The 71,108-nt window shown below is 45.7% G+C and overlaps 6 protein-coding genes across 7 annotated transcripts; 3 read left to right on the top strand and 3 right to left on the bottom strand.

Annotated features, from left to right (window-relative positions):
• The first annotated feature begins 9,481 nt into the window (after positions 1-9,481).
• LOC109775677 (uncharacterized) lies at positions 9,482-23,490 on the top strand. Its single transcript, XM_020334394.4, has 24 exons — positions 9,482-9,848; positions 11,098-11,140; positions 11,223-11,314; positions 11,446-11,501; positions 11,622-11,697; positions 12,463-12,529; positions 12,884-12,950; positions 13,444-13,510; positions 13,862-13,945; positions 14,045-14,086; positions 14,927-15,082; positions 16,741-16,818; positions 17,428-17,496; positions 17,584-17,649; positions 17,727-17,855; positions 18,138-18,194; positions 19,655-19,744; positions 20,584-20,649; positions 21,763-21,831; positions 21,926-22,030; positions 22,393-22,518; positions 22,633-22,691; positions 22,778-22,814; positions 23,056-23,490. Exons 1-24 carry the CDS (start codon positions 9,588-9,590, stop codon positions 23,200-23,202), a joined length of 2,109 nt encoding a protein of 702 aa, XP_020189983.1. The 5' UTR covers positions 9,482-9,587; the 3' UTR covers positions 23,203-23,490.
• Positions 23,491-24,469: 979 nt separating this feature from the next.
• Positions 24,470-25,570, top strand: LOC109775676 (dirigent protein 5-like). Its single transcript, XM_020334393.4, has one exon. The coding sequence runs from the start codon at positions 24,523-24,525 to the stop codon at positions 25,108-25,110; it is 588 nt and encodes a 195-aa protein (XP_020189982.1). The 5' UTR covers positions 24,470-24,522; the 3' UTR covers positions 25,111-25,570.
• A 1,229-nt stretch (positions 25,571-26,799) lies between these two features.
• Positions 26,800-29,930, top strand: LOC109775675 (uncharacterized). 2 transcript variants are annotated; one of them, XM_020334392.4, is made up of 8 exons: positions 26,800-27,035; positions 27,146-27,209; positions 27,772-27,856; positions 27,972-28,031; positions 28,113-28,170; positions 28,300-28,437; positions 29,105-29,272; positions 29,361-29,930. In XM_020334392.4, exons 3-8 carry the CDS (start codon positions 27,795-27,797, stop codon positions 29,436-29,438), a joined length of 564 nt encoding a protein of 187 aa, XP_020189981.1. In that variant the 5' UTR covers positions 26,800-27,035; positions 27,146-27,209; positions 27,772-27,794; the 3' UTR covers positions 29,439-29,930. The 2 variants fall into 2 exon arrangements, with proteins under 2 accessions (XP_020189981.1, XP_020189980.1); XM_020334391.4 differs by having other exon boundaries at positions 27,759-27,856.
• Positions 29,931-49,457: 19,527 nt separating this feature from the next.
• LOC109735312 (dirigent protein 5-like) lies at positions 49,458-50,317 on the bottom strand. Its single transcript, XM_020294519.4, has one exon. It carries the CDS (start codon positions 50,250-50,252, stop codon positions 49,662-49,664), a length of 591 nt encoding a protein of 196 aa, XP_020150108.1. The 5' UTR covers positions 50,253-50,317; the 3' UTR covers positions 49,458-49,661.
• Positions 50,318-67,356: 17,039 nt separating this feature from the next.
• LOC109735311 (dirigent protein 5-like) lies at positions 67,357-67,755 on the bottom strand. Its single transcript, XM_020294518.2, has one exon. The coding sequence runs from the start codon at positions 67,753-67,755 to the stop codon at positions 67,357-67,359; it is 399 nt and encodes a 132-aa protein (XP_020150107.2).
• Positions 67,756-69,046: 1,291 nt separating this feature from the next.
• Positions 69,047-70,210, bottom strand: LOC109735313 (dirigent protein 5). The gene has a single exon (XM_020294520.4). It carries the CDS (start codon positions 69,991-69,993, stop codon positions 69,394-69,396), a length of 600 nt encoding a protein of 199 aa, XP_020150109.1. The 5' UTR covers positions 69,994-70,210; the 3' UTR covers positions 69,047-69,393.
• Positions 70,211-71,108: the final 898 nt, after the last annotated feature.

The raw sequence follows: 71,108 nt of genomic DNA, 5'->3' as shown, positions 1-71,108 counted from the left end.
CTTTATCGATCCGCTGTCACCGGTCACCCGATCCGCCCGCTGCCGTGCCCCTATGCCGGTTCGAGGACTTCCCCGTCCTCCCTTGGGCCTGGCCGCCGACGAGGTCCTACCTCGGGGTCCGGTAGCGGCGGTGGGGGACGTGGGTCGCCGAGATTACGGATCAGGAGACCCACAGCTGCCGGTGGCTCGGTAGCTTCCACACGGCCGAGCTCGCGACCATGGAGTACGACCGCTGGCAGATCCGCTACCACACGGCGCGGCGGCTAGGCTCAATTTCCCTTCGGCACACGTCGGGTCGACCTCGTTCCGCTGGAGCCAGGGTGGTGAGCTTAGCTATGGCGCGGGAGGACCGCGAGGCGTGGGAGCGCCTCAAGGCCGAGGCCGCCAATGAGGCCTACATGTAAGAGCTCCGCCGGCAGCACCCGGAGCTCGTGGAGGCGGAGTGGGTGATCTTTGCCGGCATGGAGGGCGGCGAGGTTATCGTACTCTCCTCCGATGGCGTGGTCGAAGGCGGCAAGGACGGCGCCGCGGAGGGCGTCGAGGTGGGCGGTGAGGATGAGGAGATCGACGTCGACGAGTGGAGGAGTGTCTTCCCCAATGACCCCGAGGACGGCACCGGCCCGGACCCGGCTCACGGCACACCATACCTGACGAGGAAGGATTGGCTCGACCTCCACTTCGACCGAAAGTAGTTTAGCTTAGTTTAAATTTATGTTTTATGTTCGGTTATGCAAAACTATCTATGTTTATGTTTGAATGCATGCTACTTTCAGTTGAACCTGCTTTGAACTTGATCAAATTGAAGTTTACAATGTTAAGTTTAGGGGATCGACTAGAAACGGCCAAAAATTGCTGGAGTATATATATATCCACTAAGGGTTTTACTCCGTTAACTTTTAAAGGATCGGCTAGAGATGGCCTTATGCCTTTTTTTGAGAAAATTCCTTGTTTATTTCAGTTCTTCACAATGTGATGCTCTATATGTGCAACTATTTGCCGTGCAGTTCAATTTCATCAATAACAGTTTCAACAATACCACTATGAATTATGATATTTGGTTGTTGTTAAGGATGTTGCAGTTAACATGCCTTTTTGTTTTTAACAATAACTAGTGTACTTTAGACCTGCACAATACCAGTTTGAATGACTATATTTGCTTGTTTTTAAATGTTATACCTGTTGCAGTTAACACACCTTTCCACTTCTTATTTTGCTTAACTAGCATGATTAAACATGCACACTGAAGCTACCTTTTGTAGATTATGATGTCTACCATGGATATATTTGATTGATGTTTAGCCTGTTGTGCTTAACATGCCTTTATATGTACTCATACAGGACAATATTGAGAACAATTGTTGTTTTCCATCGAGATTAGTTCCATCGCATTGCTTATATATACTCAATGTTCAGGATATCGGTAGCTGATACCATATAGCCTAGGGGCTGATAAGGGATTAATCGTCGAATCATACATTTCACTGAATATATCTATAACCCATTTATCGGTAGGTTAACTAAGGGCATATTTAATATATCTGAGGCTACATAGCAACATGCATTGTGCTGAATGACTAAATATGCAATCCCAGGCTACATATCAACAAGGAAGAGTGTTACCTTAATGTTCTCATGATGTCTAGATATACATGTAATAAGATCTTATATAATGGGATGGAGGGAGTGTTGTACTACATCATTTTGCAATTGTTGTTTAGGTTCTAATATTAACTTGGTGCTCTTAGGTACATATGTCATTGCCAAAGATCCACACTTCGACCCTTTCTGCGTATGGGGCAATGAGATATTCATGAACCAGCATCAAGTGAGGAGACTGATAAAGATTGTTATTAAAATGGGTCAAAAGATGTCAATCAAACTTTTTTTACACTTTATGCAAGACAACAGTGAACTACAGGATGGTAAGTAAGAACTTTGTAGCCTTCTTTTTACTGCCAGGAATGAGTTATGTTAGATGGCAATGTCTGAATCTTTTTCCTTTGTAGTGGATCCTGAAAGAGTTTACTCAAGATTACCTCTCAAACTATATGACTGGCGACCAGTCATCACAAGGGGTTGGACTAGAGTTGTGCGTGCCTTCTGCATCGACGGGATCACAATAGGGCCATTCTGCTTCACCTTGTTTAGCAATCATATTGTCTCTCGCCTCTTTCTTTACCATATGTAATAGTACAAGTATACAACGGTGGTTCATCATTTTTATTTGGTGCTTATGTAATTCTTGAACATATGTACCTGTGAATCGAATAACGCATTGGTTGTTTGAACCTGATGGATATGAATAAAGCTATAGCCTACTTTAAATACAAATTAGGTACAATTTTAAATAGCAGCAATTAAATTAGGGTGAAATTACACTCCGCGGGTCATTACGGCGCACACGGTCTATAAAGCACAGCGTGTGTGATATACATCATAATCCGACACGGTTCACAAAGAGGAAACGTGTGTAACCATGCACATAGTTGCCGTTTGCAAACCATGTGTGATGTCAGACAATATCACAAACAGTGCGGGAAAACTAAATGTGTGTGATTGTTGACCTATCGTAGACGGTTTACAATGATGAACTGTTTGTGATGTGCCAGGCATCGTAAACGTAGAGCCAGTTTGGTACGTGCCTGGACTGCGTGCGGAAAAATCTCGTGCCTGGAATGTGCCTGGACTGCACTTGGTTTTAGGTAAAACCACAGAACTCCGACTGCGATGGCAATTGGATCACAAACGAGTAGCAAGGATGAAGCGTTTGGGATATTCGAGATATCAGAAACAGTTTTATAGGGACAACTGTATGCATCAAGGCTCCCTATCCCCGACGGTTTCTGGGTTGTGTGGGAAGGACCCCCCTATTGCACTCACTCACTAGGCGACGGTTCAAAACACCGTCGCGGAAAGGGGTTAAAAACCGTTTGTATAGCACCTCGCTGTACCAGTGTCTAGTCATTACCCTAACAACATGATCATTCATTTTATTATTCATTTCATTGAGCAAATCATTTTATGACTTAGCAACTTGTTCTAACTGGGTATGAACCATGGATGCATGTTTACTTAAACCTTTAACATCATTAGCAACTCTAAACATCAAATCACTCAAACGATCAATCATGAAAGCATTTCGTTTCAATTGTTTACTAACATACATATTAAAGTGTTCTTGCTTAACAATGTAGTTGTCAAATTCATCCATGCATTGACGAGCAGATTTATTATAAGGAATATCACCCTCATCGAATCTACAAAGAGAATTTACCTTTACTACGTGTGTCGGGGTATCAAGTCCATGTATTTCTTTAATAGGTGGTAAATTCTTAACATCTTGAGCTTTAATATACCTTTCTTTCATAGGTTTCTTTGCCTCTTGCATGTCTTCTGGACTAAGGAATAGAATACCTCTCTTCTTTGGAGTTGGTTTAGGAGGTGGTTCACAAAGTGTCCAATCATTGACATTTCTCAATATATTATTCAATAGTTCTTCAGCCTTTTCAATAGTTTGTTACCTAAAAACATAACCAGCACAACTATCTAGGTAGTCCCTAGAACCATCGATTAGTCCATTATAAAAGATATCAATTTTTTTTCTTAAAGGATGATCAGGCAAAGCATTAAGTAACTGGAGAAGCCTCCCCCAAGCTTGAGGGAGATTATCTTCTTCAATTTGCACAAAGTTAAATATTTCCTATAGGGCAGCTTGTTTCTTATGGGCAGGAAAATATTTTTCAGAGAAGTAATATATCATATCCTGGGGACTATGCACACAACCAGGAGCAAGAGTATTAAACCATTTCTTAGCATCACCCTTTAATGAGAAAGGAAACAATTTAAGAATGTAGCGGTAATGATTTTTTCCTCATGAGCAAATAGGGTGGGTATATCATTTAATTTGTTAAGGTGTGCCACAACAGTTTCAGTTTCATAACCATGGAAAGGATCAGATTCAACCAAAGTAATTAACTTTGGGTCGATAGAGAATTCATAATCTTTATCAGTAACAAAGATAGGAGAAGTAGCAAACTTAGGATCATATTTCATTCTCTCCATCAAAGACTTTTCCTTCAGCTTACTCAGTAATTTCTTAACATCATCTCTATCATTACAAGCAATAAATTCTCCAGCTATCTCCCCGTCCATAACACAACCATCAAGTATCTTAGGTGTTTCAACTCTAGTAGGAGAGCTAGGTATAATAGGTGAATCATAATTTTCATTAGTTTTAGCATTTTCAAGTTCTTTAGCTTTAGCAAGTTGTTCATCAAGAAATTCACCTAGTGGCACAGTATCACAAGCAGAGTACTAACATCATCACGAGTTTCATTTATAGCAGAAGTAGTATCATCAATTACTTGCGACATATCAGAATGAATAACAGGTGGTGGTGTCACAAGCCTACTCAAAACAGAAGGTGAATCAAGTGCGGAGCTAGATGGCAGTTCCTTACCTTCCCTCGTCTTAGAGGGTACGATCTTGGTTCTAGTATCTTTCAGATTCTTCATCGTGTAAAATCCCACGTGAACTCAATACATAGAGATATGACATAAGGGGAGCCAAAAAAAGGTCTTGATAACCCACAAGTATAGGGGACCGCGACAGTCTTCGAGGGTAGTATTTCACCCAAATCTATTGATTTGACATAAGGGGAGCCAAAGAATATTTATGAGCCTTAGCAGTTGAGTTGTCAATTCGACCACACCTGGGAAATTATATTTCTGCAGCAAAGTGTTTAGTAGCACAGTAGTATGATAGTTTTGATAATAGCAGCAACAGTGGCAATGGTAACAGGAACAGTAACAGTTTGTGATGATTGTAACAAGAGCAACAACGAAAGTAACTTAGCAAAGACCAATATGAGAAAAGCGTAGGCATTGGACCAGCGATGGATATTTGTGTTGGAGGATATTCATCATATAACAGTCACAACCTAGAGCGATACACAATAGCTCCATTTCATCAATGTAATGTAGGCATGTATTCTGTATATAGTCATACGTGCTTATAATAAGAACTTGCATGACATCTTTGTCCTACCCTCCCATGGTAGCGGGGTCCATAAGGAAATCTAAGGGATATTAAGGCCTCCTTTTAATAGAGAACCAGAACAAAGCATTAGCACTTAGCGAATACATGAACTCCTCATACTATGGTAATCACCGGAAAGAATCCCAATTATTGTCACCTTGGGGTATGTGGATCATAACACGTAATAGGTCACACAACTTGCAAGATAGGATCCAAAACATACTTATATGCATGAAAATGTAATAGGTTCAGATCTCAAATCATGGCACTCGGGCCCTAGTGAGAAGCATTAAGCATACAAAGTCATAACAACATCAATCTGATAACATACTGGATACTAGGGATCAAGCCCTAACAAATTGACTCGATTACATGGCAAATCTCATCCAACTCCATCACCTTCCAGCAAGCATATGAAGGAATTACTCACTCCTGGTGGTGAGCATCATGGAATTGTTGATGGAGAAGGGTTGATGATGACGACGACGATGAATTCCACCCATCGAAGCCCCGAATGGACTCCAGATCAGCCCTCCCGATGAAGAACATGAGGTGGCGGTGGCTCCGTATCGTAAAACATGATAATTCCTTCTATATGATTTTTTTCACCGTAAGATGGTACCTATGGAGTTGGACTAGGACAAACGAAGGCTCATGGGACCCACAAGCCCACAGGGCACGCCCTGGGGGGGGGGTGCCCCTCAGCTTGTGGCTCCTAGGTGCCCCCCTCCAGTAGTTCTCTTCGCCAATATTTTTTATATATTCTGGAAATATTCTTTGTAAATTTTCAGCCCGATCCGATTTTATTTCTGCACAAAAATAACACCATGGAAATTCTGCTGAAATCATTGCCAGTCCAGGTTAGTTCCATTCAAATCATGCAAATTAGAGTCCAAAACAAGAGCAAACGTGTTTGGAAAAGTAGATACGTTTGGGACGTATCATACGACGAGCTGCTCAATGATGTAGAACCACTCCCGCTGCCACTGCTTGCTCGTATCCACGAAGGTGCCCTCCGGCCAAGTCATGAAGTTTGCTGATCATGGCTCCGCCACATTCAGCAAGTTGGGCGCCGCTGCTCTTCGGCTTTATGCCAAACGTCTTCAGCCAGAGGCCGAAATGTGGCTCGACGTGGAGAAAAGCCTCGCAGACGGTGATGAACGCCGCGAGGTGAAGGATAGAGTTCGGGCTAGATGGTGGAAATCTAGCCCATAGTAGAAAAGCACCCCACGCACAAAGGGTGCATGGGGAACCCCAGACCTCAGACAAGGTGGGGAGAGGAAGACTACCCTCTCCCCTGGCTTGGGAGAAGGGATTCGCTGGTTGGGCTCTAGGGCCCGGCAGGCGGCATCGGCGGGGATGTACCCCACGGTCCGGAGCTCCTGGATGATGCCCTCCGTGACGTTGGAGGCCGCCCGTTGGCCCTTCAAGTCGGTGTCGGCCATCACCATAGAAGAGCTGCGAGCGCTGGAGAAGGCTTACAGAGGCTTTTGGAATGGATCTAGGGCGCTAGAGCTCTGGAGGTTGTGTGCGATGGCGAGAGGATGGAAGTGTGGGAAAAGAGGGATTACTACCCTTTGCCTTTATAGGTTAGTAAAAGACCAAAGGTCCCCTTTACTGCGCCGGATTAATCACCACATCTCAATCCTTGGTGTCATTATGTGCGCGTGTGGTGAAACAATCCTTGATGACATCCCCCGAAATACGGGGCACGATCTCTGCTTTGATGAGACATGTTAATAAGAGTGCTGCCTTGGGCCGCGATCCGAGCTAGAATAACTAGCTCACATGCCATGTGTGGTGACGGTTCGGTAAAAGTTGTCAGGCCAGAACACTGTTCACATCTATGCGGTTAGCCTTCGAGGCTAAGTTATCTAAAGACTTCGGGTGCCAAAGTGGGAACCTCAAAAGCACGTGGTTGATGGGCAGTCCCTTTAAGGACAAGCTCGATAAATGCTCTGAATACGAAAAGACCTCGGGTCACATGAAGAATCATCCGAAGAGAAGAACTCGCCTGTCAAGCCAAAGACCCCAAGCCGAAGTCATCCGTCCGAGGAAATTGTCAACACAAGTTCAGGGGCTATTGACGGTGTCCTGGACCAAGGGTTACCAAACTAGTTGGCCCATCATCCATGGGCCGAGCTTATGGCCCACCGATCTCACAAGGAATGACTCCGAAAGCCTCGAACTCAAACGTTAGACGGTTTCAGCCGAAGAATTGGCGTGTACTTCAAGGACTACTTCAACTATCGACATGTTTATCCCTAGTTAGTAACCGACAGTGTGTAACCCTAGATACCCCTGGTGCCTATATAAGCCGGAGGGTTTAGTCCATAGAGACACAATCACAATTACTAGCCTTAGGGTTTAGAACACAACATACAATCTCAAGGTAGATCAACCTGTACTCGATACTCCATCATTAATATAATCAAGCAGGACGTAGGGTTTTACCTCTTCAAGAGGGCCCGAACCTGGGTAAATATCGTGCCCTTTGTCTCGTGTTCATCATCGATCTAAGATCCACAACTTGGGAACCCCTACCCGAGATCTGTCGGTTTTAGTACTGACACCTAGTGATAAGCATTAAGCATAACAAAGTCACAACAACATCAATCTAGAACATAGTGGATAGCAGGCATCAAGCCCTCACAAATCAGACAACGATTACATATGAACCCTCATCCAAATCTCATCTACCTCCATATGCTTACAGAAAATTACTCACGCATGGATGCGAGCATCATGAAATTGTTGATGGAGAATGTTTGATGATGACAAGGATGAGTCCCTCTCTCCGGAGCCAGAAACGGACTCCAGATCAGGGCTCCCGATGAAGAATAGGAGGTGGCAACGGTTCCGTGTCGTAAAATGCAATGATAATTTTATGTGATTTTTCCGGGATATATGGAAACTTATGGCGTTGGAATTGTCGGAAGGCGGTGGCCAGGGGCCCCACAAGGCCATGTGGCGTAGCCCCCCCCCCCGGGGGGTGGCCATGCCACCGGCCTGTGTGGTCGCCTGGTGGCTCCCCCTCTGGTACTTCTTCACTCCAAAAATCATTATTTATTCTAAAACAATTCTTCAAAAATCCGTATCCAATTCTGAACACTTTTATTTATGCACAAAAAACAACACCATGATAGTTTCATTCAAATCATGCAGATTAGAGGGCAAAACAAGATCAAAATTATTTGCAAAAGTAGATACGTTTGGGATGTATCAATGAGTTCGTCGCGGTAGGGCTCGAAATGCTTGTGGTCATGGAACCAAAAATGAATGTTGGCCCAAAATATTACGCCTTTTTGCTTCGTGCCATGTATCGGATTAATGCTAGTGGCCAAACACGCATCGCACAACAACTCGTCCTCCCGCATGCTGAAGCTTTCTTCTCTACCCTTCTTTGGACCGGTCGCAGATTCGTCCGGATCAAGGTTTTCCTCGCTGTCCCGCTCCTGCTGGCCGGTGTACGTGCCCAACTGGGTGCACGTGTCGGGCTGCGTGTACCTTTTCGACTATTGAGCGTGCACCTAATACTCTGAGTCATCCACCTGCTTGCCCGGTTGGGACATAACGGCGAATCGAGGGCGCACACCGAGCTGCTCCACACCTTACATCCGTGACCGGACAAATTGAGGCGATGCAGACTCGAAAAAAGGAGTACTGCAGCGTAGACATCGACACAATAAGGCACGTGTATGGCGGCGGATTCCACGCATTGCCTGCCGAGCTGCTGGGTAACGTAGAAGCAGGGAGACTTGTATTGTTTCGGCCAGGACGACATCTTCATGGACGGCGACGCCACCCGTCCCAAGCCAGGCCCACCCCCTGCATGTTCGCGGTCACGCCCACCTCCCTTCTTTTTGAGTGTCGTCGCCTCCTTTGCCTTCTGTCAGAGGCGACATGCTTGTTGTGTCGCCGAGTTGATCTTTCGGGCGATTGCCTTCACTGATCCTCCACCATCGACGTCTCCGACATCTTTTTGTACGGGTCCATGCGACGACAACGACATAAAAGGGGCGAAAATTGAGGCAGAGAACGGCGGGATGATAGAGGAGAGGGTTGAGAAAGTTTATTTTTGCTGTGGAAACAGTGTGGCCAACTCCAAGTGTGCGTGCTCCACTTCAGTTCTGTGTGGGCTGCTGTGCGTGCTCCACTTCAGTTCTGTGTGGGCTGCTGTGTCGGAGTTCTACCTGGCTCATGTCTAAACTCGTAAATACCCTTGCTTTACAGGAAAACCGACATCCAAACTGGTCCACGAACAATGTGGGACTTTATTGGATGGCTTTGCGGTGTTCGGACGTTCCGACGCGAGAGGTTTGGGGTCGATCGTTAAAGTGCCCTAGAGTGAAAACGTGGTAAATACTGTGCAAATTGAAGACTTGTTTTTTAGATCAAAAAATTAGATAAAAAAGTGAAGACTTGTTTTCCTTTCCCCTATATCGGGATCCCGCCGTTGAGCACCGCCGTTTGAGACGCCCTACTTCCCTTTCCCCCCTCTGACCCTCTCCCTCGCCAAAACAGCTCCCTCCCAAAACGCCCGCCTGAAAATGGCGGGCCTAGGCGGCGCCGGCGGCTGGGGCGGCTTGGACGACGATGACTGGGGCCTAAGCGAGGAGCAGTACGCCAAGCTCGAGCAGGACGCCTACCGCGCGATTGCGGAGCGCAAGGCCTCCTCTTCCGCCGCCTCCACCGCCCCCGCAATCTCGCCGCTCCCCCACCGCGCCCTATCGCCGGCGGCCACGGTCTCTTCGCCGCTCAGGAACGAGCACCCCGCCTCCAGGGTCTCCCTGGAGTCTCGCTTCGGCAAGGTTAGGGTTTCCTCTGTTCTTTTGCTGTTTGGGAGAGGTATTTTTTGGGAGTTCTTTATTGTTTGAATACTAGGGATTGGGTTTGTGCGTGACACGGAAAATTGGAAATCTTTGTTGCTCTAATGTCCAATGAATTTGGAATGACGGGCCATTTCGTGAATGCAGTACTGTTCACCGTGGTAAATCCCCTTCTTTCTTTTACCTAGCTTTCGTGAATTCTGTAGTGATTTCTTGAAAGAAATCGACATGTTCTTGCCCAAGATTCGTGGGTTGGTGATTTGGTCGGAAATGTGGCAGGGGTTTAGCTTAATGCGTTTGTATTGTGGTAAATCTGTCAACGAAATTTTTCTTTATTCTTTGTAGTTTAGATTTAAGAGAAACTAAGCTTTCTGTATGAAGTATGTTGAAGTTGGACGTTGGTTTTACTTTTTAGGCTCACCTTTGTGTGCATAGCATAATTTCAGCAAGTCAAGAACTGAGCCTAGCGTTACTAAAGCATTAAGTTTGAAATGTTCAAGGTAGTTGATTCCATCTTTTTGGAAAAGAACTATCTAGCACCTTTGAACCATAACTTGGGAGTTTGGGTCACATGGTCCAATGGTCTGGGTTTGGTGGTCTGGAACAAACTTAGATGGCTGTAGTTAACATTTTTTTTTCTCAAGCGCATTTCAGTTTCTCTTGCTGACCGTGTTGCATTGAGAATTGAAATTCTATGGATTGGAAGCCTTGTTAAGTACAACTTTTCTTGTCAAAAGATGGTAATTTTTGAAATAAGCTGATACAAATTAAACATGAGATAAATCTTGACGCAGCTATAGTCAACATTTTTTTTAAACTGCATACAATACTTTGATGGCCTTTGGGGCATGCAATGAACAATTCATTCTTAATTCTTCAGAGCATTGGACATTTTTAGGAGTATCATTTGCTATTCTGTTGTTTTGAGTTGCTCATCATGATAAATCTTGATGCAGATACTGTCAACATTTTATTTTGAACTGCACACAATACTCTGATAGCCTTTGGGGCATGCAATGAAAAATGCATTCTTTGTTCTTCAGAGCTTGGATATCTGGGATTATTCCATTAATGGCCTCATTCGTGATTCCATAGTTTTGAATTGATTATGGAGATATACATGTTCGATGGAAGCAGAAATTTATCTATTGTGTGTTATATTACCAACTTCCATCTTGCCGACAAAGGAAATCTGTATACTATTCCTTATTATTCCTTCATTATTTTTCAGGTAGAATCACTTTCACCTTCTCGGCTTAGTCAACCAAACGCAGGTATACAACATTCTCTATGTTTTCTGCTTATTCTAACATGAATTGTGGCCCATCTCATTCTTCCTATCAATTGTCATTGAAGGGAATCATAGTCAGGGCAGTTGGCCTAAGATATCTATACATCTTTTCCTTCATTCTAGTGGTGTGATTGCAGCGAAGTTCCCTTATAACCAGGTACATTTCCCTTATTGCCTAACATATCTGTACATCTCATTTTGGCTTTATCACCAGCGGCCAAATCTTTAATCAGTTGCCATGAATTATATAGTCTACAATATATTTTCTTACTTCCGTTTCTCTCTCAGAAACTCGTGGATGCATTTCACAAGATCCCGAAAGCTAGCTGGAATGGAAAAGAAAGGTTCCCTTATTCTATTACTTGACAGTTTCACCAGATGTTTTCTATAGCATAGTAAAGTTTGATGCCTTGTGTAAAACACATAACTTATTCCTGGTTCGGTTTTACTTGTGAAATTCTTAGGGTGTGGATGTTCCCTCCGACATCTTTATCAATAGCGGAGGAAGTTCTTCATGCCGTACCTGGATTAGTTGTTGAGGTAACAGTTATTTTATGCACTTCGAGTAGCCGTGTTGCTGTTTCTAGTAGTGATCTTCTATTTTGTTCGTTGAATTTGTTCTATTGCCTTATTGACTGGTTGGCTGAACTGCTCCGTTCCTACTCAGCCACTGAGTCATTCTCATGATGTTAATTAGCTTCCGGGTTTGAGAATATATAATACAAGTTTTTTAGATGTTGAAGAAAATACTACCCCTGTTGGTTTTACTTGACATCCTAGAATTAGACTTTCTAAAGTTTGACTGGCAACAAATTTAAATCTAGGTTGGCTATATACGGAATATACCATTAGATTGGTTATTTTTCTGTGAAGTCATAATTCTACTAGCACATCTTAATGTAAAGTTGTAAAAATTAATGGCGAAAGTTTGTAAGTAGCATCTCAGACTTTGAAAAGTCAAAAGTGTCAAGTATTATTGTTTGTGAGGACATTGGTGTGCGAGGTCCACTATTCTTGTTATTTCAAGGAAGTTTGAGAAGCTTGTATTTTCAGTTTCTTGGAAAAAAGAACTCCATAGCCACAAGGCCCAAGACATAGGCCTCAGTGTGCTGTCGTCTGTGCAATTGGAGCCTTTTCTACACCTCAAGCAAGAGTAACTAACAGTTTCTGGCCTGTGAATAATAACCTGTTGGTTCCTGGATCCACCAAATTGGTTGTTATTTTGATGTTTTTATTTTTATGTTGGTAGTGCATCTAGAGACAATTCATTTTTGACCATAACATGTACATTTACTTACCTGTCAGGTTCAAAAATTGGACCCGTTAGTTCAGCGGGCTTTTGCTGCTGCTGTAGCTGCCAAAGATCTTCGAGGTATCTAAATTTCTAAAGTAAACATTGGAAAAACCACATGCTTATATGTTTTCATCCACTCGTTGCTAAGATGCTGTTTGAATGGACAAAATTACATGCACTTGAGATATTAAGAACTGTGTTACTTTCTACGTAACCTCTAGTCCAGTTAGATTCATAATAAACTATGCAGAAGTAGAATATTTCTTCAACAGTATCGCATAGGCGTAAATCCAAATGACCTGTGCAAACATTTAATTTTCCCAGATAGGTCTTGCGTTCAGGTGTGAGGCTTCCATTGCCTTGTCACTTTTCTATTTTTCTCTTAAAATGCTAATCTAACTGTTCTTTTTTATTGTTTTTGTTTTGCGGAAGGTTTGTATGACAAGATTCCAACGGATGTCGAGTCGAAGCTTATGCCCTTTCAGCGTGACGGAGTCAGGTATATCCAACATCCTTGCTCATAACAGTGGGAAATGTCTTTTCTTAGATTCATACATGTGGTGTAATGTTGAACTTAATCACTTAGTTGTCGTGCAGTTATAGGATGTTAAATGTAGCAGATAACCATGGCCCTTAATCAAGACTAGGCAGTGGCACATCAATCATAAACTAAGCCTAATAGATTAAGCAAGAAATTGATCCTGAAATCCTGGTTGCTTTCATCCGTCCCCAGTGCAAGTACGTCTTCCCTCCCTGGGTACCACTGACACCTTCATGGTTCCTGGTCATGCCATCACAGTATGGTGCTGAGGGTACCCGTCAACATCAATTACTTGGGATGTAACATTATTAGGTTGTAAAATGGGATGTAGGTTGCTTATTTGGTCCCCAACCACTCAGCACATTTGGATTTGGCTCGGCTGTAAAGAACTAAAGATCAGTGGTACCTTCCTATAGTTGAACACCGTACCCTTTCTTTCTCGTTATTGTAGGTTCGCTTTGCAACATGGGGGCAGAGTGCTGATAGCAGATGAAATGGGTCTTGGAAAGACATTGCAGGTAATTTATACATTCTCTCTGGACCATCATCACTTCTTTTTCTACAACACGCAGGAGAGCTCCTTATCATTTCATTAAGATGAAAAAAAGTACACAGAGAGAAAGAGAGAGAGGGGGGCAGGGGGTTGTCAAAATACCCCCGCCCCAAACACACATCCTGAAAAACTAGCAAAGGATCGCCACACATACAGATGCACATGACCGTCCCGCCCAGGGGAAGGACTTGTGTCGTTCGTTTAGCTCGGCAGCATGCAGTCAGTAACTTTCAAACTTGGCGAGCAAAAATGCACAAGACAACAACGTCCAAATCTTTCAGGCATTGTTTTTTGTTGCCTAATTTTCTCTATGCAGGCAATTGCTGTTGCTTCTTGCCTTCATGATGCCTGGCCAGTTCTTGTTATCTCTCCATCTTCATTGCGATTACATTGGGCTTCTGTAAGTATCTCCGACTTTTAGAACTCATATTTATACTTGAACAGCAGTTTCCTTTATCCTCAAGGGAGATTTGAACTTGCTGTTTTGCGATTATAACAGATGATTCAGCAGTGGCTCAACATCCCTACGGAAGATATCCTGGTATATCCTCTTTGTTTTTCAATGTAAACACTTCTTTCAGATTCATTGCTCTTAAAATCTCTCACCTACATCAGTTGCTTGATCATAAATATTCTTAACTAGATTGTTCTAAATCCCTTGCCCCATTTCTGGTTTACCAGGAACTGTACTTGTGTCAAATTCTTTCCAACAGCGAATCTGCCCCTTATCTCTATTGGACATGATCTTGTGGCACATAGAAAAAACATCATATGTCTTGCATGTTTGTGTCCTTGAATGCTAGGTTGATTTGTGTGGTCAGGTGAACAAGGATGGATATTTTTTTACTAGTTGAACATTCTATTCATATTCTTCCCCTTAACCATATTTGAGCATAATCATAACCATCTCTTACCATATTTTCTGAACATATGTTGCTCCAATATTTCATTTCCTAGGTGAACAAAACTTAACTCTTTACTTTTCACCCTGCACTTTCTTTGAAGTGTTTTTAACTTCTTATGCCATTAAAATGTATCTTCAAAGCACTGGCTATAAGAAGCTGATGTTAACCCCCATGTTTTGTGTAGTCTAGTGCTCTATTGTTTGCAAATTCTAGTATCGCACAAGGTGATAAGTTGCTACAGTTGATGGTGTCACTCGCTGAAGAAATGAAGGAACTGTTAAATCATAAGCAGTGCCCAACTAAACCACATTTATGGTAGTTGTACTGCATGTTAATAGTTCATATCATACGGTAGTTTTTTGTTAATTGGAACTTGTTGTGGAAGTAAATTTACATAGCTAGACAAGTCTTTAAGGAAACAGACTATATACATCTTATTTCCTTCTATCCATGGATATCAACAACATTTTTTTCAGGTGGTGTTACCACAAACTGGAGGATCAAATAAGGCAGGATTCAGATTGGTATATTCAAACACCAAAGGAGATTTTCACTTGGATGGGGTGTTCAATGTCATATCTTATGATGTAGTTCCCAAGATACAAAGCACACTTCTGGACTTGGATTTTAAGGTATGGATTCATCTAATCTTCTGTTTCATTTATGGATATGGGCTGTGTGATTTTAATTTTTCACAGAATGTGTTCCCACTTCCCAGTACACAGGCTGTTCTTTATCATTTAGCTGCTGAACACATAAACCAAAGATTTCTTGCAAAATAACTTACTTTTTTTCGAGAAAACACAAAAGACCTTTGAGTTTCTTTTCATTGAAAAGGCAGAGGTTCAGTTACAATCCTCCGAGGAGGTGTGGGGTACAAAAGATGAAAGAAAATTAGTGAACATCACAGGTTGAGGGCAGTACAACCCTGAGCCCTCGACCGCCAGCCTGTGCCCAGGTGGAGGCCTCGTCTTTGATCATACCAACTAGTGCAGCGATTCAAGGTCACACACTCATTCTGGACAGGTTGAGGGCAGTACAACCCTGAGCCCTCGACCGCCAGCCTGTGCCCAGGTGGAGGCCTCGTCTTTGATCATACCAACTAGTGTAGCGATTAAAGGTCACACACTCATTCTGGTGTTTCCAGACCATCCAAGGCACGAGCAGGGTGATAGATGCCAGACCCTTGCGTTGCAACGTTGGTGTGTCCTGTTTCGCACGCAGCCACCAATCCATTAGCGTAGCTTCATGGTCTGGTGCACGCATCATCATTCTGAGCCAAGCTAGGATTTCATGCCAGGTTTGGCAGGCGAAGGGGCAGTCCAGCAGCAGATGCCGTATAGTTTCCGGGACTTAGTGAGGCTGTGGGGATGGTGCTGGAGTCCACGGCAAGCAAGCCTATCAGCGGTCCAGCATCTATCCTGGTTGGCCAGCCAGTGGAAGAATTTTACCCGCGGCGGCGCCCAGCTTTTCCAGAAGAGCTTCCAGGAGTAGCACAGCGTGGACACGTGGGAGGCGACCAAATAGCAGGATTGCGCAGAGTAGGTGGCATTGGCTGATCACTTCCAGATCAGCTGGTCTGGCTCATCGGAGAGGGTGGTGTGCTGCACAGCCTGCCATAGCTGAAAAATAACTTATTCGAGTATGAACCTTTTAAGTCTTTCACCAAATGACTGACGCGGCACCCAGCCATATGATTGATTGCAGAGCATAATCCTGCATCCAATATTTGCACTTACACTGAAGTGATGAACATGATTACACAGATTTCAAGTAGATGGAAAGGGCCGTGCATGTAGATTAAAGACTGCTTTTATAAGGATATTTTTAGTTATTGTTAGGGACGCCATTTAGCATCGGATAGAGCAATCTATATATTTGACGTCTCAAGAATTTATTGTGTTGAGAGCACTGTAGCCTGTTAGCAGGATTAATTATCATTTACCCGAATTCATTAAATCAGGAGTACTTAGGGGATTGAGGTTTCACCTATGGGACTGACACATGAGTTCCATCTAAACCTTGCGAAGAAACTGATAAGTTCCATTTTGTGATGATTCATTTGTTGACTCTGGTTGGTGCTTCCGTACGCAAGCACATCAATTATGTTTCTTGCCAATGGAAAGTAAAAGGATCAACATGTTCCATTTTACCCCCATCATATGGATTTTCACTTTCACTCTGTATTGTGAATATAGCGACCTCTATCGTAATTGTCCTAATTACCATGAACTCATAATATTGCTATTCATAATCCATTTATACTTGCTTTTGAATTATTTTCATTCAGATAATTATAGCTGATGAGTCACACTTCCTGAAGAATGGCCAAGCGAAGAGAACAATCGCTTCACTTCCTGTTCTGCAGGTTTGATGTCTCTTATGGGGAAATGAGTTTTATTTCTGGAGCAGAAGTTTCTTATGTATACGTTGTTACGGTTTAATTTGGTTGAATAGGTTGGGTAAATTTGGGTAGTCTGCATCACTTTATCCCAACCAAATGCCACTCTCAGTTTGATCGTTTGGTGTTCTTGTCTAGTTATTTCGCCCTTCTGATGACCAGAATTTCCAAACATTCATTAGAATTTACTGCTTTCGTTTTGCTACATTTGTCCATGACCTCGAGGGTCTCAGGTTTCCGTCTCCAATTCATTCATTGAGGGAATTATGAGTATAGTTATTGCAATGTCGCTGCTCTCTATCATAGTAAAACATCTTAGATGATTGTTAAGTAGCTCTAGTGTGTCGCTTAGTTGGGGCCATGCACGGTCATTTCTCTCATTAAATGTTTCTTAGACTTGGTGCTTCCTTGGTCTAGGTGCATGGTGTGTGTGAACAAATTTACAGTGAAATGGAGAGAGTACATGCTGATCAATTTCATTCCGTTGATCAATTTCTTGCCTAATTACAGCATACCAAAAGATAAATCACATGATAGTATCAACAAAATTAACCAATTGTGACTTCATACTCACAGAAAGCTCAATTTGTGGTTTTGCTAAGTGGAACGCCTGCCTTATCTCGCCCCATCGAGTTGTTTACTCAGGTACAGGCTGTTTTGAGATTTAGTTGCACATACTTGACGACGGGAGATTTTCCACTGTAGAGAAGCAACTAATGTCTACTTGTGCAGCTCCAGGCTTTATATCCTACTGTCTACAATAATGTAAATGAGTATGGCAATAGATACTGCAAAGGTGTAAGTACTAGCTTAACGAAATTGCTTTCTTCATTTTCTGTCACCAATTATGACTATTTACTGTGATTCTTTCCCAGGGATATTTTGGGTTATATCAAGGCGCTAGCAATCATGAGGAGCTGCATAATTTGATGAAAGCAACCGTCATGATCCGCAGGTTGAAGAAAGATGTTCTTTCAGAGTTGCCTGTTAAGCGTAGGCAACAGGTAACCTCATTGGGTTTATTTCCGAGATAAAGATGAAAAATAGAACTGGACTTACTGTATCTACAAAATTTCATTTTTGCCTTACATCAAAGTTTACGATAAACAATTCAGAATGATTTGCATGAGATCTGTTGATCACCAACCCCAATTGTTTCTGGGCCTTCTTGTGTTGATTTGTTGTCTCTTTTAAATGCTCATTCTTTTTCTTATTTATCTTATACAGAATATGTGGATGATCCTTTAACATCTATACCTATGTTCGTATGTTGCCAATCTTTTCAGGTCTTTCTAGACTTAAGTGAGAAAGAGATGAAACATATCCGCGCTCTTTTTCGTGAGGTACAGTATGTCAGTATTACTTTAATGTACTATCTTTTTCCTGCAAATGATACCCTGTAGACATGTAGTCATAGCATATGAAACTTGTAGTAATCACTTCTTGTAGCTCAACGCGTCGGCACTTCTAGCCACATTGTTTGATTGTTGGACTTAATTCTTTGGATTAATGAAGAGCTTTTATATGGGTGCTGGGACAGCCTGTCCTCTCCACTTATTTTATCATCCAGTGAGACATTTGATTCATATAACAACAACTTAACAAAGCCTTTAGTCCCAAACAAGTTGGGGTAGGCTAGAGGTGAAACCCATAAGATCTTGTGACAAACTCATGGTTCTGGCACATTGATAGCAAGCTTCCACGCACCCCTGTCCATGGCTAGTTCTTTGGTGATACTCCAGTCCTTCAGATCTCTCTTTACATACTCCTCCCATGTCTATTTCGGTCTACCCCGACCTCTCTTGACACCATTAGCACGCTTTAGCCATCCGCTATGCACTGGAGCTTCTGGAGGTCTGCGCTGAATATGCCCAAACCATGTCAGACGATGTTGGACAGGCTTCTCTTCAGTCGGTGCTACCCCAACTCTATCTCGTATATCATAATTCTGGACTCGGTCCTTCCTCGTGTGGCCACACATCCATCTCAACATGCGCATCTCCGCCACACCTAACTGTTGAACATTTCTCCTTTTAGTCGGCCAACACTCAGCGTCATGCAACACTGCAGGTCAAATCGCCGTCCTATAGAACTTGCCTTTTAGCTTTTGTGGCACTCTCTTGTCACAGAGAATGCTAGAAGCTCGGCGCCACTTCATCCATCCGGTTTTGATTCGATGGTTCACATCTTCATCAATATCCCCACCCTTCTGCAGCATTGACCCCAAATATCGAAAGGTGTCCTTCTGAGGCACCATCAAGGCTAACCTCCTCCTCGTGCCTAGTAGTACTGAAACCGCACCTCATGTACTCAGTTTTAGTTCTAATAAGTCTAAAACCTTTCGATTCCAAGGTTTGTCTTCAAAGCTCTAACTTCCTATTGACCCCCGTCCGACTATCATCGACTAGCACCACATCATCCGCAAAGAGCATACACCATGGGATATCTCCTTGTATATCCCTTGTGACCTCATCCATCACCAAAGCAAAAAGACAAGGGCTCAAAGTTGACCCCTGGTGCAGTCCTATGAAACATTTAATTCATATATACCGAAATTATCAAAGTTAAAACTTTATAATTGATTTATATACCAGAAATTGTTGAAGTTGAAACTTCGTGATCTTTTTCTCAAGTTAAGCTAACAAAAATGTTATGGATGTTTGAAATGGTTAAGCTTTGTTTTTAATAAAGAAAAGAGAGATATCATATATGATAGATTAGTCCATCATTTTATGGTTAGATCAGTTATATGATAAGGTAATATTCTAGTGCCAGAGTCGTGATGTGGTTTGCCTTTTTGTAGTTGGAGACTGTCAAGATCAAAATGCAGTCATGTGACTCACAGGAGATGATTGACTCTCTGAAATTTAATCAAAAGAATATTATCAATAAGGTAATCTGAATATGTATGCTGTATGCCTTTATGCTACTCTAAAGTTGGTCATCATTTTCTTGATGATTTTTTTTTTGAATTTTTTTCTTGATGAACTTGAAATATTCTACCCTTTCTGTTATGAACTTAGTAAACTAAGCCGCATAAAATATAGAGGAAAAATATACTGTTGCCGTATCTGATTTACTTTTTTCCTAGGCATGTGAAGAGATATTGTTTACAATTGCGTTTTTATTTTCCTAGTTGAAGTTTTTGCCTTAGACTGTGGAATGACAAATAATCTTCTTAGCCCATATTAGGAGCAACTTTATGATAATTAAATAGTTCTTTTTATAATTTATATATGACTGATGCCTATTTGATGCAACAATTGATGCAGCTCAACTGCATTGCTTTGCGTGAGGATAGTTAATTCTTTTTTTATCTGCATTTAATAGCATGCAGTTACACTGTTACAGTGTTATCTGTTAGACTTGATTTCGACTTTCATCTCCATCCATCCAATATTAGGAGCCATTCAGCACATGGATAGGGTTTTAGGTTCGTCATTAGTAAATTCATAGATTTTGCCATATTTTCTTCCTTTATTGAGGACAATTTTTTCCTTTTTGAATGTGGTGAAGCTAACACCTTGGAACATATTTTTATGCCATATCTTTATATTTAATATTCTTATATGCGCCTAACATGAAGATACATTGAGGGCATGCATTTGAAATAGAATAAATAATTCTCTCCACAGTTCTTGTTATATTATTTACTACCACAGGCTTGTATTTTTAATCTCTTAAAGTGATTTATTATTGGTATCAGTGCTCATATTTCATGCCTAATTGCAGATCTATAATGATTCGGCTGAAGCCAAAATTCCAGCAGTGCTTGATTACCTGGCCACTGTAATTGAGGTAACTATATGAGATATTTGTAGATTGTCCTCTTAGCTACTCTAATAAGACCAGACTTTTTGATAAAACTGTCATGAACTGCCCACTTGCTGCCAGTTTTGGGTCCCAAATTGAGTATCATAACTTGGCTAGCTGAAGTAGACATTAGACAACCCACAGTTTTTGACTAATTTATATTGAACTATGCGTGCTCACACTTCGGCAGGACCACATTCGTGCATACTTGCATGATACCATATGAAAAATAAAATCCATTTTTATAGCCTACCTGTTTCAGTTTAGTAACTTTAATCTGAGCTGAACTAAATGAGTGAATTATAAGTGGGAGCTGGTGATGCAAAGTTCATCCACATCTTTCACCTCTTTCCCACTATGCGAGAAAGTTTGACAAAACTTAACAGTTTAATGGAGGGGAACTTTTGGTCTATGGGTGTATATACACCCTATATTAACAAAAATAGTAATTAAATAAAAAGTCAAAAAAATCTGATTTTTTTTGAAATAAACTTGACCTTCCATTGTACCTGTGAAAAAAATTCGACAAAAAGAAAAATCGCCTTTGACTTGTAAAAAAAAAATTCGGCCAAAATAGTGTGAATAGTGACCTATAATAACAAATAAATTTTGTTTTTTTTTGCCCTGAAGTCAACGCTGGTTTTTTATTCGTGAAAATTTATATACTATGCAAAAGAAAGTCAAGTTTATTCTAAAAAAACTTCTGAACTATTTCGACTTTTTTTGTAATTATTAATAAATAAATCCCTATAGGGTGTAGATACAACCAGGAACCAAGGGATATTTCGCACAGTTTAACCAACTATAAAATAGAACGAAGCTTTCTCACAGACTAACTTAACCACCTCTTGAAAAATCTCTAATGAAAATTTAGCATGACAGGGGGGTAATAGTAGCCGCGCCTAGGGAAAATCCAGCTTAGTTGACTATGATATCTTAATTGATCAATTAATTTTTTTATGGGTAACAAAGTATGGGAATTTAGCTAGTATGGCATAATCATCACCCAGCCAGGAATTGTAGACGCCCTCTGCGAAATTGGCTTTGATATGTCTTTTATCAAGTCATTCACATTTGACTGATGGCTTTATTTGTCAGGCTGACTGCAAATTCTTAATATTTGCACACCATCAACCCATGATTGATGCTATTCACCAACATCTCTTGGTAAGTTCCTAAGAGTTTATTTCGATTTGACCTGTTTATGATACATCTGGAGCTACTACATACCTAGTTATACCTACATACTACCATGTTTCAGAAAAAGAAAGTCAAATGTATAAGAATTGATGGCCAAACACCTGTAGTTGTAAGGCAAAATTTGGTCATGGATTTCCAGAACAAGGATGACATCAAGGCAGCAGTGGTATGTGCTAATTCCTATTAATTTTGTGCATTATGTTCACTTGCCCACGAAAATGATCCTTGGGTGGCACAATGCTGACTGAAGCTGCCAGTGAATTATGACTTTTTCTGAAGAAAGCCTTTGTGCTTATAGAGCTGGAAGAGAGCACCAAGTCTAGGCCAGGGTAGATATGTTTGCCTTATATTCAATAATAAGTAAGGCGAACAATCACAAAGATTTGAAAGCAGATGTAGCTAAGTCACAATAGAGATCACACAGCATAATGCAATGCTCCAACCACACATATATCATGTTATAAAATTTCTGGAGGGAAAGTTCTGTTTCTTTATTGTGTGTAACCTCATGGAAGCCTAACATTGCAGTTATCCATCAAAGCTGGAGGTGTGGGGCTAACTTTGACAGCAGCAAGTACAGTTATCTTTGCTGAGTTATCATGGACTCCAGGTGACATTATTCAAGCAGAGGATCGTGCCCACCGGATTGGTCAGGTGAACATCGCGTTTCTTGTTCTAGCCTAATGCGTGGCTTCTCTGCAGTTGATAATTTGTGGGTCATCCTTTCTGACCATTTTTTTTTCTCTTGTTCTCTTCCCAAATTTCCAGGTTTCTTCAGTGAACATATATTACCTTCTCGCAAACGACACAGTAGATGATATTATATGGTATGCCTGAATCTTGTTTTTCGTACACAACTGTTGTACTTAAGATCATGCACTGAAGTGTCTTTTCCACTTTTATTGCTCTGTAGGGATGTTGTTCAAGGCAAACTTGAGAATTTGGGGCAGGTCTGCTATTTGTCCCTCTCTCCCTCTGTCCTTGCACTCGCACACTATTTTCTTCTACGTTAACCAACATTTCATTCCATCATAAGCGCATAACGATAGCTGACCCCGTTGGCTTTTCTAGTAATTTTAGTTACAATTACCCTGAAACTGTTCGGCAGTTATAATGTCCATTGAGGTTTCTCATGTCAACGGTTGATATGCCATGAATAGGTCTGACAATGCGATGTTATGTTGTCACCAGATGCTGGACGGGCAGGAGAAAACGCTGAATGTCTCGCAGAGTGAAACAAGACCAAGCCCCTCGAAGCAGAAGACGCTTGACACCTACCTCAAGCGGTGCAGCACTTCCATGGAAACCCAGCCCAGCCCGAAAAGCCGCAGGTTTTGACGGAGGGATCAACGTGTCGCAGTGTGATCAAGCGCATGCTTTTGTTGTTTCTTGACAGGATTGGTCCTGCCGTGTATCACCGTCGTAAACAAATGCGGTGCCTGGTTAGTCTGTATGGCAGCACCGGCCGTGATCGGGCAGTGTTGCCTTGTTGTAGTTTGGATATCAGTAGTATGTGAGAGTATTTACCATCTCAGTGACTGTAGTAATGGTGAATATGTGCGAAGCTGTGGACATGGTAGAGTTTCACTAGTAATATTAGATGACAATGAGAATATTCATGCTTCATTGTTCTCTAGTGGACATCTTATGGCTGTGTGCATCGCAATAATGCAGAGGTCGGGGGTTAACCTCCTTTTCAATTTTTTATAAAAAATATCAATGCATTGTTGGGGCTATTTGCTTCACTGTCAACACTTGCCTTTCTAAAGCTGGGGCAAGTATTTTTATTCTTCTAAAGCTGGTGCAAGTATGCCAGTATGTACGGCCAAACCAACGAAGACAAATATTGCTGGCATGCCAAGTCACAGTCGAGTGTTACTGACGAGTAAATATCATTAAACTTTTATCTTAGAAAGAGTAGTGTTGTTGTTTTGTGATATCATGTTGCGTACAAAATGTGCATTTTGGTGACATGTTCAAGCGCATCTAGTCGGAGTTGTTCATTTGGGGCGGGACGTAAGAGGGATGGCTAGGGCGACGGCTAGCACCGTGATGGGAGGAGGTCGAGGAGAGGCTGGGGTGGCAAGGCCGCCGGCCGCGAGGGCTAGAGAGGCGGTTACAACTAGGTAGGCCGCGGGAGAGGACGAAGAAGATGAACAGGTGGCGGCGCATTCCTGACCGTTGGATATTGACCTGATGACCATAAATAGAAGTGACCGGCATGAATTGTTTTTGCAGGTATCTGACGTATGGGTGCTCCCATGTCAGTGACAAAAATAGTATTCCATCCCTCCCATAATATAAGAGCATTTTTTACACTAGAGAGAGTAGTTGTTGATGAGGTTCAAAGTGACGCTGAAATGGTACCAACGCCATGTTATTTTGCACAAGTTTTCACAGCATGGTGCTGGAACAACGACAGTGTACCAACCATGCCATGTGTGTCTGATCGCTACCGTTACTTTTCACTCCGATTTATGGGCGGCCGGCCGGCCGACCCCTTTTACCGGGTCGGTCCTTTTCACCGAATTACCAACCCCACTATTATTGTCTGCCCCACGCCACTATATATATGCAGCATGCACGAGCCGAGCTCTTCGATCAGCTAGCCGCGCGCTTGCACCAGCAAGAGTTGCACCGGTCGATCACAAATTCACAATGCAAGGCCTCGCGCCATCTTCAAGGGTTGTCGTGCTCGCGACGTTTTTCCTGATCGGTTTCGGCGTGGCCGCCGCCGACGGCCGGAGGAGGCTCGTCTCCGGCAGCCCCGACGAGCCGTGCAGGCAGATGACGCTCTACTACCACGACATCCTCCACGACGGGGCCAACAACACGGCCAACGCGACGTCGGCGGCGGCGACGAGCCCGCCGGCGCTGAGCAACGACACCTACTTCGGCATGCTGGTGGTATTCGACGACCCGGTGACGGAGGGCCAGGCGCTGCCCGCCGGGGCCGAGGAGGAGCCGGCGGCGCGCGCGCAGGGGTTCTACTTCTACGACGGGAAGGGGTCGTTCAACGCGTGGTTCGCCTTCTCGCTCGTGTTCAACTCCACGGCGCGCAGGGGCACCCTCAACCTCATGGGCGCCGACCTCATGGGCGAGGAGACGCGGGACATCTCCGTCGTCGGCGGCACCGGCGACTTCTTCATGGCGCGCGGCGTCGCCACGCTCCGCACCGACGCCGTCGAGGGGTTGCTCTACTTCCGCCTGCAGATGGACATCAAGCTCTACGAGTGCTACGTCTGAGGCCCTGAATATCACCTGATGAGATCATGGGATGCCGTAGGGAGGTGGTGGGATTAATATGCTAGCATACGCATGTGCGGAACTGCCGATTAGGACTTAGGAGTGATGCATGTATGCTGAAGCTGCTGCCGATGTGTTCGTGGTGTGATGTGCGTTGCATGCGTGGGCATGTGGATCGTGTGTCATTGTCGTGTTACGCCAATACGAGTGTAAAATGTACCGCACCTTTATTCTGTGTTATAAAAACTCACTTTGCAAACGATAACAGCCCTAGCTTATCGCTGTAGAAGCACACACCAGCTATTTCACCCAAAAGCCCGGTGCATGTAGCTCCCACTTGCGCAGGGTCCGGAGAAGGGTCCGACCACTTTGCGTCTATAGTACGCAGCCTTCCCCTACATTTCTGTAAGAGACTGTCTTCAAGACTTGACAATAGCTTTACCACTGCGCCAAGGCTCCCCTTCCCTAGTTCATCCAAAAGCAAAAAAAAAAAAAAAAAAAAAAAAAGAAGAGAAGAAGTTGATAACACGCCTTCCACCTTCGGTACGGTGAATGCATGTACCAATCAATTTCAACACTATACCTCAAGTTTAGACTCTTTCGGTGTTTAGGCTGAGATCAACAATGCTCATGTCAAAATTTTCTATGCGCCGAACCTCCGAGCAGCTCGTCGAGGTTCACAAGCTGGCAAGGAGGCTTGGGCTTGACTCATTTGACCTCCGAGCCGAGCCAAGCCACGAGTCTCGAGCTTTCTGTTCACCTTTATAAAGCGTGCAACATAGTTATGGTTTTGATTTTTAGGGTTACCCTCGCATCATCATAAGAGGTTGCCAACATGATGAAGCGAGGTTCTTTTTTCTTTAAGACCATGAAGGGAGGTTTTGCCGATGATGCAAGAGCATGACGGGACACAATACTAATGCCTGATTTTTGGACGACCAGCTAATCGAGCGGCCATTGCCTTTTGACTCCCATGCATATGCCACGGATTAACAAGGTCGTGCAGGAATCGTGCAATATTTGCCGCCCGTATAGCATGGTTCGAGAATGGGATACAACCCAGTATTGTCGACATCAGCCATAGTGGCCCATGTTTGTTGACCACACCACGCCAAAAGGTAGGGGTAAGAGGAAGATTGTTGATGCCGCTGGGGTTCATGATCCCATTTCTAGCCCTAGAATGTTCTGGACACATTTGCGGAGAGGAGAGCGATGTCCATTTAAAATAGCAGCTCAAGTGTGCCCATTTTAAACCAACATATTTCTTTACTTCCATTGTGCCGACGATGCAAATTAGTCCTTTTTTGGGTTGAGACTGTTGTTATCTGATCGGATATGCTATTTTCGTTTTTCAAGAGAAAATTCAGACTGATTTAGCAATAATGTACTCGGACTAATTTAGCCCACCCCGACACCGCCTCTCCACTCTCATTGGAAGCCCGACCTTGATAGGTTAGCCAAGTTTGCACATTCTCTTGATCGGGGGTGACATGTCTGGCTAGGGCAACCCCATGATCCGATTTGTATTCCACGCCATGTGGACTTTGAATAAGAAAAGCTTGGTTTAACCCCTAAAAAAAATCCACTCTCTCTATCGCTGGGGCAGTTGGATCATTGGGTTTAATCTTCCTATGCAGAATGTCTTGGGCTCTTGGCCCATAATTGGCTTACCCAACAGGCCGACACACCGAGAGAGCGGCCCTAAAAAACCCCGAGAAAGCACTGACTTCCCGAACGCATATCCCCTGCCGCGCCGACGCCCTAGCCCCCCTGACTCCGACGCCGTCACGCCGCCGGCCACCGCCACCGGACGCAATACCTGCCGCCGCCCCGTGCCGCGCTCCCCGAAGGACCACTTCGCGCCCCTAAGCAGCTGTCTGTTCTGCGGGTGCAGCGTCACCCCCGCGGCACGCCGTCTCGTGCCGGTGCTCAGCCCTTCCTCAGTTTCCCTCCATGTCTCCATTCACGACTGCATCCACTCATTTCAACTGAGACTCTTCTCTCATGCCAATGTGTTTTCATACTGATATGGCAGGTCAGCAGCTGACCAGAGGAGGCTGGGAGCATCAGTACAGCAACCAATTCGCTGCAGGTGGAAGGTGAATTTTCTTCTGATATTTGTAATAACTGCACTAAAGTAGTCTAGGCATTATCGCTATGAAGTACGGAGTACAATTTTTTCTTTAATTGTCATTACGGTTGTTCTTTATGTTTTGTATATATGCTGTAGCAGAATCTTCTTTTTTGTAACTCCGTGTACCCAAATCATAAATCTTGCCCCCGCCAATATGTTGTTTTGTAATCTTGAATGTAAGTGTGTTAAATAGTTCGTGGCAGTTTTTGGAATAAGTTTAGTCTGTATAAGTTTGCGCTGGACGTACTCCATTTCGGGATCTGCCACTGTTGGTAGATGAATGTAGAAATTATTGTACATCTAGTATAATACCATCAGAAAATGCTCTGTTAGCACTGAACTTCAATTTTACAATGTAAACGGTGCTGATGTATGTCACGTTTAAGTATGTTTGAAGTTCTTTATATTTATCCCATTTCGGATGTTCCTTTCTTGCATGTACTGTGTTTGCTACGTAGTGAAGGTAGAAATAAGTGAAATTATAGTTTGGTTATGTTACTGCTTCATTTAATAGGTCTTCTCCTCAGTTGGTAGCACTCTTTTGGTGTCGATGAGCAAGAAGAAGAACAAACCTGAAAAGTCAATCAAGTTGCTGAAAGATGCTGAACAAACGTACACTCTTTGCCCTGTTGTATTTTTAGTGATCTTTGTAGCTGTTTTTATTTTTCTTCTTATTCAAGTTAAGGTAGTTCAGTTCACTCATCACTCGGTATTTCCCCCTGAACAGAGTAACTTCAGATTACATCACAGGAGATTCCCTTGATGAACTATTGTCGAAACTTATCAGGTTAGTAGGCAAATACCTTTTACTCTCCCAACATTTCTTTGTGTTGCATTATTCCAATATTGAAAAGCGTTACTATTGTAGGAGCGTGGAGGCTGCCAAGGCTTCAAGGGGAGGTTTGCCAGAGAAGATATGGATGAAGGTATTGCCATCCTTGTTTAATTTCATGAAGTTTATAGAGTTATTTACTGCAGATAGAGTACTTCTGTTATCATGAGTGAATTCAGAATATTCTGATGTTCTTTTGCACTCATGATTTTTGCCCTTGTAGCAACAATTTTCTGTTGGGGTCAACGACGTGACAAGGGTTCTGGAGCGGATGCCCGCGGCTGCTGCTTCTCATTCTGTCTGTTCCACTGAAGCACCGACCAGCACAGCTAGGCGGAGAGCTCCTTTGGTGCCACTTCAGGTTACTTTTGTTTCTTAACTTGCTATAGCTCTGGCTTAAGAGTTTAGAGAGTAGAGACAACCATTGTCTTCTTATGGACTTGGAGCTCCATTATGTACATCTGTTAGGTCAAAACGACTAAGCGCAGCATGTATCTGGTATAATGATGTCTGTCTACATTTCAATGCGCACCTAATTACTACTCTCTGCATCCCATAATATAAGATCTTATTACATCCAAAATACTCACGTATTGGATGTAATAAGATCTTATATTATGGGATGGATGGAGTACATCTCTAGCTGTGGATGTAAAGTCTCCATTATTGAAAAAGTATATTAGGTCTAATTACAACATCTCTAGCTGTTACTTTCAATATAAAGAAAGGCATGAATGCTTTACTGCTTATCTGGTCAGATATTCATAAATGGCTAAAATACTATAGTCAGGATTACATACCACCGATACGGGGATGTAAGGCCTTAGTATGCTGTCAGCTGCAAAGTGAAAATGTTGTCTTCTATAGAACACTAATGTTCTTTCAGCTGTGCAACCAACAGTTAAACTGACTCAGTTCTGAATGTCATGTCAACAATTAATTGGTTCAATTTGGGATATTTTACTGTCAGGTTTATTCAAGAGCAAAAAAAAGAAGTATCCCACATCTTGCTTCATGTTGCTGTGTAGGCTGTCATGATAGCTGCTGATTGCAATCCCAAATGGCTAACGAAGCACATTCCAACCCTGGCAAGCACACGGCAAGTCCCTGTATTGTGCCTCAAGGACAACAAGGGAAGCTCACTGAGGTTAGGTCAAGTGGCGAATGTCCGAACTGCGCTGGCCATCGGGATAAAGGTCACCTTTCTTTCTTCTCTCACTGACCGCAGTGCCCTATACTGTCTCTTAAAGTCACTCATGAAATCTTTGTTTCAACTGATATTAGGCCAGAGACAGCATAATCAATAAGACTGTTGATGAAGTACTGAAGGATTATTATAAGCCAGTGGCCGATGAACAGTAAATTATCCCCCATTCCCAGTCCAGTACCATGATAAGCTAGATCTTAACTCTGTGTGCTCAACATTACAAGAACATCTCGAAGAGGAAGCTTTCCCATTTTGCGGGGATACGGGAGAGGTCTCCGAAGGAGATCAAGTGTTGTCGAATTGTAGCGCATTGGTCTAATCTTGACTTTTGGGTGACATCTTTTGCTGGCAAAACTCATGAAGAGTAGGCTTGTGGCCTGTGGCCTGTGGCTGGTCTGTCGGGTTGGTGCAGTTCGGTTGAAGAAGATGATGTGCCTGGAACAGCATTTTCTATAACACTGCACTATACCACAATGCTGTTTTATTGGTCGCTGATGCTGAGTTTTTCCGTATGAATTACGCGAAGCAAAGCTATTCGCGGAAATCATTTTTGTTCTTTGTGGAGTTGCCGATTAATCCAGTTTCATGTTAAGTTGTATATTAGGATGGGATGATTTTCTGACAATGTGAATTTATTTCCCCGGAAATTTCTTACAATTGGGTTGGGGGGGGGGGGGGGGGGGGGGGTGGTCGGAGAAGTAATAGGGTTTATTGCATGATTTAAAAGAAAATGGTGGGGGAGGAGCATGTATCGGTGGCAGTACTGATCCGTTGGACTGGTGAAAACGATAAAAGTGAAACCAACAAACTCTCCTTTATATAGTAGAGATATGCATACAACGGTTCGGTCGATCACCCACGGTAGCTAGCCGGCGGCCGTCGCTCCAAGGCTCTGTCACTTAATCGAGTTGCAGGCTTGTAGCCGTGTGTTCCCGCTACACGACCTCAATCGATTATCAGTGTGCCACTGCTGGACGACTCTGGCATTATGCACGACTCATGTCGCTCAGATCTACTCCCTCTGTTTTAAATATAAGTCTTTTTAGAGATTTCAATACAAACTACATACAGATGTATATAGACATATTTTAAAGTATAGATTCAATCATTTTGCTCCATATGTAGTCCTTTATTGAAATTTCTAAAAAAAATATATATTTAGAGTATCTCTAGCAGACCCCATATAACGCGCGAGCCCGCATAATTCCGGCGAGTATACGGGCTTGGCCCAATTTTCTGGCCAGAACAGAGCCCGTATACTCGCCCGCCCGTAATTTTTTTATACGACCCGCAAACCTCACCCCTGAAGCCGTATAACTACGGGTTTGCGGGGCAGATACAGGTTGAAACCCTATCCCCCCGCCGCCGCGTTTCGCTGCAATTCCCCACTCCCACCCTCGCATTTCTCGCCGCCGGTGATCCCACTTCCGCCTCCAGCCGCCATGTGGGGCCGTATGTGGAGCTCCGGCGGAGGCGGCGACCCCGAGCGCGAGCGGTGTGTCCGCGCGGACAGCGCGAGGAAGCGCGCGGCTAGGAAGTGGACCAACCAAGGCCTCGAGCCGCCGGCAAGGCTCCTTAGTTGCGAGACGGAGGAGTACGACCGCCAACACGGGCGGACGCCCTCCTCGGCCGAGGGATCTTCCTCTGCCGCGTGGCTCACCTCCACCGCGGCCTCTTCCTCTTCCGGCGCGGCGCTTCTCCCCGTGAAGAGGGAGTGGGCGGAGCTCGTCGCCGTCAAGCAGGAGCCGGAGGAGGGCGAGCTCGTCCCCGTCAAGCAGGAGCCGGAGGAGATCGCGCACCGAGGCGTCGTCGGGCCCGAAGATTTCGTGGCCGATGTCGACGCGGTCGTGGCCGGCATTGCCGAACGGATCTTGCAAGAGTAGGAGGAGCGCCGCCGCCATGACGAGGAGCTCGAAGACCTCCTTTTCAAGCAGGCGGCCGCGGCCAAGCTCGCTGCGAAGGACAAGGACGGCTCGGATTGAGCTCCTCCACCGTGTCAGCCTCGCCGCCGCCACGAGCTCGTCCATTTTGGTAGCCGCCTCGAGCCCGTAGATCCCCCACCTCCCTCTAGTAGTAGTAGTACAATGTATGTATGATCATGTACTTTGTGATGAACTATGAATGATCAGTGTGGTTGCAATTTCTCCCATGAAAGTTTTCTTCTTCTTTAAATTATGCAGTTTCATATACGGGGTCTATTCTGCAGCGCACGATTTTGCACAGCAAAACAGTTCTTCCTTGAACTGTAAACGCGTTATGCAGGTCGGCATTATACGGGGTCTGCTACAGATGCTCTTAGGAACGGAGTGAGTACTTAGTAAGGTACACATGCATTGCACGTAGGAGCTAAGATAACCAAAGTATGCTGAATATTTACATACCACAATATAATATATAAACATGGGAGGCGTTTTGATTCCCGGGAACATTTGCTCCCGGATGAACAATAATTCAGAAAAAGTAGTAAAAATGTTTTTAAAACTTCTGTTTTTTTTGTTGATGTTCATGTTAGTGTCACAAGCATGCTTGATAATTTTCATGCGAAACGAAGCAACGGTGTTTTGTCGGTGAAAAAAATTAAGGTGACATTTGGTGTTCAATTTGTTTTTTTGCACGTGCCAAAATGCTTAACATTTTCGCCTAAAAATTTGCGGATAGCATTTGGATGTGACTGAATACATAAAAAAAATTGAGATTTTTTTGAGATTTCAAAAATTATTTTCGCGACCAGGAGCACGTGCACCTGGGAGCCAAATTGGATTTCTGGTAAACATTTTAATTTGAAGTCATGCATGCATGACATAAATGTAGATTTAATTCTTGTAGTTCATCTCATTAAAAATCATATTATACCTATAAAATATTAAGAATTGCATGGTCTAATACTACATGAAATTAATGTTAAATATATCTAACACAACTTTTTTTTATGTATCTTCTGTTGCAGTTTTTTAAAATCCGCCCCTAACAATCTCGATTTCATTAAAAAAGAAGAGGGTCGCCCGGTTAATTAATGAAAAACCGGGCTAGAAATGTTACAACAACCCACGGAGTTCAAAAGCGGCCGACCTGGCCACCCACACGGAGATACACAAACACCGTAGAGAAGAACCACAAAGTCGAGGTCGTCACCAAGCGTCATTGTCATCACTCCTCCATGAGCCAGTGACTCCGTCTTCACCATCGACTTCCGCCAACGAAGCCCTCGTCGCCACAAGCGCCGAAACCCATGCCGGCCCATGGCAAACAATAGACCGCCGATGCAGGCGCCAGACATCTCCGACTGAGAAGACCACCAGAAGACAGGAGAAATGGCCAGAGTTGGCGCCAACCAGCACCTCCTCGAAGACTACCAGCCACTTGTCATCGTCACCATCTAGCACTCTAGGGCAGCTCCGACTCCGCGACGGCATGGCGAGACATAGAAGAGACCTATCGAGCACGTCGGGGAAGAACCGACAACCGAAGCCCTGCTGCGACCCTGCACCGCTGGCCACCATCATCGTTTTCAAACTGGACGTCACACCACCACACTGCCGGTTGGGCACCTGCCGACCGCAATGTCATGAGCGTCTATGACATGGAAAACACGAACGAGATCCAAAGGTCTTCCAGACAACACCCCCAAAGAGGGAAGCGACGATGCCGACGCCGTCGCCCGCCCTGACCGAGCCATAGGCTTTCACCTGAAGAACTGAATCCGAGAGTGAGCAGAGGGTGAACTTCATGACGACGCCTCCAAGAACGTGCAATGACGTCCGCGGCGGCCACCGCCGTCGGCCGACAAGCTTTCGCCCGAAGCATCGCCCAACACCACACCCCCACGCACCATGCCTCCGCTAGCCCGCACACCTCCAGCGAAGCCACTGCGCCGATTGCCTGCGAGAGCCACCACAACCTCTTTCTCACCGCCAACCAACATTGTCAGGCTAGATTCAGCCACCCGATCGGAACCAGCAACCTCCAGAATCCGCACCACAAGACCCTCGCAGCCGGCCACTGTCAGTAGCTAAAGGGCGCACACCAGCTAGCTAGTGCAACCCTGGCCACCGCCCCGCCCCGCCCGCCCGGCTGGATCCGGAGGGCAGAGGCGATGTCACAGCCGAAAGCACCCGAGGCCACCTCCACAGGACTGTGCCAGGGGGACGCCAGATCCACAGGAGCACGCCGTCGAGGGGCCGTCGAATCGCGCTAGGGGAGACGCTGGTTGCCGGAGCGGAGCAGATCGGGAGGGTGGAGCCTCTCCCACCACAGGACGCACGGGCGCACAAAGGAGTGTTGGAAATATGCCCTAGAGGCAATAATAAAATGGTTATTATTGTATTTCCTTGTTCATGATAATTGTCTGTTGTTCATGCTATAATTGTATTAACTGGAAACCGTAATACATGTGTGAATACATAGACCACAACACGTCCCTAGTAAGCCTCTAGTTGACTAGCTCGTTGATCAATAGATGGTTATGGTTTCCTGACCATGGACATTGGATGTCATTGATAACGGGATCACATCATTAGGAGAATGATGTGATGGACAAGACCCAATCCTAAGCATAGCACAAGATCGTGTAGTTCGTTTGCTAGAGCTTTTCTAATGTCAAGTATCATTTCCTTAGACCATGAGATTGTGCAACTCCCGGATACCGTAGGAATGCTTTGGGTGTACCAAACGTCACAACGTAACTGGGTGGCTATAAAGGTGCACTACAGGTATCTCCGAAAGTGTCTGTTGGGTTGGCACGAATCGAGACTGGGATTTGTCACTCCGTATGACGGAGAGGTATCTCTGGGCCCACTCGGTAATGCATAATCATAATGAGCTCAATGTGACCAAGTGTTTGGTCACGGGATCATGCATTATGGTACGAGTAAAGTGACTTGCCGGTAACGAGATTGAACAAGGTATTGGGATACCGACGATCGAATCTCGGGCAAGTAACGTACCGATTGACAAAGGGAATTGTATACGGGATTGATTGAATCCTCGACATCGTGGTTCATCCGATGAGATCATCGTGGAACATGTGGGAGCCAACATGAGTATCCATATCCCGCTGTTGGTTATTGACCGGAGAGTCGTCTCGGTCATGTCTGCATGTCTCCCGAACCCGTAGGGTCTACACACTTAAGGTTCGGTGACGCTAGGGTTGTAGAGATATTAGTATGCGGAAATCCGAAAGTCGTTTAGAGTCCCGGATGAGATCCCGGACGTCATGAGGAGTTCCAGAATGGTCCGGAGGTAAAGATTTATATATGGGAAGTCCTATTTTGGCCACCGGAAAATGTTCGGGATTTTTCAGTATTGTACCAGGAAGGTTCTAGAAGGTTCCGAAGTGGGGCCCACCTGCATGGGGGGACCCACATGAACGTGGGTAGTGGGGGCAAGGCCCCACACCCCTGGTCAAGGCGCACCAAGATCCCATCTTAGAAGGAATAAGATCATATCCCGAAGGGATAAGATCAAGATCCTTAAAAAAAGGGGGATAACAATCGGTGGGGAAGGGAAATGATGGGATTTCTTTCCCCCACCTTTGCCAACGCCCCAATGGACTTGGAGGGCAAGAAACCAGCCCCCTCCACCCCTATATATAGTGGGGAGGCGCATGGGAGCAGCACCCCAAGCCCTGGCGCCTCCCTCCCTCCCGTGACACCTCTTCCTCCCCGCTTGCGCTTGGCGAAGCCCTGCCGGGATCCCGCTACTTCCACCACCACGCCGTCGTGCTGCTGGATCTCCATCAACTTCTCCTCCCCCCTTGCTGGATCAAGAAGGAGGAGACGTCCCCGCTCCGTACGTGTGTTGAACGCGGAGGTGCCGTCCGTTCGGCGCTAGGATCATCGGTGATTTGGATCACGACGAGTACGACTCCATCAACCCCGTTCTCTTGAACGCTTCCGCTCGCGATCTAAAAGGGTATGTAGATGCACTCCTCCCCTCTCGTTGCTAGCATCTCCTAGATTGATCTTGGTGACACGTAGGAAAATTTTGAATTTCTGTTACGTTCCCCAACAAGGAGCTCCCCGCCGCCGTCATCCGTCGGCGGGCTTAACCCACCGACATCTTTTGGCGGCGGCGAGGGGGAAGGAGGCGCAGGGAGGAGGTGGCGGCGGCGATGGGCTAGGGTTCCGCCCTAGCCGCCACAGGAGCGACGCGGGCGTGAGGCTTTTCACCTCTAGTTTTCGTTGCAGTTTTGAGTAGTTACTATTGCATCTTCAAATAAAAATGGAATATATGAACGTGTTGTCGTAGCCTTGAACAAAAAATTAGTAAAGTAAAAAATGAATGATGATTCTTTTAGAAGAAAAAACATGAACAAGTTAAAGTATGGAAGAGTTTAGAACATATAAAAAATGTTTATGAAGACTATGATGGGGGTTTGATTTGTGATTATAAACATAAAGTGAAAATGGAATGATTCATCTACAAGATTTTCTTAGATAATTGAAATATGGAATATTCTAGAACAAGGGAGAAGTGCTTGTGTTATGAGGTTTATGCATATTGTGTACTGTAAATCATAACGTAAAAAAGTAATGATAATTCATTGAAAGAAAAAGTTTGAAAGATTGTAGAACAAAGGGGAAGCGATTGTGTTTTGATCTTTGTGCATTATGATTAAGCTCAAGAGGCTCTCACTCCACTTTATAAGTAAAGCACAAAGCAAAGTACATGACCGAACAATATAAGATAGTGAGGAAGCTCACTTACAAAGCCGATTCTGGGATAACCACATAAACGCAAGCGACTCATTGCCGAAATATAACACAAGTAGGCTTGAAAACTATGCCATGACATGCCCTATGACACCTAAGTTCCACGACAACACCCCGAAGGGTACCGGTGCAAAGCATCGCCATTGCCGAGTTCGAGACAGAAAAGGGTCTTCACCCGGAACCCAGACACGGGCATGAGAACTGCAACTACGTCCTTAGGAGGATAGCGGCATCCCGGGTGTTGCCGCCGTCGGTGCCAAAACGCAGAAATTTCACTCCACAGCTCACCCGTGCCACCACGAGGCTGCCAGGATATCCACCATGAGATCCAGATTTGCACCTCGCCACGGTCGACGACAAAGAACGAGCCTGAGCCACCCACCATACACGCTTGCCGCTCAAACGACCAAGATGCATAGCCACCATCGCCGCTATGGTACCCCAGGGAGCCAACTATGCAGACCGCCATACGGGGCCGCGACCCTGGCAACCATATCCCGAAACGCCGCCAACGCCCGCATCCCCTCACATTAAACACGGTAGAAAGAGCGGAAGGCATCTCCATCCACTCTTAGTCCGACGTCAATCACTGGATCTGGGATCTGGGGCGGCGCCTCCACGGTAGGAAGCGCCCACGCCTGTATCCCCACCCAGTCCTCGTGGATTGGGGTGGTGGGGGGGGGGCACAAACCAGTGACTGCCGATGGCCACCACTGAGCACGCCCCGACCCTAGCCCTCTGTCCTTGCGCTAGGCGAATCTGTACGCCGCCACGCCAATGGATTCGCCTCCTCTTTGTCTGTCGCTCCGGCGGCCGATGGCCGGGAGAGAAATCCCGGTGCCTTCGCTCCGGTTAGTAGTTTAGGTTAGGGTTTTTTAGTTCTCGCAGGTGCGGCATGCGCGGATGGCGACGTTTTTTCTTCTAGTTTGTCTTCTGAGCTTCGATCCTCCTCGAGTTCATCCGTCTGGACGTAGTCGACGGAGCTCCGACGTAGATTCTTGCCATATCCTTTGGATGGTGAGGTTAGAGTTTTTCGTCATGCGGCGAGATTTGATGTCACGTGCTTCATAGCTGTGCAAGGGTTCAACGGCCACGACTGTGGTTCCTGGGCGCTAGTACTTAGCGGCACGTGCACGAAGACTTCCTGTCAGTCATCGACAAGGTCAACCCTAATGTCACATCCCTAGTTCTGGTATGACCTAGACTAGCTAGTCATGTGTGCATCATGTTTAAATTTCATTTTAAATTGAAATGGGGATCTGTGAAACCCTCAGAATCATTTCTGGAAATGACCCAAATAAAAATTGCTCCAAAAGGGTCCAAGAAAATGTTCATGTTGCTCTCTGAAAATATTGGACAGAGATAAAAATCAAACCAATATTTTCAGGAGCTCATAAATATTTATTTTGGGCATTTGGAATTAATGCAGTAATTATTTGCTTTGGATATATATTGCTATATATATATAAAATATTGTCCAAAAGTTATGCCATTTGCTGAGGAGTTCTGGAATAATACCACTAGCCCCTACAAAAATTGGCATAAGAAAATAAAATGGTTTATCATTTTTATTAAACCAAACAAATGTCAGAAAAATAGAAAATAAACAAAAAGGGGAAAACCCTTACCTGGACTTACCTGGGCCACTTGCTGGCCTGGCTCTGGGCCGGCCCGGCTGACTGGCCCAGTGCCAGTCGTCGTTGTCCTCGCGCCAGACGGACAGGCGTGTGGCCGACGCGCGCGCACCGCTGTGCCGCCACGCCACCAGCCTGCCTGCCCTCTCCCCTGCCAGCGCGACGCGCTGGGCGACGTCGCGGGTGCCGTCCCGATCCGGTCGACCTCCTCGTTTTTCCCCTCGCTTTCTCCCTTGCTCTCTCTCACCGCGCCCGAACGCTGCCGTCGCCGCCACTCGCCATTGCCGCAGCCACCGTCTCCCCCTCGTCTCTCCGACACGCGCAGGAGCTCCGCCTCCTCGCTCTGAAGCTCTTCGCCGAGCCACGCAAGCCGGAGCGTCCCGTGGAGCCGTCGCCGTCGCCTTCTTCGCCTCCGGCCGCCGTGGATCCCCATCGCCGCTCCGTCGACTCCAGAGCTTCCCCCGAGCCGCTGAGCACGCACGCCGAACCTCCGTGAGCTCCCCTCCGTTTCCCCTCCGTTCCCGCGCTCGAATTCGCGCCGTAGCCGTGCTAGCCGACGTGCCCGCGAGCGCCTCGCCGCCGACCATGTCACCGTCGTGGCAAGGGCCACCACAGCTCGCCCCGAGCACCTCACCGTGCTCCTGGTGCCACGAGGGTGCCGCAGAGCCCCTCGGGTGGCCTCCCCGTGCACCGCAGCACTGCGCCCGCCTTGGCCGAACTCCGGCCACCGCCGCGAGCCTCGCTCCGGCGAGCTCCGACCACCCCACGGTCTTCCGCGTGTCCCACTAGATGCGCGCGAGCCTGGGCTTCGCATAGGTGGCCTCCGCGGCCCAAATGGTCACCGGAGCGACGAACCCGACGAGCTCCGCCGCGCTCGGCCTCGCCGGCGACTAACCGCCGGTCAACCCGGGTCAAACCGCACTAATTACCCCTCTAATCTACCCCCACTGACACTGACAATGGGCCCCAGCACCGCTAGATAATTTAGATTAACTAGAAAACCCCTCGGGTTAACATTGAGTCACTGACGTGTGGACCCCACATGTCAGGTTTGACTTGGTCAGCGCCGCTAACCCGCTGACGTCATGATGACGCAGTGCTGACGCAATAAACCTTTTTTTTCTGGATTTAAATTAAATCAGGAAATTCCAGAAAATTAGTAAAACTTCTAAAATTCATAGAAATTCAACCGTAGCTCAGATTTAAATAATTTATATATGAAAAATTATCAGAAAAATGCAATCTATCCATCTGTACTAGTTTCATGCATGACAAACCAACTTATACCTACTGTATAAGTGATAACATATAAATGGCATATATAAGGACTTAAATTAGAGTTGCATTTGAACCTTTGGTTCAAATGGATCTCCTCCAAGTTGATTGCTAAATGCATTGGCTCAATACATCACATATTCATGCCATATTCATGCATCATATTGTTGCATATGATTGTGTTTGACTGTCGACACCGTTCCCTCTCGATAGGTCCTGCTCCGGAGAGTGTTCCAGAGTACCTGTCTGAGGAGCAGTGCCACCCCGTTGATCTACCAGGCAAGCAAACCCCCTTTGTTCATTCCGATACAAACCTACTCTCTCGCTCCTGCTCTCTTTTACTGCATTAGGACAACAACGATTCAACTGCTACTTTATGCTGCGGTAGTTGAACCCATTCCTCTGCATGACCTGTCATTGCCACAGTAAATAGTTGAAACCCACTAGCATGTGTAGGAGTTGATTGAGCCATGTTGTGTTCCTACCATGCCTTGCCTTCTATTGCTTAGAGTTGTGTCAGGTCTGGTTCATTGGGAATGAATTGGAGTGTTACGATATGTTCTGGTGCCGAGAGTTAAGCGTGTGAACACGATTTGGTAAAGGTAGCGGTGAGAGGCCATGTAGGAGTACATGGTGGGTTGTCTCATTGGGACCGTCCTTAAGAACCGAGTTCTGTGTAAGTTGTCCAATGACTAGCTACTACCACACATTGGGCTCCGGGCGCTCCAAGCTCTCTCGACTTATTAACCGCCTTGATCTCTGTCCAGGAGTTGCAACTAGTTTCTGGTGTTTGTAGGTAGTGCTATTTTTCTACCGAGTGGCACCCGGCAGGGTGGGCTTGGGACAGACTAGGCACACGTGGCCCGGTGTACCGAGTGGCACCCGGATGGTGGGCTCGGGAACCCTGCACACATCGTTTGGGGCCGTGAGCGACACCCCGGCCGGATCTCCTTGCGGATGGAACCCAAATAGGCGATAAACCTGGACTAGAGTCTTGCGTGGTTAGTCAGGTCGTGGCCGACACCCTCGCCAGGCTTCCGCTTGAAGGTTGCCGAGGTACATGACGTGTACATGGCGGTAAGTGGCGAGAGCGTGTGTGACGCAGTACACCCCTGCAGGGTTATCATGATCTATTCGAATAGCCGTGTCCTCGGTTATGGACTTCTTGGATGCTTACGTGGTACATAGACAACTTGAAGTGGATACTCTAAAATGCTCAAGATAAGTGTGAGTGCTATGGATGGCTTCTCGTAGTGAGACGGGAATGAATCCATAGTAGTGTATTGAGGTGGTGATTAGTGGACTCGTGTGCGCCTTCTTACCTCAAAGAAGTTTCTTGTAGTCGTAGAACAGGATAGCCACTGAGTCAAAGCTGGCTTGCTGCAACTAAACCCCACACTACCTTCTTGATACAAATGCATGTATGATAGGATCTGATGTAAGTCTTGCTGAGTACCTTTGTACTCATGTTGCTTTATTTATGTTTTTGCAGCGGAGACTTCAGTCTTACTAGTAGCTCCGCTTGGACTTCGACGAGTAGCTTGTACCTCAGCTACGATCTTGAACCCTTGGGAGGGTCTTGTAGATAGTCAGGCTTCTCAGCCTTTTTCTTTTGTAGTTGTCTGTACTCAGACATGTAATGCTTCCGTTGCTTGTATGCTCTGAATGATGGGTCATGTGACCCCTGTTTGTACTTAATGCTATGTGGCTCTTCTGGGCCTTTTATCTATATGAGTTCGCGTTATGTTGTGATGCCATGTTGTACAGCACATACTTGCATGTTATGCGTACGTGTAACGTGTATTGCTATGTGTGGGATCCGACAATCTAGTTGTTTATCCTTGGCAGCCTCTCTTATGGGGAAATGTAGTCTAGTGCCTCCTTGAGCCATAGTAGTCCGCTACAGCCCGGTTCACCGGAGTCCTGCTAGCCCAGCACTACTGCTCTGGACACTTGACTGGCCGGCATGTGTTTCACATCGTTCCTGTGTCTGTCCCTTCGGGGAAATGTCACGCGGTGACATCCGGAGTCCTGCCTAGCCTGCTACAGCCCGGGTTCCCGGAGTCCTGTTAGCCCAGTGCTACAACCCGGATTCACACGCTGCTGACCGACACGTTCGATGTTGATTCATGTATGCCTGTCCCCATACGTTAGTGCCGCTTTGGGTTCACGACTAGCCATGTCGGCCCGGGTTCTCTGTCATATGGATGCTAGCGACATTGTCATATACGTGAGCCAAAAGGCGCAAACGGTCCCGGGCCATGGTAAGGCGACACCCGTGGGAGTACCGTGCGTGAGGCTCTCATTGACCGCAAGAGAGAAGAGTTCTGTAGTCTCACCCAGGGTAAGATGGCTGTTGATACTTACAGTAGAGAGTTTGAGAACCTCGCCCGCTATGCTACAGAAGAAGTGTCCACGGACGCTAAGAAGCAGGCTAGGTTCCGGAAGGGTCTCAACCCCAAGTTGCGTCGTGATCTCCACTTGCACCATTGCAATACATTCCAGGCTCTTGTGAACAAGGCCATTAATGCGGAGACAGCTCAGCTCACCTACGAGGAGTCTCGTAAGCACACCCGTGATTTGGTTTCTTCCTCTGGTTCTAGTTCTCATAAGCGCCGGATTTGGGTTCCGAACTCCGCTCTTCCACCTGGATATGCGCCGAGGCCATCTTATGTGGCACCTCACCCAGGCCAGCAGTATGCTCCACCCAGGCCTATTGGTAGACCGCTTGTCAATGCAGGTCCACATCCAACTTCAGGGACTTGCTTCACATGCGGGAAGCCAGGACACTATGCACGTGACTGCTCTCAAACTAACCATGCCCCACCCCTGTCTGAGAAGTCTGTTGGCAGTGGTAAGCCATCACGCAAGATGATCAGTGTCAAGTCAGCTCCCACTGAGCGTGGACGTGTGCATCACGCCTCAGCTAAAGACGCTCATGATGATCCGGATGTCGTTCTTGGTACACTCCTTGTCAATTGCCATCCAGCTTCGGTTCTATTCGATACTGGAGCATCTCACTCCTTCATCTCGGAGGGCTATGCCCGTTTGCACGACATGTCATTTTGTGATATGCCAACTCCACTTGAAATCCAAACTCCAGGGTCTAGATGGCAAACTACCAGAATAAGCCATGGTAATGAAATCCTTGTTGACAGACTTGTATTCCTTGCCTCACTTATAGCCCTCAAGTCCACAGATATTAACATCATCTTGGGTATGGACTGGATGACAGCTCATCATGCCAAGATTGATTGTTACACCAGGTCTGTTCAACTCACACACCCATCTGGCAGGTTAGTCACTGCTTCCACCAGAGTTGCAAAGCGTCAACTCTATTCTCTTAATGCCAGTCCTCTTCCAGACCTTGAAGATATCCCGGTAGTCCGTGACTTTCCGGATGTCTTTCCAGAAGAACTGCCAGGTATTCCACCTGACAGGGATGTAGAGTTTGTCATAGACCTTATCCCAGGAACCGCCCCAATTTCTAGGAGACCTTACAAGATGGCACCTTTAGAACTAGCTGAGCTTAAGAAACAACTTGATGAGTCCTTGCAAAAGGGTTTCATCCGACCTAGTTCTTCTCCCTGGGCTTGCCCCGTCCTCTTCGTCAAGAAGAAGGATGGTACGGACCGGATGGTTGTAGATTATCGTCCCGTTAATTTGGTCACGATAAAGAACAAGTATCCGCTCCCCAGGATCAACGACCTGTATGATCAACTCGCTGGATCCTCGGTCTTTTCCAAGATGGATTTGAGGTTAGGCTACCACCAAATCAAGATTAGAAACGGGGACATTCCTAAGACGGCTTTTGTCACTCGTTATGGCCAGTACGAGTACACCGTCATGTCTTTTGGTCTAACCAATGCTCCAGCTACCTTCTCCCGCTTGATGAACTCGATCTTCATGGAGTACTTAGATAAGTTCGTCGTGGTTTACCTCGATGATATCCTTATCTACTCGAAGAACGAGGAAGAGCATGCAGAACATCTTAGACTTGTGTTAGAAAAACTCAGAGAGAACCGCCTTTATGCCAAGTTCTCCAAGTGCGAATTTTGGTTGCCAGAAGTGACCTACCTAGGCCACGTGATCTCTGGTAAGGGCATTGCTGTCAATCCTGAGAGGGTTCAGGCCGTTCTTGATTGGACTCCACCTGAAACAGTTAAACAAGTTAGGAGTTTCCTTGGTCTAGCCAGTTATTGTCGCCGCTTCGTTGAAAACTTCTCCAAAGTAGCCAAAACCCTCACGGAACTTCTCAAGAAAGATAAAAAGTTTGAGTGGTCCCCACAGTGTGAATACAGTTTTCAGGAACTGAAAAGACGCCTGACTTCTGCTCCCATACTGGTGCCACCGGATTTCACTAAAGACTTTGTTATCTACTGCGACGCCTCACGACAGGGACTAGGCTGCATTCTTATGCAGGATCGTCATGTGATTGCCTATGCATCTCGACAGTTACATCCACATGAGGAGAATTATCCTACACATGATCTAGAGCTTGCAGCCGTAGTCTATGCACTTAAGACATGGCGACATTACCTTCTCGGTAAACGTTGCGAGATTTACACCGATCACCAGAGTCTCAAGTATATTTTCACCCAACCAGATTTGAACCTTAGGCAAAGACGTTGGTTGGAGTTGATCTCAGATTACGACTTAGGGATTACCTACACCCCAGGCAAGGGCAATGTCATGGCTGATGCGCTAAGTCGTAAGTCCTATTGCAACAATATTATGTTGCAGCAGGGCCAACCACTTCTCCATGAGGAATTCCGTAAGCTTAATCTTCATATTGCTCCTCACGGATTCCTTTCTACCTTGGTGGCGAAACCTACTCTTGTGGATCAGATCATCTCTGCTCAGAAGCAGGATACGGGAATTTCCCGGATCAAGAGAAACATTAATAAGGGAGTTGGTGGATGTTTCTCTATGGATGATCGAGGTGCTGTTTTCTTTGAGAATCGCTTGGTGGTTCCCAAGAATCAACATCTGCGACAATTGATCCTTAAGGAGGCACATGAATCCCCTCTCACGATTCATCCCGGTAGTACTAAGATGTATCAGGACCTACGCCAGAGGTTCTGGTGGACTAGAATGAAGAGAGAAATTGCTGAGTTCATAGCTAATTGTGACGTTTGTCGTCGCGTTAAGGCAGAGCATCAAAGACCTGCTGGCACCCTTCAACCTTTAGCCATTCCTGAGTGGAAATGGGATAAAGTTGGTATGGACTTCATCACCGGCTTTCCCAGGACCAAGAAAGGGAATAACGCTATCTTCGTAGTCATTGATCGTCTTTCCAAAGTGGCTCACTTCCTACCTGTTCGAGAGAGTATCACTGCTAGTCAGCTCGCTGACTTATATATTTCTCGAATAGTGTCACTTCATGGTGTTCCACTAGAGATCAATTCAGACCGTGGTAGTCTCTTCACTTCTCATTTCTGGGAGAGTTTCCAAACTGCCATGGGCACCCATCTTTCCTTCAGTACCGCTTTCCACCCTCAATCAAGTGGTCAGGTGGAAAGGGTCAACCAAATTCTCGAAGACATGCTTAGAGCTTGCGTTATCTCATTCGGTATGGATTGGGAGAAATGCCTACCTTTCGCCGAGTTTGCTTATAACAATAGCTATCAATCCAGTCTTAAGAAAGCTCCTTTCGAGATTCTGTATGGACGAAGATGTCGAACACCTTTGAACTGGTCAGAAACCGGTGAAAGACAATTCTTTGGACCGGACATGATCCAGGAAGCAGAAGAGCAAGTTCGCATCATTCGTGAGAATTTGAAAACAGCCCAATCTCGCCAAAAGAGCCAGTATGACCGTCGTCATAAGGAAGTGGCTTATGAAGTTGGCGACAAGGCTTACCTTCGGGTTACTCCTCTAAAGGGTACCCATCGATTCAGTATCAAGGGCAAGTTGGCTCCTCGTTACATTGGTCCTTTTCGCATTCTCGCTAAACGAGGAGAGGTTGCCTACCAGTTAGAACTACCCCCACATCTTTATCGAGTCCATGATGTCTTCCACGTCTCTCAACTCAGGCGTTGCTTCTCGGATCCCATCCGCGGAGTGGGCCATGAAACGCTTGATCTCCAAGATAACCTCACATACCGAGAGTACCCTATTCGCATTCTTGATCAAGCAGAGCGTGTCACCCGACGTCAGAACATCAAGTTTCTCAAGGTTCAGTGGTCTCATCATTCTGAGAGAGAAGCTACTTGGGAGCGAGAAGATCGTCTTCGACTGGAGTACCCCACCTTCTTTCCATCGACCCCTGAATCTCGGGACGAGATTCTTTCAAGTGGGGGCGAGTTGTCACATCCCTAGTTCTGGTATGACCTAGACTAGCTAGTCATGTGTGCATCATGTTTAAATTTCATTTTAAATTGAAATGGGGATCTGTGAAACCCTCAGAATCATTTCTGGAAATGACCCAAATAAAAATTGCTCCAAAAGGGTCCAAGAAAATGTTCATGTTGCTCTCTGAAAATATTGGACAGAGATAAAAATCAAACCAATATTTTCAGGAGCTCATAAATATTTATTTTGGGCATTTGGAATTAATGCAGTAATTATTTGCTTTCGATATATATTGCTATATATATATAAAATATTGTCCAAAAATTATGCCATTTGCTGAGGAGTTCTGGAATAATACCACTAGCCCCTACAAAAATTGGTATAAGAAAATAAAATGGTTTATCATTTTTATTAAACCAAACAAATGTCAGAAAAATAGAAAATAAACAAAAAGGGGAAAACCCTTACCTGGACTTACCTGGGCCACTTGCTGGCCTAGCTCTGTGCCGGCCCGGCTGACTGGCCCAGTGCCAGTCGTCGTTGTCCTCGTGCCAGACGGACAGGCGTGTGGCCGACGCGCGCGCACCGCCGTGCCGCCACGCCACCAGCCTGCCTGCCCTCTCCCCTGCTAGCGCGACGCGCTGGGCGACGTCGCGGGTGCCGTCCCGATCCGGTCGACCTCCTCGTTTTTCCCCTCGCTTTTGTCCCTTGCTCTCTTTCACCGCGCCCGAACGCTGCCGTCGCCGCCACTCGCCATTGCCGCAGCCACCGTCTCCCCCTCGTCTCTCCGACACGCGCAGGAGCTCCGCCTCCTCGCTCTGAAGCTCTCCGCCGAGCCACGCAAGCCGGAGCGTCCCGTGGAGCCGTCGCCGTCGCCTTCTTCGCCTCCGGCCGCCGTGGATCCCCATCGCCGCTCCGTCGACTCCAGAGCTTCCCCCGAGCCGCTGAGCACGCCCGCCGAACCTCCGTGAGCTCCCCTCCGTTTCCCCTCCGTTCCCGCGCTCGAATTCGCGCCGTAGCCGTGCTAGCCGACGTGCCCGCGAGCGCCTCGCCGCCGACCATGTCACCGTCGTGGCAAGGGCCACCACAGCTCGCCCCGAGCACCTCACCGTGCTCCTGGTGCCACGAGGGTGCCGCAGAGCCCCTCGGGTGGCCTCCCCGTGCACCGCAGCACTGCGCCCGCCTTGGCCGAACTCCGGCCACCGCCGCGAGCCTCGCTCCGGCGAGCTCCGACCACCCCACGGTCTTCCGCGTGTCCCACTGGATGCGCGCGAGCCTGGGCTTCGCGTAGGTGGCCTCCGCGGCCCAAATGGTCGCCGGAGCGACGAACCCGACGAGCTCCGCCGCGCTCGGCCTCGCCGGCGACTAACCGCCGGTCAACCCGGGTCAAACCGCACTAATTACCCCTCTAATCTACCCCCACTGACACTGACAATGGGCCCCAGCACCGCTAGATAATTTAGATTAACTAGAAAACCCCTCGGGTTAACATTGAGTCACTGACGTGTGGACCCCACACGTCAGGTTTGACTTGGTCAGCGCCGCTAACCCGCTGACGTCATGATGACGCAGTGCTGACGCAATAAACCTTTTTTTTTTGGATTTAAATTAAATCAGGAAATTCCAGAAAATTAGTAAAACTTCTAAAATTCATAGAAATTCAACCGTAGCTCAGATTTAAATAATTTATATATGAAAAATTATCAGAAAAATGCAATCTATCCATCTGTACTAGTTTCATGCATGACAAACCAACTTATACCTACTGTATAAGTGATAACATATAAATGGCATATATAAGGACTTAAATTAGAGTTGCATTTGAACCTTTGGTTCAAATGGATCTCCTCCAAGTTGATTGCTAAATGCATTGGCTCAATACATCACATATTCATGCCATATTCATGCATCATATTGTTGCATATGATTGTGTTTGACTGTCGACACCGTTCCCTCTCGATAGGTCCTGCTCCGGAGAGTGTTCCAGAGTACCTGTCTGAGGAGCAGTGCCACCCCGTTGATCTACCAGGCAAGCAAACCCCCTTTGTTCATTCCGATACAAACCTACTCTCTCGCTCCTGCTCTCTTTTACTGCATTAGGACAACAACGATTCAACTGCTACTTTATGCTGCGGTAGTTGAACCCATTCCTCTGCATGACCTGTCATTGCCACAGTAAATAGTTGAAACCCACTAGCATGTGTAGGAGTTGATTGAGCCATGTTGTGTTCCTACCATGCCTTGCCTGCTATTGCTTAGAGTTGTGTCAGGTCTGGTTCATTGGGAATGAATTGGAGTGTTACGATATGTTCTGGTGCCGAGAGTTAAGCGTGTGAACACGATTTGGTAAAGGTAGCGGTGAGAGGCCATGTAGGAGTACATGGTGGGTTGTCTCATTGGGACCGTCCTTAAGAACCGAGTTCTGTGTAAGTTGTCCAATGACTAGCTACTACCACACATTGGGCTCCGGGCGCTCCAAGCTCTCTCGACTTATTAACCGCCTTGATCTCTGTCCAGGAGTTGCAACTAGTTTCTGGTGTTTGTAGGTAGTGCTATTTTTCTACCGAGTGGCACCCGGCAGGGTGGGCTTGGGACAGACTAGGCACACGTGGCCCGGTGTACCGAGTGGCACCCGGATGGTGGGCTCGGGAACCCTGCACACATCGTTTGGGGCCGTGAGCGACACCCCGGCCGGATCTCCTTGCGGATGGAACCCAAATAGGCGATAAACCTGGACTAGAGTCTTGCGTGGTTAGTCAGGTCGTGGCCGACACCCTCGCCAGGCTTCCGCTTGAAGGTTGCCGAGGTACATGACGTGTACATGGCGGTAAGTGGCGAGAGCGTGTGTGACGCAGTACACCCCTGCAGGGTTATCATGATCTATTCGAATAGCCGTGTCCTCGGTTATGGACTTCTTGGATGCTTACGTGGTACATAGACAACTTGAAGTGGATACTCTAAAATGCTCAAGATAAGTGTGAGTGCTATGGATGGCTTCTCGTAGTGAGACGGGAATGAATCCATAGTAGTGTATTGAGGTGGTGATTAGTGGACTCGTGTCCGCCTTCTTACCTCAAAGAAGTTTCTCGTAGTCGTAGAACAGGATAGCCACTGAGTCAAAGCTGGCTTGCTGCAACTAAACCCCACACTACCTTCTTGATACAAATGCATGTATGATAGGATCTGATGTAAGTCTTGCTGAGTACCTTTGTACTCATGTTGCTTTATTTATGTTTTTGCAGCGGAGACTTCAGTCTTACTAGTAGCTCCGCTTGGACTTCGACGAGTAGCTTGTACCTCAGCTACGATCTTGAACCCTTGGGAGGGTCTTGTAGATAGTCAGGCTTCTCAGCCTTTTTCTTTTGTAGTTGTCTGTACTCAGACATGTAATGCTTCCGTTGCTTGTATGCTCTGAATGATGGGTCATGTGACCCCTGTTTGTACTTAATGCTATGTGGCTCTTCTGGGCCTTTTATCTATATGAGTTCGCGTTATGTTGTGATGCCATGTTGTACAGCACATACTTGCATGTTATGCGTACGTGTAACGTGTATTGCTATGTGTGGGATCCGACAATCTAGTTGTATATCCTTGGCAGCCTCTCTTATGGGGAAATGTAGTCTAGTGCCTCCTTGAGCCATAGTAGTCCGCTACAGCCCGGTTCACCGGAGTCCTGCTAGCCCAGCACTACTGCTCTGGACACTTGACTGGCCGGCATGTGTTTCACATCGTTCCTGTGTCTGTCCCTTCGGGGAAATGTCACGCGGTGACATCCGGAGTCCTGCCTAGCCTACTACAGCCCGGGTTCCCGGAGTCCTGTTAGCCCAGTGCTACAGCCCGGATTCACACGCTGCTGACCGACACGTTCGATGTTGATTCATGTATGCCTGTCCCCATACGTTAGTGCCGCTTTGGGTTCACGACTAGCCATGTCGGCCCGGGTTCTCTGTCATATGGATGCTAGCGACATTGTCATATACGTGAGCCAAAAGGCGCAAACGGTCCCGGGCCATGGTAAGGCGACACCCGTGGGAGTACCGTGCGTGAGGCTGCAAAGTGATATGAGGTGTTACAGGCTAGATCGGTGTGACTTAGAATCGGGGTCCCGACACCTAACCTAGTACTTAGCGGCACGTGCACGAAGACTTCCTGTCAGTCATCGACTGTAAGGGAGTAGAGACAGCGGCGCGTCGGCGACTCGTTCTGACGGCAATAGTGATTGTGCGGTGGTCTCATAATCTTAATGTAATTTTATTATATTTGAGATGCTTTGTACTTTCAATGAACTTTTATATATTGTAGATCCTTCAAAAACAGAATAAACATACAGTGAAGTCAAACTTGGGGAATGACACACATAGGCCTCTGCATGCAACTCTCTACACCACACCAAACACCGTAGCAGCAGCACATCACTCCTTATTGGCACACGCTCGCAGATATATATCCCACCTTCTTGCCGACATCAGACATAGCACTCGTAGAGTTTGATGTCCATCTGCAGGCGGAAGTAGTACAAGCCCTCCATGGCGTCGGTGCGGAGCGTGGCGATGCCGCGCGCCATGAAGAAGTCGCCGGTGCCGCCCACGACGGAGATGTCCCGCGTTCTCTCGCCCATGAGGTCGGCGCCCATGAGGTTGAGGGTGCCCTTGTACGCCGTGGAGTTGAACACGAGTGAGAAAGCGAACCACGAGTTCAAGGACCCTTTCTTGTCGTAGAAGTAGAACCCCTGCGCGCGCGCCGTGGGCAGCTCATTTCCAACGGGCAGCGCCTTCCTTTTGGTCATGGGGTCGTCGAACACCACCAGCATGCCGAAGTAGGTGCTATTGCTCAGCGCCGTCGGCTCCGTGGCCGCTGCCGACGTGGCGTTCGCCGTGTTGTTGCCGCCGTCGTAGAGGATGTCGTGGTAGTAGAGCGTCATCTTCTTGCACGGCTCGTCGTTGGCGCTGGAGACGAGCTTCCTCCTGCCGTGGGCGGCGCCCGCCAAGCCGAGCAGAAACACCGCGACGACCACTACGGTCAGCGACAGCTTGGAAGATGCCGCGAGGCCTTGCATTGTTGTCAGTGCAACTCTTGCTGAGTGTATATGTTATGCCAGAAGTGTGCAGCTAACTGTGCAGCTCCTGTTGTTGTGGTGTTGAGAACTCGACTTGCGCATGCTATATATACATGGAGGTGAGTGTGTGGGTGGATCATGTTCAAATCTCTTGTAGGAATACACTAACTTGCTGTACTAACTAGTCTCCCTCCGTTCCAAATTACTCGTCACAGAAATGGATGTATCTAGAACTATAGAACTAAAATACATCTAGATACATTCATACCTGCGACAAGTAATTCGGAACGGAGGAAGTATAATATAAGACATTTTTGCAAACTATACACAAATTTGCTGTACTAGCTATAGTCTTCCTTCGTCACATAATATAAGACGTTTTTGCAAGCAGCTTGGGACGAAGTAGTAGCAACTACTCGTCTAGATAACAAACCCTATTACAGTTATATATTATTATATCTTAATAATGGATAAAGTTAGTTGATTCACCTAAAATGGAAGCAACGGTGGGTACGCCATAGGGACCGATATGGACTCCCTGTACAAAGTACACAGTTAGTGGTGGCTTTGATAGTACTGTAGTCCTACAGAGTGCCCTATCCGCGGTAGCTAGACACTGTTGATCGACACAGGCTGCTACGGCATCTTATACTTACAAAAAAAGCAACCAACTAGGCCCCGTGCTTTTCCAAAACTAGACGCACGATCTTGGAAAAACTGACTCTTTGACAACTCTTAACGTTTAGTAGTGTATTTTAGGGTATAACTGATAAAGATGTCCGTGTGTTGCGATGGAAGAAATAAACTAGCACACCCCTAACAAGTCATCTGTGTTGTCACTTCTCCTCTTTGTCATCATCGTTGATGGTGGTCACCCGTCTACCTATTTACGACAAATGTGATCAATCCCTAGGTGGTGAGCTTGGTCATCACATTCTACCATGCCGATGTCTCGAGCCCCTTCCTGCATTGACTTGTAATTCCTTGTGCGTTGCAACTGCCACATTCATCTTCACGTGGTTGAACATCAATCATGTCTTGGCATATCAGGCGATGCATTTCCTTATTGACTGCATACAATAATAATTCTTAATGCAAATTGTGTTATGGTGTGAGGCTTTCAACCTCTTGACTGAATATAAGTTGCATATACTTCACCGTCGCTACCGTTCACCTTCTTCATCTCTACCATGAACTTGGGCATGTTTCCGAAAGCGAACTATATTGTGTTCTTCCGCCTTACCCATCGATCCATAGTTTAAAAAATGAACGGTGAGCATCCCTAACTTATATATGCCTGATGTCAACACTGATTCTCCAACACTATAATTTTGGTCTTGTCGCACCAGGCTCTCACATACATAGGAATCATTATTATTACATGATGATAACTCCATGACAAAGCAATGTGAGAGTAAACTTATTGTTCTAACCATCAAGTATGAAAAAAGCGACCACACGGTAAGCGTGGTAAAAGCAGTTTCAAACCGACAAAAAATGCATGAAAAAAGTGAAAATTAATATTCACGTGGTTCATTCCCATTGGCTGCAAATCAATCAATTGCTAACTTTGCTTTCACATCTCCAGAAAAGAAAGTTGACTTTCACAGTACCCTAAATAATTCATATCATTGCTATAGTATATATAAACATGGCCAAGCATAAAAGCATTATGTGCATGTGCGATGAACCCCTATTTAATGGGTCCTCTCTCTCATCAGAGATAGACCATGGAATTTATTCGTTTTTCTAATTCCTTCCTCTTATTTCCTTCTTCTATAATTCCTTTCTTTCCTGCCAAATTTGTTCCCTCTTTTAATTTTTAGCTCATAGAATTTATTTAATAGCAGTTTTCTTGAGGCAGCACTGATTTTTTTTATTTGCGCCCAGTAACATAAATATGGCCCAATATCAGCACCGAACAATTTTTTCAGAGCCCAATAACAAAATAAAAAATTATTAAAATAGTACAACCTCGGATAGTAAAAAATCTCATAGAAGAAAATGGGTGAACGGATGAAACAATCGAAGAAACACACCTTTACTTTATTATTATTAAAATAAAAATAAAAATAAAAATAAAAAATAGTAATAATATTAGTAATCAGTAATCAATATAGTATTAGTATTAGATTAGTATTAGTATATCATTATTAGTATTAGTAGGTATAGATATAGATGGTTGTGTGCATGAGCCGATGCAGATGCAAAGGCTGGGGTTTGCCCCCCTTTTCAAAAAATAAAATAAAATACTGAAGGTACAAATAGAATTTCATAACCCCGCAAAACAAATTCATAAATAAACAGAATAAAAGCACCATACAATTAAAGCTCTTGTGGGCATACAACATACACGAATAACACGCAATCCACATGCCCATGCATGCAACTCATCACGCAAGCAAAAACAACAGCGGCACATCACCCTTCAATACTGATAGGTACACGCGTACGTGCGTGTTATAACCATCTTGAATTCTTGATAACCTGACAGATCATCAGACGTAGCACTCGTAGAGCTTGATGTCCATCTTGAGGCGGAAGTAGAAGTAGCCCTCGGTAATGAGCCATTGCGATCCTGCGTAAACGTTTTTTCCGTAAGAGGCGACTCACCAAGCGACTAGGGCTTCGGCTGGTCAGCCGCCGGCCGCCTCCTCCGCGCGGTGGCCGGCGTGGTTGCTATCCCAGGGCGGCGCTTTGGAGCGTCGTCGCTGGTCTCCTTCTCCAACACGAGTTGCATGGCTGATGAGGATGGGCTGGTGTAGCTTTTCTTCCCTGTCTATCTAGTTCGGATCTGCAGCTTGCTCATGGATTTTTTGAGGTTTTGAGACTGTGCTCATAACCCTCCCTGGAGGGGGCTCCGTCTCCAATTTGCCGTCCCCTAGCAAATAAAAGCTAGGGTTTTCTGTCCTCCGGCGGCGCCGCCGACCGAGAGTTTTTTCATCGCTTCACTGCCATGAAGATATTAGCATGGAACTGTCACGGGCTCGGAAACGCCCAGGCAGTTCGAGCTTTGCTGGATGTCCAGCGAAGAACCAATCCTGATGTGATGTTTTTGTCGGAGACTCACTTAGATAGCTATCCGGCTGAATGCTTGAGGAAGAGGACGAAGATGGACCAGAAATTTGTGTGCATAAGTGACGGAAGGAAAGGTGGTTTACTGTTGATGTGGAAAAAGGAAGTGTCTATTCATCGTCTCGCTTTGGATCCTATGTTCATTGATGTAAGAATAATGGATGCGGATGCTAGAGAATGGCGTCTCACTGGCATGCATGGAGAGTTTAGATGGGAGAACAAACATAAAACTTGGGACCGCATAAGACAGCTCCAGCATAGTTATGATCTGCCGTGGCTTCTAATTGGTGATCTTAATGAGATACAATTTTTGCATGAGAAAGAGGGGGGTAATCCGAGACCCCAGCAGTACATGCAGGCCTTCCAACAAGTTATTGATGACTGTAATTTGTGTGACATGGGTTTTGTGGGAGACCCATTTACCTGGCGAAGAGGAAGGATCAGAGAAAGACTCGAAAGAGGATTAGTAAATGAGGCTTGGTCAAGATTGTTCCCACAGGCGGCATTAGAGAACTTGGAATTTAACCATTCAGACCACCGGCCATTGTTAGTTAACACGGAGTATTATTCCCAGCCGGTTGCAGGTGGAAGTGGCCAACAGAAAAAGTTTGAAGCTCGCTGGTTACGGGAAGAGAAGTTTAATGAGACGGTACTAGAGGCTTGGGCGAAGGTTGGCTCTGATCCAATGGCAACAAATATTTATAAAAAGCTTAATATGATGCACACCCAGTTTCATGATTGGGACCAGCGGGTCTTAAAAAAACAAAAAAGCGTTTGCGTAAAGCTCAGCGAGACATGGAAAAAGTATTGTCCGGGCCGATGAATGCGGAAAATGAGGAGAAAAAGAAAGAGCTGGAAGAACTAATAGAATACTTATTGGAATTAGAGGAGATCCAAGCAAGGCAGATTTCACGGGCGACCTGGCTAACTAGCAGTGACCGGAATACCGCGTTCTTTCAGGCGTTCGCATCTGATAGAAGGAAAAGAAATTTCATCAAGAAACTTAAAAGTGAAGGTGGAAATTGGTTACACTAGTAGGAAAAGGGGCTTTTACCCCGGTTCATAAGGGCCTTTAGTCCCGGTTCTGGAACCGGGACTAAAGGGTCGTTACTAATGCCCTAGCCCTTTAGTCCCGGTTCTTACACGAACCGGGACTAAAGGCCGTCCACGTGGCCGGTGCGGGGAGCCCAGGCAGGAGGGCCTTTGGTCCCGGTTGGTGCCACCAACCGGGACCAATAGGCATCCACGCGTCAGCCCCTAGCAGGAGCTGAGGTTTTTGTTTTTTTTGAAAGGGGGTGGTTTTGGGGTTTTGGGGGGTTAATTTAGGTGTTTCATATATTGTGTTAGCTAGCTAATTAATAGAGAGAAGTGTCCTCTCTTATCTCCGTGCTTGGTCGACGCTACGTACTATATACGTATGGAGAGGAGTAGACACGCTAGCTAGTAATCAAATGAAGGAAACAGAAGATCGTCATGAACATATGCAGACAGAGAGAAGTGATATCGACCACCTCTCCTTCTCCGAGATATTGGTCGAACAACAAGTTCTCGTATATCTATCCGACACTACCGGCTACATATATACAATAATTATCTCTTACAATACAATCTCCTAATTATATTGTAGGAACACAGGGTCCACATAGTATTCTCCGTTTTCAGCGATCACGTGGTCAAGGAAGAATGCCGCCAATTCCTCTTGAATTCCTCGCATACGATCTTCTGCTAGGAGTTGATCCCGCTTCCGAAAAATCTAATTTGAAGAAGGGGGTCAATACATATATATATATGAATAAATGAAACTCAACACAAATGATGGTAATAAAATAAAATTGTGAATATTATTGCTTACGCACTTCATATTGTTCTTCAGTGTAGCCCCGCTCACAGGTATGATAGCGGATGGACTCGCAAACGTAGTATCCACAGTAATTATTCCCGGGTTGCTGCCACAACCACTTTACAAGAAATAGAGGTCAATCAAACTGATAAGCAAGCATGCTAAATGGTATTGATCAAACTAGCGCTTGAATCACTAGGAGATGCGCGGAACATGCTACTATAGTACTTACTTTCGGGTGTCTAAATTGCAGCTGGTTCGGCAGTCCCGGGGCTTTCGGGTGTCTAGAGCACCACAAAGCCCTCCCCTCGCCGGCCAGAGAAAAACAGAGCACTGGAGTGCTCTGCTCGCGGGCGAGGGGTATATATAGGCACCTCATTGGTCCCGGTTCGTGGCATGAACCGGTACTAAATCCGGGCCTTCTGTCCCGGTTCATGCCAAGAACCGAGACAAATGGTTGTGGGCCAGGAGCGAGGACCATTAGTCCCGGTTCGTGGCTCGAACCGGGACAAATGGTTCCATACGAACCGGGACCAATGCCCACGAGGCCCCGGCCGGCCCCCTGGGCTCATGAACCGGGACGACTGCCCCCATGGGTCCCGGTTCGTGACTGAACCGGGGCTAATGTGAAAACTGCCCTGTGACCTATGCCCTGTTTTCTACTAGTGTTAGAAGGTAACACAGCCCTTAATCCCCATGTCCAGAATTATTTTTCTAACCTTTTCACACAAGAAGTGCAGCAAACAAGTCCGGAAGTGCTAGCTAAAGTGCAACCGAAAGTCACAAATCAAATGGATGATATGTTGATGGCACCTTTCACCGCAGAAGATGTTCGCAAGGCTGTTTATAATATTGGAGATTTGAAGGCACCCGGGCCTGATGAATTGCATGCTATATTTTTCAAAAAGTATTGGCATATTCTTGGAGAGGAAATAACTCAGGAGGTACTGGTTGCAATAATTTCTAGGAAAATTCCGGATGAGTGGAATGATACAACAATTGTCATGATCCCCAAGGTTGAATCCTCTGAACTAGTTACTCAGTTTCGTCCTATTAGCTTATGCAATGTCCTTTATAAAATTGTTTCAAAGATGTTAGCACTACGCTTGAAAAACATTCTGCCGGAAATTATATCCCCAACGCAAAGTGCTTTTGTCCCGGGTAGAATGATTACGGATAACATCTTGATAGCATATGAATGTATTCATAAGATCAAAAACAAGAGGTCGGGCAAAACGGGATTATGTGCGGTTAAGCTTGACATGCACAAAGCATATGACCTAGTTGAATGGAATTTTCTGGGGGATATGATGCACAAAACTCGGCTTTCATGAGCATTGGATTGATATGATGATGGCGTGCGTCAACTCAGTGAGGTATACAATTCTCAGGAAACAGATATTTTTACTCCTACTAGGGGGATTAGGCAGGGGGGTCCCCTCTCCCCTTACCTCTTTCTCCTTTGTGCGGAAGGGCTTTCTAGTCTATTGCAGTTTGAAGAAGAGGCTGGTGGCATTGAGGGAATTAGAGTGTGCGGAAATGCACCATCGGTATCACACCTTTTATTTGCTGACGACTCTCTAATTCTCATGAGCGCAGATGTTCTAAATGCAGCTTCCTTACAGCATGTGCTAGATTCCTACTGCCAAAGTTCAGGTCAAATGGTGAGTCTATCAGAATCAAGTATATTTTTTAGTCCTAATACACCTGTGGTATCTAGGACTGAAATTTGCCAGTTGCTTCATATTGATACGGAGGCTCTATCTGATAAATATCTTGGCCTGCCAGCCATGGTGGGGGCGGATAGGAGCGATTATTTCAGACACTTTTGTGAAAGGATAAAGGAAAGACTCAGGGGATGGATGGAGAAGCAGCTGTCCGTTGGCGGTAAGGAAATTCTATTAAAGTCTGTGGCTCAGGCTATCCCAGTTTTTGCTATGTCAGTATTTAGCTTACCTTTGGGTATTTGTAAGGAGATCACAAATTTAATTGCTCAGTTCTGGTGGGGTGATGATGAGGAACATAGGAAGATGCATTGGTTCTCTTGGTGGAAACTGTGCTATCCAAAAAATGAGGGGGGTATGGGATTCAGGGACCTCCAATCTTTAATCTTGCGATGCTCGCAAAACAAAGTTGGAGACTTATTACTAATCCAGACTCCCTTTGTGCGAGAGTTCTTAAGGCCAAGTATTTCCCTAATGGAACCCTTCTGCAGGCTACTCCAAAGAATGGTTCTTCTTTCACCTGGCAGAGTATACTGAAGGGACTTGAAACTTTTAAGCTTGGCTATATCTGGAGGATCGGAACTGGCGAGATGGTCAATATTTGGAATGACCCATGGGTCCCAGCTAGTCCGAATAGAAGAATTATCACTGTCAGAGGACAAACGATTGTGGCACGGGTTAGTGAATTGATAGACCCTATAACAGGTACGTGGGATGAGGAGTTAATCAGGTCTATATTCATACCGGTAGATGTTCGCAGAATCATGCAAAATTCCTGTTAATCTTCAAGCCTTTGAAGACTTCATTGCATGGCATCCAGACCGAAAGGGACTATTCACAGTTCGATTAGCATATCATGTTCAGTGGATACAAAAATACAGGGCCCATGCAAACACTATGGCGCAGCCAGGAGGGTCCCAAATCCCGGCTATATGGAGTTCTCTATGGAAATTACAAATCCCACGTAAAGTCCAAATATTTTGTTGGCGGGTCCTGCATGGAATTATCCCTTTAAAAGCTATACTTACTAATAGACATATTGGATCTAATGGAGCTTGTCCAATCTGCCATCAAGCTGCTGAGGATGTTCGGCACCTCCTGTTCGAATGTACGCATGCCAAGGAGTTGTGGAGCAAGCTGGGAATGCTCGATACTATTAATGAAGCTATCATCGTTGACCATTCAGGCTCGGCCATTATGGAATATCTATTGCTACTACCGGCAATGTTGTCACATATAAAACCACAATTGGATATGAAGCAGATTCTTGCTGTAGGGTGTTGGTACTTATGGTGGATCAGAAGGCAAATTACTCACGATGAAGCTACTCCACCCCCTACAAGATGGCCCGTTTCTGTTTTAGCAATTGCGAGTAATTACCAACATTCGTGTGTGCGGAAGCCTGAAGGAGGAGAACATAAATGGGTCAGACCCGAGCCAAAATTCATCAAACTTAATGTTGACACAGCATATCATGAAGATGAGGGTGCTGGTGCTCCTTCTGCAGTTCTAAGGGATGGACATGGTAATCTGTGTTGGGAATCGTAGCATAATTTAAAATTTTCCTACGTTCACCAAGATGCATCTATGGAGTCTACTAGCAACGAGGGGAAAGGAGTGCATCTACATACCCTTGTAGATCGCGAGCGGAAGCGTTCCAATGAACGTGGATGACGGAGTCGTACTCGCCGTGATCCAAATCACCGATGACCGAGTGCCAAACGGACGGCACCTCCGCGTTCAACACACGTACGGTGCAGCGACGTTTCCTCCTTCTTGATCCAGCAAGGGGGGAGGAGAGGTTGATGGAGATCCAACAGCACGACGGCGTGGTGGTGGATGTAGCGGGTTTCCGGCAGGGCTTCGCCAAGCTTCTGCGAGAGAGAGAGAGAGTTGTTGCAGGGGAGGAGGGAGGCGCCCAAGGCTGTGGGTTGCTGCCCTCCCTCCCCCCACTATTTATAGGACCCCTGGGGGGCGCCAGCCCTTGGGAGATCAGATCTCCAAGGGGGGCGGCGGCCAAGTGGGGGGGAAGGGGTGCCTTGCCCCCCAAGGCAAGGGCGAAGCTCCCCCCCAGGGTTCCCAACCCTAGGCGCATGGGGGGAGGCCCAAGGGGGGCGCCCCAGCCCACTAAGGGCTGGTTCCCTTCCACTTTCAGCCCACGGGGCCCTCCGGGATAGGTGGCCCCACCCGGTGGACCCCCGGGACCCTTCCGGTGGTCCCGGTACAATACCGGTAACCCCCGAAACTTTCCCGGTGGCCGAAACTTGACTTCCTATATATAATTCTTCACCTCCGGACCATTCCGGAGCCTCTCGTGATGTCCGGGATCTCATCCGGGACTCCGAACAACTTTCGGGTTTCCGCATACATATATCTCTACAACCCTAGCGTCACCGGACCTTAAGTGTGTAGACCCTACGGGTTCGGGAGACATGCAGACATGACCGAGACGCCTCTCCGGTCAATAACCAACAGCGGGATCTGGATACCCATGTTGGCTCCCACATGTTCCACGATGATCTCATCGGATGAACCACGGTGTCGAGGATTCAATCAATCCGTATGCAATTCCCTTTGTCAATCGGTATGTTACTTGCCCGAGATTCGATCGTCGGTATCCCAATACCTTGTTCAATCTCGTTACCGGCAAGTCTCTTTACTCGTACCGCAATGCATGATCCCGTGACTAACGCCTTAGTCACATTGAGCTCATTATGATGATGCATTACCGAGTGGGCCCAGAGATACCTCTCCGTCACACGGAGTGACAAATCCCAGTCTCGATCCGTGCCAACCCAACAGACACTTTCGGAGATACCCGTAGTGCACCTTTATAGTCACCCAGTTACGTTGTGATGTTTGGCACACCCAAAGCACTCCTACGGTATCCGGGAGTTGCACGATCTCATGGTCTAAGGAAAAGATACTTGACATTGGAAAAGCTCTAGCAAACGAAACTACACGATCTTTTATGCTATGCTTAGGATTGGGTCTTGTCCATCACATCATTCTCCTAATGATGTGATCCCGTTATCAATGACATCCAATGTCCATAGTCAGGAAACCATGACTATCTGTTGATCAACGAGCTAGTCAACTAGAGGCTTACTAGGGACAGGTTGTGGTCTATGTATTCACACATGTATTACGATTTCCGGACAATACAATTATAGCATGAATAATAGACAATTACCATGAACAAAGAAATATAATAATAACCATTTATTATTGCCTCGAGGGCATATTTCCAACAGTCTCCCACTTGCACTAGAGTCAATAATCTAGTTCACATCACCATGTGATTAACACTCACTGGTCACATCACCATGTGACCAACATCTAAAGAGTTTACTAGAGTCAACAATCTAGTTCACATCACTATGTGATTATCACTCAATGTGTTCTGGTTTGGTCATGTTATGCTTGTGAGAGAGGTTATTAGTCAACGGGTCTGAACCTTTCAGAACCGTGTGCTTTACGAATATCTATGTCATCTTTGTGGATGCTACCACGCGCTATTTGGAGCCATTTCAAATAATTGCTCTACTATACGAATCCGGTTTACTAATCAGAGTCATCCGGATTAGTGTCAAAGTTCGCATCGACGTAACCCTTTACGACGAACTCCTTTCCACGTCCATAATCGAGAAAATTCCTTAATCCACTAGGTACTAAGGATAAGTTCGACCGCTGTCACGAGATCCTTTCCCGGATCACCATTGTACCCTCTTGACCAACTCATGGCAAGGCACACTACATGTGCGGTACACAGCATAGCATACCATAGAGCCTATGTCTAAAGCATAGGGGACGACCTTCGTCCTTTCTCTATCTTCTGCTGTGGTCAGGTCTTGAGTCTCACTCAATACTCACACCTTGTAACACAGCCAAGAACTCCTTCTTTGCTGATCTATTTTGAACTCTTTCAAAATCATGTCAAGGTGTGCTGTCTTTTGGAAGTATCATCAGGCGTCTTGATCTATCTCTATGGATCTTGATGCCCAATGTGTAAGCAGCTTTATCCAGGTCTTCCTTTGAAAAACTCCTTTCAAACAACCCTTTATGCTTTCCAGAAATTTTACATCATTTCGGATCAACAATATGTCATTCACATATACTTATCAGAAATGTTGTAGCGCTCCCACTCACTTTATTGTAAATACAAGTTTCTAACAAACTTTGTATAAACCCAAAAACTTTGATCACTCCATCAAAGCGTATATTCTGACTCCGAGATGCTTGCTCTAATCCATGGAAGGATCGCTGGAGCTAGCATACCTTTTAGCATCCTTAGGATCGACAAAACCTTTCTGATTGTATCACATACAACCTTTCCTTACGAAAACTGGTAAGGAAACTTGTTTTGACATCCATCTGCCAGATTTCATAAATGTAGCTAATGCTAACATGATTCCGACGGACCTAAGCATCGCTACGGATGAGAAAAACTCATCGTAGTCAACTCCTTGAACTTGTGAAAATACTCTTTGCCACAAGTCGAGCTTCATAGATGGTAACATTACCGTCCATGTCCGTCTTCTTCTTAAAGATCCATTTATCTCAATGGCTTGCCGATCATCGGGCAAGTTCACCAAAGTCCATGCTTTGTTCTGATACATGGATTCTATCTCGGATTTCATGGCCTCGAGCCATTCGTCGGAATATGGGCCCACCATCGCTTCTCCATAGCTCGTAGGTTCATTGTTGTCTAGCAACATGACTTCCAAGACAGGATCACGCATTACTCTGAAGTAGTGCGCATCCTCGTCGTCCTACGAGGTTTGGTAGTGACTTGATCCGAAGTTTCATGATCACTATCATAAGCTTCCACTTCAATTGGTGTAGGTGCCACAGGAACAATTTCCTGTGCCCTGCTACACACTAGTTGAAGCGACGGTTCAATAACCTTATCAAGTCTCCACCATACTCCCACTCAATTCTTTCGAGAGAAACTTTTCCTCGAGAAAGGACTCGTTTCTAGAAGCAATTACTTTTGCTTGCAGATCTGAAATAGGAGGTATACCCAACTGTTTTTGGGTATTCTATGAAGATGCATTTATCCGCTTTGGGTTCGAGCTTATCAGCCTGAAACTTTTTCACATAAGCATCGCAGCCCCAAACTTTTAAGAAACGACAACTTAGGTTTCTATAAACGGTGTCGTCTCAACGGATTTGCGTGGTGCCCCTTTTAAAGTGAATGCGGTTGTCTCTAATGCCTAACCCATAAACGATAGTGGTAATTTGATAAGAAACATCATGGTATGCACCATATCCAATAGGGTGCAGTTATGATGTTCGGACACACCATCACACTATGGTGTTCCAGGCGGTATTAATTGTGAAACACTTTCCACAATGTCTCAATTGTGTGCCAAACTCGTATCTCAGATACTCATCTCTATGATCATATCACAGACATTTTATCCTCTTGTCACGACGATCTTCAATTTCACTCTGAAATTACTTGAACCTTTCAATAATTCAGACTAGTGTTTCATCAAGTAAATACACTTAGCATCTACTCAAATCATCTGTGAAGTAAGAACATAACGATATCCACTGCATGCCTCAGCACTCATTGGATTGCATACATCAAAATGTATTACTTCCAATAAGTTGCTCTCTTGTTCCATTTTACTGAAAACGAGGCCTTTCAGTCATCTTGCCCATGTGGTATGATTTGCATGTCTCAAGTGATTCAAAATCAAGTGAGTCCAAACGATCCATCTGCATGGAGTTTCTTCATGCATATATACCAATAGACATGGTTCGCATGTCTCAATCTTTTCAAAAACGACTGAGTCCAAAGATCCATCTACATGGAGCTTCTTCATGCGTTCTATACCAATATGACTCAAATTGCAGTGCCACAAGTATGTGGTACTATCATTACTATCTTATATCTTTTGGCATGAACATGTGTATCACTACGATCGAGATTCATTTTAGGTGCAAGACCATTGAAGGTATTATTCAAGTAAACAGAGTAACCATTATTCTCCTTAAATGAATAACCGTTTTGCGGTAAACATAATCCAATCATGTTCAACGCAAACACCAAATCTCGATGGTAGAGGGAGCATGCGATGCTTGATCACATCAACCTTGGAAACACTTCCAACACATATCGTCATCTCACCTTTAGCTAGTCTCCATTTATTCCGCAGCTTTTATTTCGAGTTACTAACACTTAGCAACCGAACCGGTATCTAATACCCTGGTGCTGCTAGGAGTACTAGTAAAGTACACATTCATATAACGTATATCCAATATACTTCTGTCGACCTTGCCTGCCTTCTCATCTACCAAGTATCTAGGGTAGTACTGCTTCAGTGACCGTTCCTCTCATTACAGAAGCACTTAGTCTCGGGTTTGGGTTCAACCTTGGGATTCTTCACTAGAGCAGCAAACGATTTGTTGTTTCATGAAGTATCCCTTTTGCCCTTGCCCTTCTAGAAACTAGTGGTTTTACTAACCATCAACAATTGATGCTCCTTCTTGATTTCTACTTTCACGGTGTCAAACATCGCGAATAGCTCAAGGATCATCATAACTATCCTTGATATGTTATAGTTCATCACGAAGCTCTACTAGCTTGGTGGCAGTGACTATGGAGAACTATCACTATCTCATATGGAAGATTAACTCCCACTCGATTCAAGCGATTGTGGTACTCAGACAATCTGAGCACACGCTCAACGATTGAGCTTTTCTCCCTTAGTTTGCAGGCTTAAGAAACTTGTCAGAGGTCTCATACCTCTTGACGTGGGCACTAGTCTGAAATCCCAATTTCAGTCTTCGGAACATCTCACATGTTCTGTGACGTTTCAAAAACATCTTTGGTGCCACAATTCTAAACCGCACCAAACTATCACGTAGTCATCAAAACGTGTATGTCAGATGTTTCGTAACATCTACAGACGACGCTGAGGTTCAGCACACCGAGCGGTGCATTAAGGACATAAGCCTTCTGTGCAGTAATGAGGACAATCCTTAGTTTACGGACCCAGTCCGCATAATTGCTACTACCAACTTTCAACTAAATTTTCTCTAGGAACATATTTTAACCAGTAGAACTAAAGCGCAAGCTATGACATAATGTGCAAATACCTTTTTGACTATGTTCATGATAATGAAGTTCATCTGATTATGAACTCCCACTCAGATAGACATCCCTCTAGTCATCTAAGTGAAACATGATCCGAGTTTAACTAGGCCGTGTCCGATCATCACGTGAGACGGACTAGTCAAGATCGGTGAACATCTCCATGCTGATCGTATCTTCTATACGACTCATGCTCGACCTTTCGGTCCTCCGTGTTCCGAGGCCATGTCTGTACATGCTAGGCTCGTCAAGTCAACCTAAGTGTATTGCGTGTGTTCCGAGGCCATGTCTGTGCATGCTAGGCTCGTCAACACCCGTTGTATTCGAACGTTAGAATCTATCACACCCGATCATCACGTGGTGCTTCGAAACAACGAACCTTCGCAACGGTGCACAGTTAGGGTGAACACTTTCTTGAAATTATTATAAGGGATCATCTTACTTACTACCGTCGTTCTAAGCAAATAAGATGCAAAACATGATAAACATCACATGCAATCAAATAGTGACATGATATGGCCAATATCATTTGCTCCTTTGATCTCCATCTTCAGGGCACCATGATCATCTTCGTCACCGGCATGACACCATGTTCTCCATCATCATGATCTCCATCATTGTGTCTTCATGAAGTCGTCACGCCAACGATTACTTCTACTTCTATGGCTAACGCGTTTAGCAACAAAGTAAAGTAATTTACATGGCGTTATTCAATGACACGCAGGTCATGCAAAATAATAAAGACAACTCCTATGGCTCCTGCCGGTTGTCATACTCATCGACATGCAAGTCGTGATTCCTATTACAAGAATATGATCAATCTCATACATCACATATATCATTCATCACATCTTCTGGCCATATCACATCACATAGCACTTTCTGCAAAAACAAGTTAGACGTCCTCTAATTGTTGTTGCAAGTTTTTACGTGGTTTGTAGGTTTCTAGCAAGAACGTTTCTTACCTACGTATGACCACAACGTGATTTGCCAATTTCTATTTACCCTTCATAAGGACCCTTTTCATCGAATCCGTTCCGACTAAAGTAGGAGAGACAGACACCCGCTAGCCACCTTATGCAACTTGTGCATGTCAGTCGGTGGAACCTGTCTCACGTAAGTGTACGTGTAAGGTCGGTCCGGGCCGCTTCATCCTACAATGCCGCCGAAACAAGAAAAGACTAGTAGCGGCAAGAAGAATTGGCAAACTCAACGCCCACAACTGCTTTGTGTTCTACTCCTGCATAGTAACTACGCATAGACCTGGCTCATGATGCCACTGTGGGAATCGTAGCATAATTTAAAATTTTCCTATGTTCACCAAGATGCATCTATGGAGTCTACTAGCAACGAGGGGAAAGGAGTGCATCTACATACCCTTGTAGATCGCGAGCGGAAGCGTTCCAATGAACGTGGATGACGGAGTCGTACTCGCCGTGATCCAAATCACCGATGACCGAGTGCCGAACGGACGGCACCTTCGCGTTCAACACACGTACGGTGCAGCGACGTCTCCTCCTTCTTGATCCAGCAAGGGGGGAGGAGAGGTTGATGGAGATCCAACAGCACGACGGCGTGGTGGTGGATGTAGCGGGTTTCCGGCAGGGCTTCGCCAAGCTTCTGCGAGAGAGAGAGAGAGAGAGGTGTTGCAGGGGAGGAGGGAGGCGCCCAAGGCTGTGGGTTGCTGCCCTCCCTCCCCCCCACTATTTATAGGACCCCTGGGGGGCGCCAGCCCTTGGGAGATCAGATCTCCAAGGGGGGCGGCGGCCAAGTGGGGGGGAAGGGGTGCCTTGCCCCCCAAGGCAAGGGGGAAGCTCCCCCCTAGGGTTCCCAACCCTAGGCGCATGGGAGGAGGCCCAAGGGGGGCGCCCCAGCCCACTAAGGGCTGGTTCCCTTCCACTTTCAGCCCACGGGGCCCTCCGGGATAGGTGGCCCCACCCGGTGGACCCCCGGGACCCTTCCGGTGGTCCCGGTACAATACCGGTAACCCCCGAAACTTTCCCTGTGGCCGAAACTTGACTTCCTATATATAATTCTTCACCTCCGGACCATTCCGGAGCCTCTCGTGATGTCCGGGATCTCATCCGGGACTCCGAACAACTTTCGGGTTTCCGCATACATATATCTCTACAATCCTAGCGTCACCGGACCTTAAGTGTGTAGACCCTACGGGTTCGGGAGACATGCAGACATGACCGAGACGCCTCTCCGGTCAATAACCAACAGCGGGATCTGGATACCCATGTTGGCTCCCACATGTTCCACGATGATCTCATCGGATGAACCACGGTGTCGAGGATTCAATCAATCCGTATGCAATTCCCTTTGTCAATCGGTATGTTACTTGCCCGAGATTCGATCGTCGGTATCCCAATACCTTGTTCAATCTCGTTACCGGCAAGTCTCTTTACTCGTACCGCAATGCATGATCCCGTGACTAACGCCTTAGTCACATTGAGCTCATTATGATGATGCATTACCGAGTGGGCCCAGAGATACCTCTCCGTCACACGGAGTGACAAATCCCAGTCTCGATCCGTGCCAACCCAACAAACACTTTTGGAGATACCCGTAGTGCACCTTTATAGTCACCCAGTTACGTTGTGACGTTTGGCACACCCAAAGCACTCCTACGGTATCCGGGAGTTGCACGATCTCATGGTCTAAGGAAAAGATACTTGACATTGGAAAAGCTCTAGCAAACGAAACTACACGATCTTTTATGCTATGCTTAGGATTGGGTCTTGTCCATCACATCATTCTCCTAATGATGTGATCCCGTTATCAATGACATCCAATGTCCATAGTCAGGAAACCATGACTATCTGTTGATCAACGAGCTAGTCAACTAGAGGCTTACTAGGGACAGGTTGTGGTCTATGTATTCACACATGTATTACGATTTCCGGACAATACAATTATAGCATGAATAATAGACAATTACCATGAACAAAGAAATATAATAATAACCATTTATTATTGCCTCTAGGGCATATTTCCAACAATCTGTTGGCGGCTCAATGTGTCTATGTCCCGTATGCTGCAAATGTGGTAACTATGGAGGCAATGGCGATGCGTGATGGATTAATTCTTGCAAACAACTTGGGACTTCACCGTGTAGAAGCGGAGTCAGATTCCCTCATCGTTGTAGATTTCTGCACTGGTGAGTCACGTTGGTGGGATGCTGCTTCAGCAATCTTCGCGGAATGTGTGGATATTAGTGTTTCTATTGGAAAGGTTAAGTTTAAACATTGGTTTCGGTCTGCTAATCAAGCGGCTCATGAGCTAGCTCAGTATTGCTTTTATAATAAGATCTCGAGTAGTTGGTCTGAGGAGCCCCCGGGTTGCCTCATAGCTAAACTAGTGGACGATGTACTGATTATTTGATCTTAATAAAGCTAGCCATGATGGCCTTCCCTCAAAAAAAAAGAAGTAGCTCTCGGTGGCGTCGGTGCGGATCGTCGCGACGCCGCGCGCCATGAAGAAGTCGCCGGTGCCCCCTACGACGGAAAAGTCACGCGTCTCCGCGTCCATGGGATCGGCGCCCATGAGGTTGAGGGTGCCCCTGCATGCCTTCGAGTTGAACACGAGCGAGAAGGAGAACCACCCGCGGTACGATTCCTTCTTGTCGTAGAAGTAGAACCCCTGTGCGCGCGCCGCCGGCTCCTCCTGCCTGACGGGCAGCGCCGTCCGCTCCGTCACCGGGTCGTCGAACACTACCAGCATGCCAAAGAAGGTTTTTTTTGAGAAGGAGGCCATTCCCCGGCCTCTGCATCGAAAAGATGCATACAGCCACTTTAAATTGGGGCAGAATTTCACTTCCCCGGCCTTTGCACCAACTAGGGATGCATACGGCCATTTTAGTATGACTACCAAGATAAACATGATCCTCAGACTTTTTTAAATGAGTATCAAGATATTTTTTGATGAGTGGTTCCACCACACACCAAACTTGATCCTCAATAAATGGGGGAAAACCCCTGTGCATCACCTGTCAATTGCTATAACACGGTGTGTTAACATGTGTTTTTAGTTTCTCAGACCATGAGAGTACTGTAGTCACTTCCTACCATACGGTGGACTTTGGGGTTGCTCAAACGTCATCTGTAACACGGTGGTCATAACGACAACTTACATGTTAATCAGAAAGTTTGACAAGGGACTAGATAGCTCGAGAGTGGGATTTGCTCCTCCGACGATGGAGAGATATTCTTAGGGCCGTCTCGATGTGACGGCATCCATCATTGTCTGGCCAGACACAGGTGACTATGTCATGGGGATGGCAGAACACTTCAACGAGAAAGAAGAACAAAACCGGCAACAAGAATGATGGTATAGTGAGCATGTGCATGACTCAAGAGGATACCGAGAGACACCTCGAGTTTTTTAAAGTATCGTGAAGCAAAGGGAACATCACATGATAATCAAATGTTCACTCGAATATCATTCATGTAATCATAGGGATCGATATGGACGACCACGGTTCCGCTATCGGTCATTGAGCGAAGGAGTTTCATTCATGTATATGATTTACCGAACTTATAGGGTCCCAAGCTTAAGGTAATCACGATCTTCTGAGTGTTAGTAGGACGAGAGTATCGAGGATTTATTTGTGGAATAGTTTCGTAAGGAACCGGAAGCGTTTCGGGATCACCGGAAGGGTTTTGGAGTTTATCGGGCAATACAGGATATTATCGATAAATAATATATAGGTGGAAAATATTTTCGGTGAAGTTAAATTAATAATAAAAGGCTCCTTAGTTAGTATAACCAATCATAAATTAGTATCTATACTACAGATTTGCACGAACTACTGATTAGTATCTTAGTTAGTATAACCAATCATAAATTATTATTATATTAATTTTACATATATTAAAGGCAAGACTCAAGATATATTAGGAGTAGTTGAATCATATCTCCCTTTTCTTCCACATCTTGTTCCACCTCATAGGCCTGATTAGTACGAAACATGTTTATCCATCTTTCCTCCCTAATGTCGCTAGACTTTTGAGTGGCTAGTGTTTTTTTTTTTTTGCATCGTCTAGCTGTTGCATCTCGTAGGCCTGCTAATTAAGGGGGAGTATTTGTAGTATGTATATATTATCCGCATTTCTCATCAGTTTGGTACATCAAACATGCATAAACAATAACAACAATGTGAAATTTAAACTCTCGTCACATGATACAGAATCGAGATGCCCATGCATCCAAGAATTAACAACAACACAACAACTCACATCGAATCATACACGAAGGACACAAAAAGCACATGCGCCCATGCATGCACGCAACTCACCATACAAAGAAAAACAACAGCACCAACATCACTCCTTGATCCTTACCGGCACACGCGGACGTGCATGTTATAACCATGCATATTGATAACTTATCAGATTAGACGTAGCACTCGTAGAGCTTGATGTCCATCTTGAGGCGGAAGTAGAAGTAGCCTTCGGTGGCGTCGGTGTGGATCGTCGCGACGCCGCGCGCCATGAAGAAGTCGCCGGTGCCCCCGACGACGGAAAAGTCACGCGTCTCCGCGTCCATGGGATCGGCGCCCATGAGGTTGAGGGTGCCCCTGCATGCCTTTGAGTTGAACACGAGCGAGAAGGAGAACCACCCGCTGTACGACTCCTTCTTGTCGTAGAAGTAGAACCCCTGCGCGCGCGCCGCCGGCTCCTCCTGCCCGATGGGCAGCGCCGTCCCCTCCGTCACCGGGTCGTCGAACACCACCAGCATGCCGAAGAAGGTGCCGTTGCTCCAGTGCGTTGTGCTCAGGTCCGTCGGCTTGGTCGCCGGCGCCGCCGTCGCGTTGGCACTGTTGTTGACACCGTTGTAGAGGATGTCGTGGAGGTAGAGCGTCATCTTCTTGCACGGCTCGTCAGGGCTGCTGGAGATGTGCCTCCTACGGCTGTCGGCGGTGGCTCCTGCCAAGCCTAAGCCGAGCAGAAACATCACGAGCACGATCTTGCAAGATGCCGTGAGGCCTTGCATTTTTGTGAGTGCAACCCTCACTGAGCTTAAGTTACCAATGAGCTAGCCGAAGAGCACTATCGACAATCTCGAGTGATTAGCTCGTGAACTTGTGGCCTCGTGGGGATATATATTTTGCTGCTGCTTCTGCTGTTGTGTTGATTGGTGACTTGAGCATGCTATTTATAGAGCAGGAATCGATGCTATGATTGGTCTGATTAAGGCCTTGTACAATGGGAGGTGCTTAGGAGAGATGCTTAAAGAAATAAACCAAGATTTTCTTAAGCACCGGTGCTTATTTGTATAGGGTAGACGCTTAACTAAGCGTCTCTCCTATGAAAATAGGCGCCGGTGCTTCAGATAAACCCGGTTTATTTTTCTAAGCACCTTCATAAGCATCTCTCATTGTACAAGGCCTAAGTGGAATTGGCCGGAGAGTGAAATGGACACAAGTTGATTGGTTGAGCAGAAAGTGCGAGCGCGCATGGTTGGTTGAGCAGAAAGTTTTGTTGCAACGTGCTCCATGCTGCACAAACTTATGATAGAATATTATGTCTTGGAATGACCCCAGTATCGCATTTATAAAAACCCTACTTAATTTGTCATGCAACTGTCTAAACCAATTTTATGAGCTGAGTCTGGAGTATGTTTTTTTTCCAAACAATGTGTTGTGTACATACAAAGTTGGTGCATTTACAAAGCCTGAGTGGAGACATGAGCATATGAATGGCAGGAGAGGTGTAGTTGGCCTCGGTAATATTTAGTGATATTTCTAGACAAGGTGAGAGGGGAATATGAAAGATAAGAATGAAACATACAAACATGCATTCTAAAGTTCTAATATATTCATAGCAAAATTCTAACATATAGCAATTGCAACATTAATAAAAAAATTATAAGATGTGTAACACAATTCCAACTGCAGTATTCAGAGCAAAACAACACGAAGGTATATAGCATTCAATAACATTCATAGCAGTAAAATATATGATTCATACCACAATTCTTATTAAAACATTCATACCAAAATATTACATGACTCTATACACCACATAGCATAATATGCATATCAAACTATTAGAAGATGCATATGAAAATTCTAATTGCAATACTCATAGCAAAAAATAATACAAAGA

Source organism: Aegilops tauschii, chromosome 2 (assembly GCF_002575655.3).
Source record: "Aegilops tauschii subsp. strangulata cultivar AL8/78 chromosome 2, Aet v6.0, whole genome shotgun sequence".
NCBI lineage: Eukaryota > Viridiplantae > Streptophyta > Magnoliopsida > Poales > Poaceae > Aegilops > Aegilops tauschii.
The sequence above is the reverse complement of the archived record's forward strand: the minus strand, read 5'-3'. Positions and strand labels throughout refer to the sequence as shown.

Bases quoted from the DNA above. Each gene is read 5' to 3' on its own strand.
- LOC109775677 (XM_020334394.4), top strand. From the start codon at position 9,588: ATGGCGGGCCTAGGCGGCGCCGGCGGCTGGGGCGGCTTGGACGACGAT. The intron at 11,141-11,222 runs GTATACAACATT...TTGTCATTGAAG, and splicing joins GCTTAGTCAACCAAACGCAG to GGAATCATAGTCAGGGCAGT. The intron at 20,650-21,762 runs GTAACTATATGA...TTTATTTGTCAG, and splicing joins ACCTGGCCACTGTAATTGAG to GCTGACTGCAAATTCTTAAT.
- LOC109775676 (XM_020334393.4), top strand. From the start codon at position 24,523: ATGCAAGGCCTCGCGCCATCTTCAAGGGTTGTCGTGCTCGCGACGTTT.
- LOC109775675 (XM_020334392.4), top strand. From the start codon at position 27,795: ATGAGCAAGAAGAAGAACAAACCTGAAAAGTCAATCAAGTTGCTGAAA. The intron at 28,171-28,299 runs GTATTGCCATCC...TTGCCCTTGTAG, and splicing joins CAGAGAAGATATGGATGAAG to CAACAATTTTCTGTTGGGGT. The intron at 28,438-29,104 runs GTTACTTTTGTT...GTTGCTGTGTAG, and splicing joins CTCCTTTGGTGCCACTTCAG to GCTGTCATGATAGCTGCTGA.
- LOC109735312 (XM_020294519.4), bottom strand. From the start codon at position 50,252: ATGCAAGGCCTCGCGGCATCTTCCAAGCTGTCGCTGACCGTAGTGGTC.
- LOC109735311 (XM_020294518.2), bottom strand. From the start codon at position 67,755: ATGGCCTCCTTCTCAAAAAAAACCTTCTTTGGCATGCTGGTAGTGTTC.
- LOC109735313 (XM_020294520.4), bottom strand. From the start codon at position 69,993: ATGCAAGGCCTCACGGCATCTTGCAAGATCGTGCTCGTGATGTTTCTG.